The following is a 72,089-nucleotide window of genomic DNA, read 5'->3' as shown; positions in this document are numbered from 1 at the left end:
TGGGGTTAGGCACAAAACGGTGTTTTAAAGGTCAATAATGCTACAAACAATAAATGCTGGAGGGGGTGTGGAGAAAGGAACTCTCCCTACACTGTTGGTGGGAATGTAAATTGGTGCAGCCACTATGGAGAATTGTCTGGAGGTCCTTAAGAAGCTAAACATAGAGCTATCATATGACCCAGCAATCCTACTCTTGGGCATATATCTGGACACAAACATGGTTTGAAAAGACATCAATCCTACTCTTGGGCATATATCTGGAGACAAACATGATTTGAAGACATGCATCCCAATGTTCATTGCAGGTCTGTTTATAATAGACAAGACAAGGAAGCAACCTAAATGTCTATCAACAGACAAATGGATAAAGAAAATGTGGTACATATAAACAATGAAATACTACTCAGCCATTAAAAAGAGTAAAATAATGCTATTTGCTGCAACATGGATGGACCTGGAGATTATCATACTGAATAAAGTAAGTCAGACAGAGAGCGACAAATATACAATATCAGTTATGTGCAGAATCTTAAAAAGACTATAGAAATGAACTTATTTATAATGCAGAAACAGACTCACAGACTTACAGAATAAACTTATGGTTACCAGGAGAGAAGTGTGTGTAGGGGGGGAGGTAGGGGAAGGATAGATTGGGAGTATGGGATTGACATGCATTCATTGCTGTATTTAAATATTTATAGGTAACCAACAAAGACCTCCTATATAGCACAGGAAACTCTGCTCAATACTCTGTAATAACCTAAATGGGAAAATGATTTGAAAAAGAATAAACACATGTATACACATAACTGAATCACTCTGCTATACACCTGAAACTAGCTCAACATTGTTAATCAACTATGCTCCAATATAAAATAAAAATTACAGAAATAAGTTCAGTTATGGGTGACTGAGATGCACTGAACACTGGGATGACCACTTGCTGGAGAAAAAGAATGAGACCCCTGGTACTCTGATTCTATCCACGCCTCGCCCTCCTGGGCCGAACCCCATGGTTCTGAGCTGTGTTTCTGGTTCCCTTGCCTTTCTTGCCTGGAGAATTCCATGGACAGAGGAGGAGCCTGGCAGGCTATAGTCCATGGGGTTGCAGAGAGTCAGACATGACTGAGTGATTAACACACTTTGCCCTTCTTTAAAGCTTTATTTCACTTGCTTGTATCCCTACATAATAGATTGTGTCATTTACATGTCTTTGAACTTCATAGAAATGGAGTCACACTCTGTTTTCCTCTCACTCTGTCACCTGCTTCCTGCCCCCCACCTCTGGCCTCCTGAGATTATTGTGGTTCTAACCCATTCATTTTTACAACACAATAGGGCCCTATTGTAGAAATAATCCAACTTTGTGTTTCCAGTCTACTGATGATGAATCATTTGGATGTCTCCTCATTTTATTTTATTTTGGCCACACTGAGTGACTCACTGTGGATGGTGACTGCAGCCATGAAATTAGATGCTTGCTCCTTGGAAGAAAAGCTATGACAAACCTAGACAGTGTATTAAAAAATAGAGACATCACTTTGCTGATAAAGGTGCATACAGTCAAAGCTACAGTTTTTCCAGTAGTCATGTACGGATGTAAGAGTTGGACCATAAAGAAGGCTGAGCACTGAAGAATTAATGCTTTCAAACTGTGATGCTGGAGAAGACTCTTGAGAGTCCTTTATACTGCAAGGAGTCAAACCAGTCAATACTAAAGGAAATCAACCCTTAGTATTCATGAGAAGGACTGATGCTGAAGCTGAAGCTTCAATACTTTGGCCACCTGATGCAAAGACTGAGGGCAAGAGAAGAGAATGAGATGGTTGGATGGCATCAGCAACTCAATGGACATGAGTTTTAGCAAACTCCGAGAGTTAGTGAAGGACAGGGAAGCCTGGCATGCTGCAGTCCCTAAGTGTCACAAAGAGTTGGACACGACATAGCAATTGAACAACAACACATCAAGAGGCTTGAGGGATCTTAGTTCCCCAACCACAGTTTGAACCAGCACCCTAGGCAGTGAAAACACAGAGCCTCAACCACTGGACTCCCCCGGGGATTCTGGGGTGCCTCCTTTTGATGTTAGTAACAGAGCTTGGATGAACACTGAACATTCTTGTACTTGGGTCCAAGTGTTTGTCCTTTAATTCCTCACAATGGCAGTCCCTCCCATTCTCAGTCTTATCACCAAGTCCTGGTCACCTGCATGCTGGGGGAACCCCCTGAATGAGTTTTCTACCCATCTTTACTGTATGTCTAGTTTCTACAGAGCTCTGCCCTAGCCTTTCCTAACCGAGGCCCATGGTCATCTGGGTTCAGGCACCTTTGAACCATCCTTGGCTTGGTGATGACTTTCTTTCTGGGAACTAGCTGATGCTTGTTGTCAGGAGATGAACTCCTGAGACTGGGGCTCTGGAGCTGCCCCTACTTGGGACACACTTTCTGATTTTCAGTACTTCAGCTTCCCTATCTGTTAAATGGGGAGAGAAACACTTGCCCTGTCTAACTCAGAAAGTGAAAGTGAAAGTCACTCCATGTGTCTGACTCTTTGTGACCCCATGGATGTCCATGGAATTCTCCAGGCCAGAATGCTGGAGCGGGTAGCCATTCCCTTCTCCAGGGGATCTTCCCAACCCAGGGATCGAACCCAGGTCTCCCACATTGCAGGTGGATTCTTCGTCAGCTGAGCCACCAGGAAAGCCCCAAAATAAATACCAAGCCCACCTCCAGGAGATCCGACCTAGGAATCAAACCTGAATCTCTTACATCTCCTTCACTGGCAGGTGGGTTCTTTACCACTAACACCACCTGGGAAACCCCTCTAACTCAGAAGGTTGTCACAAAAAGCAACTGTTGAGAACTGGCTCCCCAAATATCACCAACACAGTCTGCTGGGAAGAGCAAGTTAAGTTTATTGCTTACCAGGTAAGGAGGAATCTCACTTTGCAAAGTTTCCCCAGGGCCTCTGAAGGGGCGAGCTAAGGTCAGAATTTATTGAGTTGGAAGTGTGGCCTCAGGCAAATCATTCAATGAGGAGACTTGATTGGGACTGGGTAAGAATCACGACACAACTTTCCAGGACTGGTGGGAGCAGTAAGAGGAAGATTTTAAAATAAGCCAAGAATTCAAGGGATTCAAAGAATCTTAGGAGGCAAACTGTCCATTGGTACTTTCCACTGAAGAGTTGATGGATGTTTCAGCAATTCCTTGTAATGATCAAACCATTTTCCTGGACAGAAGACTCTGGGGAGCACAAAGGCAAAGACAGGGGAAGAGTGAAGTCACCTTAATGCAGACAGAGGGATCTGGTTCCCAGCTGAATGTCAGTGAAGATACTTTCCATTCCCTAAATCCAAGCATGGGCTAGAAAGAATAAAGGTCCTTGAAAAGTCAATGAATTAATGATATTAATAAATATATCTTTATAGAGAACAGACTTGTGGTTGCCAAGGGGGAGGGGGAATGGTGTGGGGTACAGTGGGAGTTTGGGTTTAGCAGATACAAACTAGTATATACACAATGGATAAACAACAAAGTCCTACTATATAACCCAGGAAACTATATTCAGTATCCCTTGATAATCCATAATGGAGAAGAATATGAAAAAGAATGTATGTATATGTATAACCCAATCTCTTTGTCCTACAGCAGAAATGAACCCAACATTGTAAACCAACTATACTTTGATTTTTAAAAAGTCTCTAGCTTTCTGGAAAGCACTGTTGGCCAGGTGTGGAGTGAGATGACTTTACTTTGCACAACCCAGAAATACAGTACCTAGAGAGGTAGAATCCTGAGTGCAGGGCCAGGGAGCCTGAGACATGAGGATAAGGAAGCTTGATGTCCCCTCCTCTGTGCTCTGGTCATCTCCCATGCCATTTGGTAGGGTCAGGGGATATGTGGGAAAGTCTGCGACAAAGATGTTTCTGTTCGTGGGGTTCCTGCCACCTGAGGCACTGACCCTCTTTGCCAGACTGATGAAAATGACAGCACACCAAAGTCCCTTATGATGTTTTAAATGGAGTTGTAAACCAACTAGCTCTTCCTTCATCTCCACGCTGCTCCTAATCCCCCAGACTGTGGACCACGTGCTCCCTCCTCTGGGTTCCTGGCACCTGTATATTGTACACCCTAACACCCCCTGCTCACAAGGCCATCTCCCCCATCTCCCCATCTCCCCCATCTCCCCAGCCTGGGAAGGCCAGGCTGGGACTCCGATTCACTGCCATGTTCCCATGTCCAACCCAAAGCAGGTGCTTAATAAGTTTTTGCTGAATGGATGAGGTGCTTCTCTGTAGGGGATGGTGAATTGCATTTTCCTCAGACCCACTCTCTGAGACTCAGATTCCTCTCATTGTCCTTATCTGCCAATGCTGAGATTTGCTGGTGACCTTCAGGAATCCCCCTGTACATGTGAGAATCTGAAGAAGAAGTAGACCCAGTCTTCAAAGGCATTCAGATCCCCTTTCCAGTGGGGACTGGCTGTGGGGATTGCAGGAGACCCCTCTATCTTCCCGTGGCCCCAGCAGGATCCCTCTGGGCTCTGGCAGCTACATGGATTAGCAGGCCAGCCACATCTCTCCCCAGTTTCCTGGACCCAGAGGATGAACCAGTTATTATAGAAACTCAGCAGCATTAGCCAGGCATTCACGACATGCAGGATTTGGCACCACTCTGCCGTTTGGATAATGTTTTTCTCCTGTAATCAGCAATCAACAAAGCTCTCTGGCTCCAAACACAATGTCAGAGAAGGCGTGTGGAACAGGTTAGGAAAAAACGTTAGCTCCAGGCCAGGCTCAGTACCTCCCTGACAAAGCAGGAGAGGTGCTGATGTATCTGAGGCTTTTGGACAGACCTTAGTGGGGGCATCAGTGGAGGGTCTTTAACTTTCCTGCAGTCTCTACCAGAATCTCCACCATGTCATCTCCCCAAACATGATCTAGATTAAAATGTGCACAAATGCTGTTTTTTTCTTTTTTGATTTTGGCTACACAGGGTCTTTGCTGTTGCCCTCGGGCTTCTCTTATTGTGGAACATGGGCTCTAGAGCTCCCAGGCTCAGTAGTTGCGTTTCTCAGGCTTTTCTAGTTGCAGCACTCAGGCTTAGTTGCCCTGTGGCAAGTGGGATCTCCGTTTCCAGACCAGGAATGGAACTTGTGTCCCCTGCATTGGGAGGTGGATTCTTAATAACTGAACTACCAGGGAAATCTCTTCACAAATGCAGTTTCATGGCAAATCTTTGAATCTCTCTTCTACCCCGTTGATGTATTATCCAGGAATTCTGAAGCTTGTATCAGCATCCTCTGTGCCAAAGTTCTGCTTCCTGGCTGTTTGCTCAGCCAGGTTAGCAAGGATTCCAAATTGTACATGGTAACATTCCCCTGTGACTGTGAAAATAATTTTTTTTTTCTGATAAACAAATGATCTCACATGACTTCATCACACAGCTACCCGTTTCTTTCATTGCCTTTAACATCCATTTCAAATGTTTTCTTCTCTCATCTCATCTCCTGGGACACTGCTGCCACAGTGTCAGACCACTAGGCATTTTATTATGTATCATTCACTGCTTTTCCATTTCATAGTTGCTTGTGTCTCATGTCACTCCTCCCTGGAGGAAAGCCTCCCCAGCTTTACCCTCAGGGTTACTCAGACTAAGTTTAACTAAATACAGGCTAATGATACAATTTCCCAACACATAAGGAAACAAGTCATCATGAGTGAGAATCAGCAGAAACTTGAACAGCAGACATAGATCTCCTAAGATTTCAGATTGTGGAGCAGTTAGATAGAGATCACTAAATAATGGTACATGGAATTTTTAAAAAGCATTTAAAATGAACAATCAAAAGAGACTTCCAAGAATAACCAGGTGTGTGTGTGTGTGTGTGTGTGTGTGTGTGTGTGTGTGTGTATGGGCTGCACTGTGCATGATGCAGGATATTAGTTCCCCAACCAGAGATAGAACCCATGTCCCCTGTATTGGGAGCAAGGAGTATTAACCACTGGACCAGCAGGGAAGGCCTGACCAGGTATATTTTTTAAAGAACCAATTAGAACTTTAAAAAATGAGAATAAATGAATGAAAAGCAGATGATTAGACACAATCGAAGATAGACTTGATCACAAGAAGGACTGAGTGGAAAAAATTAGTTAGTATGCAGCACAGAGAGATGAGGAGAAAAACCATGAGAGATTAAGAAACTCAGAAGACTGAATGATAAAGTCTGACACAGGTTTAATTAGAGTTCCACAGCAAGAAAAGGGAATGGGGAGAGGCAATGGGCTTCCCATGTGGCACTAGAGGTTAAGAACCTGCTTGCCAATGCAGGAGCCTCAGGAGAAGAGGGGGGTTCAATCCCTGGGTTGGGAAGATCCATTCCCTGGAGAAGGAAATGGCAAACTGCTCTGGTATTCTTGTTTGGGAAATCCCATGGACAGAGGAGCCTGGCGGGCTACAGTCCATAGGGTTGCAAAGAGTCAGATATGACTCAGTGACTAAGCACAATGTTTGAAAAGATAATGGCTGAGAATAATCCAAAACATACACAAGTTACAGGGAAAAATCCACATGATGATCTTAAAATCCAGGAAAAAGCATTCAAGAAAAGTCAACAACAACAACAACAACAAAAGAAATGTCAACAGTCATCAATGCTAAGAAAGTTCAGCAAAACTAGGAATAGGAGGAAAATTCCTTAATCTGAGTGAATTAGTTTTTTAGAGCATCCTTTACAAAGCGCCACAGACAAGGGGACTCATGACAGAAAAACTCTTTCTCATAGTTCTGGAGGCCAGAAGCCTGAGATCAAGGTATAAGCAGGTGGTTCCTGCCGAGGGCTCTGGTAGAATCTGCTCCAGACCTCTTTTCTTATAGATGGCCATTCTCCTGTGTTTCTTCAGACTGTCTTCCCTCTATGTGGCTAAGTTTCGCCTTTTTACAAGGATACCATTTATACTGGATTATTCCCCATCCTGCCCCTGCCCCTGGCCAATTACTTCATTTTAACTTAATTATATCCATAAAGATTCTGTCTTCAAAACCAGTCACATTCTGAGGTACTGGGGGTTAGTGCCTGAACATTTGAATTTGAAGGGAAAGCATAATTCAATCTATAACATAAACTAGGAAACTCTTTCATCTGAGAAACCATCCCTTTTTTAAAAAAAAAGAAAAAGCTTTTTATTTTGTATTGGAGTATAACTGATTAATGGGCTTCCCTGGAGACCCCAGTTCAATTCCTTGGTTGGGAAGTTCCCCTGGAGAAGGGATAGGCTACCCACTCCAGCATTCTTGGGCTTCCCTGGTGGCTCAGACGGTAAAGAATCTGCCTGCAATGTGGGAGACCTGGGTTTGATCCCTGGGTTGGGAAGACATCCTGGAGGAGGGCATGGCAACCCACTCCAGTATTCTTGCCTGGAGAATCCCCATGGACAGAGGAGCCTGCCGGGCTGCAGTCTGTGTGGTTGCAAAGACTTGGACATGACTGAGCGACTTAACACAGAACAGCACATAGCTGATTAAGAATGTTGTGATAGTTTCAGGTAAACAGCAAGGGGTCTCAGCCAGACACATACATATATCCATTCTCCCCAGACTCCCCTCCCATCCAGGCTGCCACATAATATTAAGCAGAATTCCCTGTGCTATACAATAGGTCGTTGTTGGTTATCTGTTTTAAATATAGCTGTGTGGACATGTCGATCCCAAATTCTCTAACTCTCCCTTCCCAGCTTCATCCCCCAGCAACCATAAGCTCATCCTCTAAGTCTTTGAGTCTGTGAGAAACCATCCTTTTAAGCTGGGAAAGCAACTGGGATCCTCATCATTACTGCCTTATTTAGTATGAAATGGGTGGTCTTAGCCAACGCAGACCCCATGGAGTGGAGCCTGGTGTGCTTCAGACCATGGGGTCACAAAGAGTTGGACATGACTTATGACTAGACAAAGCTAACGCAGCAAGACAAGAAAAATAAATAAAATGTAGAATTAAAAACCAATGTCATCATTCAAAGATGATATTACTGTTTATATATGTGCTGTCCAAAAGAAATATAAGGCATATATATAAGTAAAAAATTTTGGTAACCACAATAAACAAGTAAAAAAGAAGGTAAAATTAATTTTAAAAATACTATATTTTATTCAATCCTGTATATTCAAAATGTTATTTCAATATGTAACTAATATAAAGGCTTATTCATGAGATATTTTCACTTTTTCTTTGAAATCTAGTGTATATTTTAAACACATGCACAACTCACTTTACCCATATTTCTGGTGCTTGGTGGGGAACCAATCCTACACGAAGTATTCTACTGCCAAAAAAGAAACTTAAATGAAAGCTGGATCTAGGTCTGTCCTTTCACAGGAAATACAAAAGAAAGTTGCTCAGTTGTGTCCGACTCTTTGTGATCCCATGGACTACACAGTCCATGGAATTATCCAGGCCAGAATACTGGAGTGGGTAGCCTTTCCCTCCAAGGGATCTTCCCAACCCAGGGATCGAACCCAGGTCTTCCACATTGCTGGTTCTTTACCAGCTGAGCTACCAGGGAAGCCCACGGGATACAGAGGAACAAGTTAAATTACACCACAGGAAAGCAAACCACATTCTCCATAGGACAAATGACCTGGTTTCTAAAGCACATCACAGTTGTAAAAAAAAGAGGAAATCAGAAGGAAGGAGTGGTTGGTAGAGGAAAACAGAGACTTAAAGGACCTGACATCCTACCACAATGTGACTTCAGATCCAAGCAAATTAAATGTAAAAAACACTTTTGATAAAAATCAGAGAAATGTACATGTGAACCAGGTATAGATGATATTAAAGGATTACTGTATATTTTGTTCATTGTGAGGATGGCATGGTCATTCTGGCCACTGAATAACGCCCCCCAAAGATACACCCATAACCTAATCCAGATCCAAGAGTATGTTACTTTCCATGGCAAAAGGCACTTTGCTGATGTGATGAATTTAAGGACCTTGAGATGGGGTGGTCGTCTTGGATGACCTGAGTGGGCCCAAGGAAATTATCATGACTTTTAAAATAAGGGAGGCAGGAAGGTCAAAAGCAGAGAAATATGATCTAGAGGCTGAAGTGATGCAAGGCTGTAAGCCAGAGAATGAACAAGGCATTGGAAGCTGGAAAAGGCAAGGACAATGGTTCACTCTTAGAAACTCCAGAAGGAATATGTATGGCCCTGCCTACACCTTGATTTTAGACCCATTCTGTATTCCTAACCTCCAGAACTATAAGATTATGGTGTGTATAGTTTTAAGTCACTAAGTTGTGGTATTTTGTTACAACAGCAATAGGACATTAAAAAATATATATATATATATATATTTATTTATTTTGACTATACTGGGTCTTTGTTGCTGCATGGGCTTTCTCTAGCTGTAGCGAGTGGGGGCTACTGTCTAGTTGCGATGAGTGGGCTTCCCATTGTAGTGCAGAGCTCAGGGCATAGGGCACACTGGCTTCAGTAGTTGCAGCATGTGGGCTGTAGAGCATGGGCTCAGTCGTTGTGCCCGGGCTTAGTTGCTCCAAGAAACGTGAGATCTCCCCAGACCAGCTATCAAACCAGGGTCCCCTGCATTGGCAGGTAGATTCTTTACCACTGAACCACCAGGGAAGCCCACAGTAGGACATTAATACAGTTGTTTTTTTTTTTAAGGCCTTGTCACTTAGAGATGTATTGAAGCATTTGAGGATGGAATGACACAGGATTTACTTTAAATATCCCCCAAAGGAAAAAAAGTACATGTGGTAGGAGCTAAAACAAAGTTGGAAAAACATTGATAATAGCTGAAACTGAATGATGAGTTTAAGGAAGCTTGGCATACCATTATCTCTACTTTAATGCATGGCTGAATGTTTCTAGAACAAAAAATTTCAAAATGTGTCAGAGTCTCCATGCAGATGAGAAAAATGAAGTGACTAAAGCTGGAAAAAAACCCAAAAAAGCCCAAAACATATTGTGTCAATGGTGTAACCCTGGATTCTACCCCCAGACCCCTTCTGGGCTGTGCTGTGCTGTGCTCAGTCGTTTCTGACTCTTTGCAACCCCATGGACTGTAGCCTGCAGGCTCCTTATTCCATGGAATTTTCCAGGCAAGAATATTGGAGTGGATTGCCATATCCTTCTCCAGGGGATCTTCCCAACCTAGGGATCAAACCTGGGTCTCTAGCTTCTCCTGCTTTGGGAGGTAGGTTCTTTAACCACTGAGCCACCTGTGAAGCTCTGAGCCAGTCAAAACCCTGGTGGTCTCATTTGCTTCCCAATTTTATATCTCAAGCCATACCCTCCTGTGAGCTCCAGACGCACATTCAACTGCCAGCTTGCTTCACCCTTGGGGCCAGTGAATGTTCGGACTCAGCATGTCCACAGAGTGATTGTCAGGATCTACTGTAATGTGGGCAAAGCTAGGTGCATAACAGGGTTTGTAGCATGCTAGCTTTTAAGCCTAAGAGAGGGCGGCCAGATATGAATACACAAAGTAAATACACATGTATGTATCTGCATTTATTTATGTATTTAAGGAGAAAACAGACACGGTCCCAGAAGTATTACTCTTAACTTACCTTACTCTCCCTTCTCCCTTCTTCTGCTTACTTGGATCACCCCAGGGTGAACCTCCACCCCCAGGTTCTTGCTGCCGCTTTGTCTTTGGGGGACCATGTCTTTCCCGTCTTGGAAGATGGAGTCCCATCTCCCAAGTTGCTCAGGTCACAACCTTGAGGTCAAGGTCAAACTTTAACTTTTCTCTCACATGCCAGATCCAATTCATCAGCAATTCCTGTTAGCTCTGCCTTCTAAAAAATAATAAAAAAGGAATCCACCTGCCAATGCAGAAGACACAGGTTCTATCCCTGGTCCAGGAAGATTCCACATGCTGCCAATGCAGAGCAACTAAGCTCATGCTCCATAACTACCACTCAATGGACATGAATTTGAGCAAACTCCAGGAGATAGTGAAGGATAGAGGAGCCTGTCGTGCTGTAGTCCATAGGATTGCAAAGAGTTGGACGTAACTTAATGATTGAAGACACACACTGCCTTCTAAATACACATAAGCTGGGTTTCCATCTTCACTCTCTTGCTCCCCACAATGTTATGACCCACAAGATAGGTGGACTTTTTGGTGGGGCCCTGGAGGGTCTTCTCTGGCCCTTGGCCTTTTCTTCTTTTCTGGAGAAAGTTTTGTTTGAAGATGAGTATTCTTGCTCTGCAGGGTTGGCTCTGGGCTCCAGAGATGAATAAAGCCATGGCATTTACTTCAGTCTACTTTTGCTTTGCTTTCCCCAGTGCAGTGTTAAGGACAAGCCAGGGCAAGTTTCCAAAAATTCCTTTGATTATTTAGAAAAAGCTTTACATAATTTCACCAGAGGGACCCCAGAAATCAAATGCATAGTCAGCATAGGGACGTGCTGAACAGAAAGTTCAAATTCAGTGAATAGGGTGGTTTTGATCAATTAACCAGTAAGGGGCCTTCAAGGCTTCCCTCATAGCTCAGTTGGTAAAGAATCCGCCTGCAATGCAGGAGACCCTGGTCTGATTCCTGGGTTGGGAATGTCTCCTGTAGGAGGGATAGGCTACCCACCCCAATATTCTTGGGCTTCCCTTGTGGCTCAGCCGGTGAAGAATCTGCCTGCAATGTGGGAGACCTGGCTTTGATATCTGGGTTGGGAAGATCCTCTGGAGAAGTGAAAGGCTACCCACTCCAGTATTTTGGCCTGGAGAATTCCATGGACTGTATAGTCCAAAGGGTCGCAAAGAGTTGGACATGACTGAATGACTTTCACTTTCACTTTCAAGGCGTCTTCAAAGACTGTAATGTCTTTGCTAGTCCTGGGGGGCCCCCAGGTGATCTTACCCGAATGCAGGGATCTTGTGTGAGTCTAAGCTCTCGGGATGGGCAACTGGGTTAGGGGTGACTCCCAGGTCACCCTGGGCTGCTACTGGACAATTTGAGAATTTTGCTGTTGTAATCTCTAAGGTTGGGCTGATTGAAAGTGATGCAAAGGTCCAGGGTGACTAAGGTTTCATGAAGATTCTTGTTATTTTCAATGAGTATTTTAAAGACATAATTTATCACATGGGGGGACTCCTGAGAAATCACTCCCTTGTTATTCTTATTGGTTGCTCTGTGTGTGTTCTAAAAGTGCAGATAGCTTATCCTCAAGTTTATTTCTTTAATAAGTTCACATCGCCAAGCTTCTAAAGACCCAAGGTCATTAATGCCAGACGCCATCCCTTCTTGAGTAAATCCCCTTCCATAAGAGACACAGCTGCTGTACTTGTTACCTACCCTGGTAGGGAGATGCAGTGTTGGGAAGACTGCAAAGCCTTAGTTCTTCAAGAGGGAGAAGTTCCTAAGCAAAGACTGGAGTCTGGATTGGGTCCTGTTGTCTTAAACTGGGATCTTCCTAGGTGGTGCTTGTGGTCAAGAACCTGCCTGCCAATGCAGGAGATGCTGGAGATGGGGTTTGATCCCTGGGTCAGGAAGATCCCCTGGAGGAGGAAATGGCAACCCACTCCAGTATTCTTGTTGGGAAATCCCATGGACAAAGGAGTCTGTTGGGCTACAGTCCATGGGGTCACAAAGAATCAGACACGATTGAGCACGCATGCACAAAACATGTCTTAGACTGAGTTCCCTTGAAACACTGCAGCCGTTGCCTGGGGAGTCTCTGGGGAGAGATGCCCAAGGCAGTGAGGAGGGCAGGACTGAGCACAAGGAGATGGCAACTCCATCTCCTGCAACCGAGGCCCATCCTGCCTGAAAACTCTGGTCCCAAATAGAGGCAAGAGGGCTGTGCCTATGCACCCCCGCATCACCAGTGGGGGATGGTTACCTGCCATGAAGGGGGGATCTGGTCTGTATTATCCACTACACCTGGCTGTCACTGGCTGACCTGGCCACCACTGACACATTTATATCACCCGAGAAAGCTACTGAATCCCTGCAAGCCTCAGTTTGCTCATCTGTAAAACAGATTAAAAGATACCCTATCTTGTCTTAAGGATTAGAGATATAAAGCTCCTAGCATAGTGCTAGTGTGGCTAATAATATGTAAAATATGCACCGATTACCATGACTTAGTACAAAATATCTCAAATATTTTCACATAAGTTACCTGCTGAAATGACAATATTTTGGATATACTGGATATATACTGGATATACTGGGTTAAATAAAATGTATTAGTCAAAGAGTCACACACGAATGAGTGACTGAGCTGACTGATTAGTCAAATTAATCCCACCATTTCTTTAAAATTTTTTAAAATTAAATTGATTGATTAATTTATTTTTGACTGTGCTGGGTCTTCATTACTGCAGGTGGGCTTTCTCTAGTTGTAGCCAGTGGGGGTTACTCTCTAGTTGCAAGAAGTATGCAGGCTTCTCTTGTTGTGGAGCACGGGCTCTAGGTGCCCAGGCTCAGTAGTTTTCGAATGTGGGTTTTAGTTGCCCCACAGCATGTGGAATCCTCCGGGACTGGGGACCAAACCCATGTTTCCTGCCTTGGCAGGTGGATCTTTACCCACTGGACCACCAGGGAAGTCTTTTTACTTTTTATAATGGTGGTTACTAGAGAATTAAAATTACATATGGGAGGCTCATTAGATTAATACCCCCTGTTTATACTTAGGTAGGAAAGACTATAGTTCAGCTCCTAGACAATGTCCTTGGCAATTCCATCATTTCGTCAATGACATACTAGTTAACAAATCACCTGGAGTTGACTGGAGATAAAGAGAGCCAATGTGAGCTTTTGATAAGTCTTTTATTATTTTTTAAATGAATTAATCTTATTTAATTGCATTAATTTTAAGGGGAAAAAAATCCTACCAACATTGGTCCTTCACAGTAATGAGTAATAACATTATGTTATTATTGGGAGATTAGAACTGACATATACACACTACTACATATAAAATAGATAACTAATAATGACCTACTGTTTAGCACAGGAAATTCAACTCAATGCTCTGTAATGGGAAAAGTATCTAAAAAATAGAGTGGATATATGTGTATGAATAACTGATTCACTTAGATGTACACCTGAAACTAACCCAACAGTGTAAATCAACCATACTCCAATAAAATTTTTTAAAAAACCATTATATTACCCCCCAAAACTGGGTTCAACTCTTGGTGGGTGTTGAGCCAAAAGACACAACCAAGCCGAAGCCTGGGAGGAGGGAGGGTTTATTACCTGTAGCGGGTGAAGGAGGACACGGAGCGTCTTTCCCAAAGCAGTGTCTCTGATGAGTCTTTTGAGTGTAGGTTCTAACTATCTCTGGAAGCTTTGTGTTTCTAACTTAGCTGAACCGGTTGCCTGTAATTCACATGTTACAGATAGATTATGCTGAAAGGATTTTAAGGTAGATTGCAGGGCACTTCCCCGGTGGCTCAGACAGTAAAGAAACTGCCTGCTATGCAGGAGACCCAGGTTCAATCCCTGGGTCGGGAAGATCCCCTAGAGAAGAGAATGGTTACCCTCTCCAGTATTCTTGCCTGGAGAATTCCATGGACAGGAGCCTGGTGAGCTACAGTCCATGGGGTCACAAATAGTTGGACATGACTGAGAGACTAACACTTTTACTTTCCCTGGTGGCCCAGTGGCTAAGACACTGCAGTCCCAATGCAGAGGGCCTGTGTTCGATCTCTGGTCAGGGAACTAGATCCCACATGCTGCAACGAAAGATCCAAAATTTGGAAACTGAGACCCAGTGTTCCCTGGTGGCTCAGATGGTAAAGAATCCACCTGCAAAAAAAAAAAAAAGAATCCACCTGCAATGCAGGAGAACTGGGTGCGATTCCTGGGTAGGAAGATCCCCTGGAGGAAGAAATGGCAGCCTACTCCAGTATTCTTGCCTGGGAAATGCCATTGACAAAGAAGCCTGGGATTGCAAGGAGTTGGACGTGACTGAGCAGCTGACACACAACACAGCAAGACCTGGGGCAGTCAGATAAATAAAAAAATGGATTGCAGGCATTATCCCCACTTTGCAAGCCCTTTGCTCTTGAGACCACGGTGCTATAGCTCCAACGGAGTCTGACAAATATGTTTGTAATCACATTCAGAACATTCTGTTTAAGGAAACAAGAAATTAAGCGCTCAGTTTTAGAAAGCATTTCATCCAAAATGTTTAACATATTTATCCCGGGAGCTTAAGGGGAACTTGCATTTATGCCAAGCAGCTCCTTCTCCATTGATATTAGAATTGAGACTATTTTACTGTACAGAGCACCTAACACACCCTCCCACTGTTTTCTCCTTATAAAGAAAACATGACGAATTAGTGACCTGGAAGATCTGAATAAAAATCACATAAGGAAATCATTGTTTTGAGAGTTCTTTTCAGCTTAATTAATTCACTTTGGCTGTCCAAATTCTTTCTAGGTCTGCAGGCAATTTTCAAGCAAAATGTTATGACAAAGTTCATACCAAAGATCTGGGGCAAGGATGGGTGTTTGTTGAGCCATCAGCTCAAGCTAAACAAATGCCAATAGAAAATCCTTAGGCAAATTAACTTTCCCCTGAATGGGTTCTTTTATGTCATACATCTGCATTCATTCTCGTGGGTACTTTCAGATGGGGCTAGCAAGTTAGATACACATGAATGATGGAAAACTGTTTTTTTAAAAATCAATGGGTCAATTTAAGAAAAGTTGATCCTGGTCTAAATAAGATTCTTTTTCTATCTATTTCAGTGATTCTAAAAATCTATTTCAATTTCCTCTCTCAATTTGCAAGGAGTCTGAATATTTTTGTTCTCCAAAATCTTAAATGGAGAGGGAGTGATAAATTGGGAGTTTGGGGTTGACACATACACATTACTATATATAAAATAGATAATAAGAACCTGTTGTATAGCACAGGGAACTCTACTCAAAACTCTGAAATGGCTTATATGGGAAAATAATCTAAAAAAGAGTGGATATATGTATTTGTATGATAGATTCACTTTGCTGTACTCCTGAAACTAACAGAATATTGTAAATCAGTTCTACTCCATTAAAAATTTTTATAAAAAGTTAAATGGAATTACCATATGATTTAGCAATTCCACTCCTAAAGTATATATCCAAAAGAATTGAAATCAAGTACTCAAGCAAATACTTCAACACAAATGTTGAAAACAGTACCATTGTTGTTGTTTAGCTGTCAAGTCATGTCTGACTCTTTGTGACCCCATGGACTATAGCCTGTCAGGATCCTCTGTCCATGGGATTTCCCAGGCAAGAATGCTGGAGTGGGCTGCCATTTCCTTCTCTAGGGGAATCTTCCCGACCCAAGAATCCAACCCACATCTCCTGCAATGGCAGGCAGATTCTTTATTGCTGAGCCTCCAGGGAAGCCCAGCAGCACCGTTAATATCAGGCAAATGGTAGAAAGACCAGAAATGTCCATCAACAGATAAATAGATAAATAAAATGGACTATGACTCGTGCATAGAAAGAAATGAAATACAATGCTACAAATGGATGGACCTCAAAAAAGTGTGCTAAGTGAAAGAAGCCAGACATAAAAGTCATATACAGTATGACTCCATTTATATGAAATATCCAGAATGGGTAAATCAACATAGAAACAGAAAGCAGAGTGGTGCTTGCAGGGGCTGGAGAAAGGATGGAATGGGGAGTGATACAGACAGGAGTTTCTATGGGGGTTATAAAAATATTCTGGGACTAGACCAAGGTGGGGGATTGCACATCACTGTGAACATACTACATGCCACTGAACTGTACTCTTTAAAAAGACTAATTTATGTTATGCAAATTACACCTCAGTTTTTAAAAATCTGTCACCTTTTCTGTAACCATATATTTGACTGTCTGGGAAATGGAATTTTCTGAAAATCAAAACCACCTTTTCTGAGCATCTGTCATTAATAGGTCTCCAGGTCCAACCTGGACTCAGACATCACAGCAGCGAGACACAAACTCATCCCGCTGTCATTGTGAATCCTTTAATCCCTCCACTGATCAGCTATTTGCAGTTACCCTAGCTCTTGTATAAAGCTTTTAGAATTCTGCACAGTGTTTTTTTGACCACTGGATGTCATGAGCGCACAACATATGCTTCAGCTAGAAAAACTGCATTCTTAGGGAAACACAGCTTCATCCACTATGGCAGCAGTTCTATGACCGTGGAGAGGGCACCAGTAAAGTAATCAGGTTATGAGCTCTTGAAAAGTTTGAAAATACAGGCAATTGAAGATAAGCAAAAACACAGCACTGGCTTCCTCTTTGTTTTTTTTCCAGCATATTTCAGTGGATTAGCTGTTATGGGAGGAAAATCAAAGTCTAACATAAAATACTCTTAGGGCCACTTCTCAAGTATTTTGATCAAGAAAGGTGAGTGACCTGAAACTGTTTGGCCTCAGACAATACAGGGCTCTGCTCAACCAGCAAATTAAAATGAGGATAAGTAGATGCCAGTTGTCATTATCTTATTTCCCATTGACTGGTCTTTTATTTTTTTATTTTTTTGACTGGTCTTTTAATTGGGCTTCCCAGGTGACACTACGGTAAAGAATCCGCCTGACAATGCAGGAGACATGAGTTCAATTCCTGGGTCAGGAAGATCCCCTGGAGTAGGAAATGGCAACCTACCTTCAGTAATCTTGCCTGAAAAATTCCATGGACAGCGGAGCCTGGCGGGCTACAGTCCATGGGGTCGTAAAGAGTCTGATACAACTGAGTATGGCTTCACATAGGTCTTTTAATTTCGCTAGAGAGTAACTTGTAAATTGTCCCGAATACAGTTGATCCTACTTTAGAATCATATGATTATGGGATTTTGGGCTATGTCCAGTCTTGGAACCAGTACTTCCTCACTGATAAACGTACTCTTGATGTCCTGTCTAAGCTGGGGCTGCTGGGAGAGTCCTGAACGTGCAAATCAGCCCCTTTAGTTATTCCTCTTGGCTATGGGAAATCGCCTGTGTTAATGACATCATTAACATTCTTTTAATTAGGAAGGAAGGTCAATGAACAAAGGAGGAAGTAAATTGGGGCTCCAGAGAGGTTAAATCTAATACTTCCGAGGATACCAGGGTCATTTATCCCCTCAGTAGGTCTGTCTGCAAGTTACAAGGATTTTAATGGTTTGTGAAAACCTATTCATGTTCACAAAGGTGGAACTGTTGAGATCTGGGCTTAGGGAAATTAGAGCCAGGGCACTGGGAAAAAAAGAAAATATCCACAAATTTAGATAAGACTTCTCAAAATATATTTTTTTATTTCTACGAGGTATTCAACAATAGGCATGTTAAAGCAGCAGCCCAATATCTGAGCAAACCCAGGAGTGAAGAGGAAGATGCTTTGATTTTGAGAATTCACCCTAATTCTTCCCATCCTTAACACTAATGACTTCCAGCATGGAAAAAAGAGCAGACTCGGAATGTAAAAAGAAGATTTGGTCATTCTTCAGAACTATTGTACAGGAAGAAATATAGGTGGGTATTTGGGGATGGGTGTTCAGAGAAAGCCTCTCTTAAGAGATGGACCTTGAGCAGTGACCTGGATGAGATGAAGGAGGACCCATGTGAGTATCTGGAGGAAGAGCATCTCAGGCGGGGGAACAGCAGGTGCAAAGGCCCTATGGTGAGAGCTCATTTGGTAGGTTTAAGGAACAGCAAGAAGCAGATGGAGTGACAGGAGATGATGTTGCAGAGAGAGCAGGGCAGATGGTATAGGGCCTGGAAATCATTGTGAGTACTCAGTGTTACCCTGAGGGAGATAGGAGCCATTGGGTAGCTTTAAGCACCACTTAAAGCCTTTAAGCTTTAAGGACCTCTGGGAGATGGCTTGTGCTTTAGAAGGATCTCTGTGGCCCCTTGGAGAATAGACTTCAGAGACCAAAGTAGAAACGGGAGACCAGGTGGAGGCCACTGCAGGTGTCCAAGCAAGGGAGTTGGTGGCTTAGATCAGGCTGGTGATGGATCAGCGTCTGCTAATGACTTGAGTGTGGGTGACCCTCACATTTACTGAGTTTCTTCCTACTTTTGAGTTGCCATCCTGGTAGGCCTCCTTTGACATTTCCATTCTTTGCTTCTTTCCCTGAAAGCTATATGCAGGTAATTCCATGTGCCATTGTGGAAAAAGAAAACAACACCACTATTTTTTAGATTGGTGCTGGTTTAATTAGCCACATTACTCTCTTGGATGTGTATTTTAAAAGGTTTTTGTTTGTTTGTTTTTAAAATTAATGCCAAAAGTCAAAGCATTATAATTTGCAAACTTAAATTATATGTCTTGTATCTTATTAGCTTAGTAGTTGGAACCACTTAGTCTTTAGGTGCAAGATTGTTGTTAGAGAACCGAGAGAAAATGTTTTATGGGCTATGAGACTGTACGTTTTTAAAAATAGCAATATGCAATAAAGAGATGAATTCACTCATGGTCATACTGAGTGGCATGTGGCATCTTAGTTCCCCAACTAGAGGTATCTAACCTGTGCTCCCTGAAGTGGAAGTACAGAGTTTTAACCACTGGACTGCCATGAAGTCCTCCTAAAATCTTACTTATTTTTAGTATTTGTTTCCTCCAATCAGAATGTAAGCTCTGAGAAAGCATACCTTAGAAAAGTGACAGAAATATTGTATATTTGTGAATGTATCATATGTTTTTATATACAAGTGACAGGCCACCCACCCAACCCCCACAACTACCAGAGATTCACAAAAAGGGGTATTTTTTGGGTAACAAACAGTGTGGAGGCAGTTTCTGATATTGCTTCAGCTTCTCTCTGAAACCACTGAGGACCCAACTTTCTGCTCATTCAACTTGGTCATCATTAGCACCCTGGCTTTTTATCTTCATGGTCACAAGATAGCTGCTGCAGCTCCAGGCATCTCACTTGATTTTAGAAAGGGGAAGAAACAATGTTGGCAAGCTCCCCTCTTGTCTGTTTTTATAACAAAGGTAAAGATTTCCCAGAAATGTCCCTACTTGACCAACTTTTATGTCTCAATGAAAGTCATGACTACTATTAGATACAAGAGACTCTGAGAATTGGGCAACGTAAAGGAGTTGCTTAGCCAGCAAGCATCCTTCCAGAGTTGAGTGAATGAACTGAAAGAGATTCAACAGTAAAAGATAATACTCATCTAAGGGACCCAAAAAGCCCTATGGATATAGATTGAAAACTAGGAGAGTCTCAGAGAACCTTCATTCATTCATTCATCCTTGTTTTCTTTAGATTTTTTCTATCCAAGTTCACAAGTGACACTAGATTATCATTTTTCTTTTACACGCTGTCCTTGTTAGATTTTGGTGCCAAAGTTAGTCTAGCTTTATAAAGTGGGCTGGAGAGAGTTCTCGATTTTTGGCAAGTTTTTTTCTGTGAAAGGCCAGATAGTAAACATCACAGAGTAAATATTTGGCTTTGCAGAGTCTACAATGTCTGTCCTAATGTCTCAACGCAGCCGTTATGGTGTGAAAGGAACCACAGACAATACGTAAAACAGTAGGCCTGGCCAAGTTTGGCCCACAAGCTGTGATTTACCTGTCCCTATTCTAAGCTATGTTTTGTGTATGTTTAGAATTATTTTTTTAAATGTTTGGAAAAACTCTCCTGTAATACCTCACGGGCCTGTTTTTGATTTGGACAATATTTTTAAATTGTGGATTCAATTTCTTCAGTAATTATAGGACTGTTCTGGTTGTCTCTTCTGCAGAGACATTACCTTATATTGTATTTTTGTAGAAATTTGTCTATTTGATCTATGTTTTCAAATGAACTGACAAAGAATTTTTCATTATAAACTATTTCTTTTATTATGGCAAAATACATACAGAATAAGCATATTCATTCTAACCATAAAACTTAAAATTTAAAAAATCATAGTAAAATATATGTAACATAAAATCTACTATCTTAATCATTTTTTACTACTAACACATAGTTCAGTAGTGTTAAATACATCTACATGGTCATGCAACAATTTCCAGAACCCTTTTCCTCTTGCAATCCTGAACATTTTAGCTTTAAAAAAAAATTTTTTTTTTCTTTTTTGACTGTGCCACACAGCATGTGGGATCTAGGTCTCTGACCAGGGATTGAACCTGCACTCCCTGTATTGGAAACTCAGACTCCTAACCACTGGATCTCCAGGGAAATCCCCATTTTAGCCATTTTAAGTGTTTGATTTGATGGCACTGAGTACATTCACAATGTTGAGAAACTGTCACCACTATTTACATCCAGAACTTTCCCAGCATCCCAGTTAGAAACTGTGCCAATTAAACAAAACCTCCCCAGCCCCTCTCCCCCTAGACCCTAGTAACCTCTATTCTACTTTCAGTCTCTATGAATTTGCCTGTTCCAGGAACCTCATGTAAGTGGAGTCATATAATACTAGTTCTTTTATGTCTGGCATGTTTCAATTAGTGCAGTCTTTTCAAGGCTCATCATTGCTATAGCATGAATCAGAATTTCATTTCTAGCTAATGCTATGGTGGCAATCATTTTCCAGTATTAACAAATTAACATATTATTTACCTTAAACTTGCATTAAATGTCAACTATAACTTGATAAAGCTGAGAAAAATTTTTTTGAAAAGATCTCATTCCTTTTTAGGGCTGAATAATATTCTATAGATATGGATCTACCACATTTTGTTCACCCACTCCTCTGTCAATGGGCATTTGGGTTGTTTGCACATTTGCTGATTGTAAAAAATTACTGTTGTGTACACAGGTGTGCAGGTAACTGTGCTTCCAATTTTGGGGGGTCTACACTGAGAAGAGGAATTGCTGGCTCCTATGGTAATTCTATGTTTAACCTTTTGGGAAATTGCCAAACTGTTTTCCTTTATTATGGACACATAAATATTAATTTGTTTTTGGCTGTGCTGGGTCTTTGTTGCTGTGCACAGGCTCTCTCTAGTTGCGGTGAGCAGGGGCTCCTCTTCATTGTGGCGCATGGGCTTCTCATTGTGATGGCTTCTTTTGTTGCGGAGCATGGGCAGTAAGGCAAGCAGGCTTCAGAAGTTCCAGCATGCCAGCTCAGTTGTTGTGGTGTACAGGCTTAGTTGCTCCTTGGCATGTGGAATCTTCTCAGACCAGGGATAGAACCCATGTCCCCTGCACTGGCAGGTGATTTCTTATGCACTGGACTGTCAGGGAAGTCCCTATTATGGACATTTTAATTGAAGGTTTTCATATTGAAAATTGCACAAATCTTAAGTGTGCAGTTCACTAAATCATGTCACATCAACACCCTTGGGTAAACTGTCACTAGTTCAAGATCACGACCAGCTCTCCAGAAGACCCATGTTCATTTCCATTCACTTCTCAAACTACTGGTTAGTTTTGCCCATTTTGGAACTTTATAAATATAAAATAATATTTTATTTATTCTTTTGTGATAGACTTCATTCAGCGTATTGTGAGGTTCATTCATGTTGTTCCCTGGAGCAGTAGCTAATTCATTCTGTTGTATAAGTATAGTACCATTTATTTATTCATTCTTCTGGTTTTTTAAATAATATTTTTATTTTACAATTTATTTTTACTATTTGTTTATTTGGCTGTGCCAGATCCCAGTTGTGGCATGCAGGATCTTTGAACTTTGTTGTGGCATGTGGGACTTTTAATTGTGGCATCTTTAGTTCCCTGGTAGCTCAGCTGGTAAAGAATCTGCCTGCAGGAGACCCGGGTTCGATTCTCAGGTCAGGAAGATGCTCTGGAGAAGGGATAGGTTTTTGGGTTTCCCTGGTGGCTCAGTTGGTAAAGAATCTGCCTGCTATGTGGGAGTCCTAGGTTCGATCCCTGTGTTGGGAAGGTCCCCCTGGAGAAGGGAAAGGCTACCTACTCCAGTATTCTGGCCTGGAGAATTCCATGGACTATACAGTCTCAAAGAGTCAGACACGACCCAAAGAGTTGGACACGTCCCAAAGAGTTGGACACGTCACAGAGTCCAACACAACTGAGCGACTTTCACTTCTTCACTTTCACTTATGCCATTGTAAATGATATATTTTAAAAAAGTAAACTTCTTATTTTAGAATAGTTTTAGTTAAAAAAAATATTACAAAGATGATGTAGAGAGTGCCTGTAGTGCAAGCACTTTTTAAATAAAAAAAAAGTTTTAGTTCCTAATTTTCTGTTGCTGTTACATAAAAATACAATTGCATCTAGGCTTCCCTTGTGGCTCAGATGGTAAAGAATCTGCCTGCAATCCAGGAGACTCAGGTTTGAGCCCTGGGTCGGGAAGATCTCCTGGAGAAGGAAATGGCAACCCACTTAGTATTCTTGTCTGGGGAATCCCTTGGACAGAAGAGCCTGGTGGGCTTACATAGGGTTACAAAGAGTTGAACAGGACTGAGCAACTAACACTTTCACTTTCATCTTGACTTTGTATATATTAACTTTATATGTGTGCTTATTAATTGTAATAATTTATCTATTGATCATTTTGGATGTTTTACCTATCCAATTATGCCATCTGTAAATAAGACTGTTTTATTTCTTCTTTCCAAATCCCTAAAACCCCCTGTATTGTACTTGCCTGGACTTTCAGGAAAAAATAAACTGTGGTAGCAAGTGTCCTACTCTTTCTCAGACTCATGGGAAAACATCCAGTATTTCTTCTTTAAGTATGATGTTTGCTGTAGAATCTTTTTTTGTAGACATTCTTTATCTACAGTTTAGATTGAGAAAATCCACACTTTACCCTCAGTTTTCTAAAAAAAAGAAAAAGTGAATTTTGATTTTTATCTTTTGGATGATGAATTTTATCAGTTGATATTTCTCCATATGTTGAAATGCTTTGGGTATCTTTTTCTCCTTAATTTTTGTTACATTAGTTTTCAAATGTTAAACCAACCTTGCATTCCTGGGACAAACCCAACCTCTGATGATATATTATTCCATTTATATAACTCTGCCTTAATGATCTCTGATGCTTTTAGAGAGTCTAAAAAAGAAAAAAAAAGTAATTTGTCCTGCATGTCTGCAGTTATGTCCTGTATAACTGTCCACTAGTTACCTTAGTGGAAGTATTGATAAAATAAGCTAGATTTCTTTTGCTGAAGATTTTTAATTTCAGTGTATTGTTCTGTCCTCCTTTTCATTTTTAAATCAATGTGGAGGAGGTTTGTGTGGACACAAAGCGAAGGAATCTGTATCCAATGCAGAGGTTTCCCATGCATGACTCAGGCCAAAAGCTGACGGTTCCCTCTCCTACACATTAAAAGGGTGTTGGCCCACCCACACCTGGCAGATCGACTACATTGAGTCTCTGACCCCTCTCCTTTCTGCTATTAACATTTTTTTCAGGCTGCTGTGTTGCTGTTCCAGTCCAACCAGCTGATTCTGGTCCTACTATTATGGCCATTAAAAGTTCAATGAAGTGCCTGGCAATTGTATTGCTGTTGTTTAGTTGACAAGTCATGTCCCACTCTTTGCAACCCTATGGACTGTAGCCCACCAGGCTCCTCTGTTCATGGGATTTCCCATGCAAGAATACTGGAGTGGATCACTGTTTCCTTTTTAAAAAAAAATTATTTTTAATTGAAGGATAACTGCCTTACAGTATTGTATTGGGTTATGCCAAATAACAACATGAATCGGCCATAGGTATACATATGTCCCCTCCCTCTTGAGCCTCCCTCCCACCTCCCTCCCCATCCCACCCCTCTAGGTTGTGACAGAACCCTGGTTTGAGTTCCCTGAGTCATATAGTAAATTCCCATTGGCTGTCTATTTTACATATGGTAATGTATGTTTCCATGCTACTCTCTCCATACATTCCACCCTCTCCTTCCCCCTCACTGTGTCCTTGAGTCTGCTCTCTGTGTCTGTGGCTCCATTGAAAGTGAAAGTGAAAGTGTTAGTTGCTCAGCCATGTCCGATTCTTTGTGACCCCATGGACTTTATAGCCTGCTAGGCTCCTCTGTTCATGGAATTCTCCAGTCAAGAATACTGGAATGGGTTGCCATTCCCTTCTCTAGAGGATCTTTTTGACCCAGGGATCGAACCCAGTTTCCCTGCATTGCAAGCAGATTCTTTACCATCTGAGCCACCAGGTAAGCCATGTGTCTCCATTGCTGTCCTGCAAATGATGCCATCAGTACAATCTTTCTAGATTCCATATATGTGCATTAGTATGTGATATTTGTTTTTCTCTTTCTGACTTACTTCACTCTGTATAATAGGCTCTAGGTTCATCCATCTCATTAGAACTGATTCAAATGCATTCATTTTTATGGCTGAGTAATATTCCATTGTATATATGTACCACATATATACCTTCTTTATCCATTCATCTGCCTATGGACATCTAGGTTACTTCTATGTCCTAGCTATTGTAAATAGTGCTGCAATGAGCATTGGGGTACATGTGTCTTTTTCAATTTTGGTTTCCTCAGGGTATATGTCTAGTAGTGGGATTGCTGGGTCATATGGTGGTTTTATTTCTAGCTTTTAAAGGAATATCCATACTGTCTTCAATGGTGGCTGTATCAATTTACATTCCCACCAATAGTGCAAGAGGGTTCCCTTTTCTCCACACCCTCTTTAGCATTTATTGTTTGTAGACTTTATGATGATTGCCATTCTGATTGGTGTTAGGTGATATCTCATTGTAGTTTTGATTTGCATTTCTCTAATTATGAGCCATGTTGAGCATCCTTTCATGTGTTTATTAGCCATCTGTATGTCTTTGGAGAAATGTCTGTTTAGGTCTTTTTCCCACTTTTTGATTGGGTTGTTTGTTTTTCTGGTATTGATTTGTATGAGCTGCTTGTATGTTTTGGAGCTGTAAAGAATTTGCCTGCAATGCAGGAGTTGCAGGAGACTTGGGTTCAATCTCTGGGTTGGGAAGATCCCCTGGAGGAGGATATGGCAACAAACTCCAGTATTCTTGCCTGGAGAATTCCTTGGACAGAGGAGCCTGGCAGGATACAGTCCATGGGGTCATAAAGAGTAGGACATGACTGAAGCAACTTAGCATGCATGCATGCAATCCTTTGTCAATTGTTTCATTTGCTATTATTTTCTTCCATTCTGAAGGTTGTCTTTTCACCTTGTTAATGGTTTCCTTTGCTGTACAAAAGTTTTTAAGTTTAACTGTCCCACTTGTTTATTTTTGTGTTCATTTCCATTACTCTAGGAGGTGTCATAGAGGATCTTGCTGTGATTTACATCATCGAGTGTTCTGCCTATGTTTTCCTCTAAAAGTTTTATAGTTTTTGATCTTACATTTAGGTCTTTAATCCATTTTGAGTTTATCTTTGTGTATGGTGTTACGAAGTGTTCTAATTTCCTTTATACATAGCTGTCCAGTTTTCCCAGCACCACTTATTGAAGAGGCTATCTTTGCCCCATTGTATATTCTTGCCTCCTTTGTAAAAAGGAGGTACCCATAGGTGCATGGGTTTATTTCTGGGCTTTCTTTCTTGTTCCATTGGTCTATATTTCTGTTTTTGTGCCAGTACCATACTGTCTTGATTACTGTAGCTTTATAGTATAGTCTGAAGTCAGGAGGGTTGATTCCTTCAGCTCCATTCTTTTTCTTAAGATTGCTTTGGCCATTCAGAATCTTTTGTGTTTCTGTATAAATTGTGAGGTATTTGTTTTAGTTCTGTAAAAAGTGCCATTGGTAATTTGATAGGGATACATTGAATTTGATAGAGATTGTATTTGGTAGTATAGTCATTTTCACAATATTGATTCTTCCAACCAAGGACATGGCATATCTCTCCATCTGTTTATGTTTTCTTTTATTTCTTTCATTAGTGTCTTATAATTTTCTGTGTACAGTTCTTTTGTTTCCTTAGGTAGGTTTATTCTTAGATATTTTAAAATTTTTGTTGCAATGGTGAGTAGGTTGATTCCTTAATTTCTCTTTCTGATTTTCCATTGTTAGTATATAAGAGTGCAAGTCATTTCTATGTATTGATTTTGTATCCTGTGACTTTGCTAAATTCACTGCTTAGCTCTAGTAATTTTTTGATAGTATCTTTGTGGTTTTGTATATATGATATCATGTTGTCTGCAAACAGTGAGTGTTTTACCTTTTCTTTTCCAATCTGAATTCATTTCATTTCTTTTTCTTCTCTGATTGCCATAGCCAGGACTTCTAAAGCTATGTTGAGTAATAGTGGTGATAGTGGGCATCCTTGTCTTTTTCTTGATCTTAGAGGGAATGCTTTCAGTTTTTCACGATTCAGAATAATTCTTGCTGTGAGTTTATTGTATATGGCCTTTACTATGTTGAGGTAGGTCCATTATATGCCCATTTTTTGAGAAGTTTCTATCATAAATGGGTGCTGAATTTTGTCAAAGGTTTTTTCTGCATCTATTGAAGTTATCATATGATTTTTTGTCTTTCAGTTTGTTAATATGTGTATCACATTGATTGATTTGCTTATATTGAAGAATCCTTGCATCCCTGAGATAAACCCAACTTGATCATGGTGTATGATCATTTTAATGTGCTGTTGAAATCCATTTGCTAGAATTTTGTTGAGGATTTTCGCATCTATGTTCATCAGTAATATTGTGATTTTCTTTTTTGTGTGTTGTCTTCGTCTGGTTTGGTATCAGGGTGATAGTGGCCCTGTAGAATAAGTTTGGAAGTGTTTCTTCCTCTGCAATTTTTTGAAAGAGTTTTATAAGGATAGGCATTAACTATTCTCTAAATGTTTGCTAGAATTCACCTGCGAAGCCCCTTGGCCCTGGGCTTTTGTTTTCTGGGAGATTTTTGATCACAGTTTTGATTTCACTGCTTGTAATTGGCTCATTCATAATTTCTTTTTTTTTTTTCCTGGTTCAGTCTTGGAACATTGAGCTTTTCTAAGAATCTCTCCATTTCTTCCAGGTTGTCCATTTTATCAACATATAGTTGCTCGTAATAGCCTCTTATGATCATTTGCATTTCTGCATTGTCTGATGTAACCTCTCCTTTTTCATTTCTAATTTTGTTGATTTGACTCTTCTCTTTTTTTCTTGATGAGTCTGGTCAACTTTGCTTGTCTTCTTAAAGAACAAGCTTTTAGTTTTATTAATCTTTTCTATTGTTTCCTTCATTTCTTTTTCATCTATTTCTGCTCTGACCTTTATGATTTCTTTCCTTCTAGTTTTGTTGTTGTTGTTCTTTTTCCAGTTGTTTTAGGTGTAAAGTTAGGCTGCCTGTTCAATGTTTTTCTTGTTTCTTGAGGTAGGATTGTATTGCTATAAACTTCCCTCTTAGAACTGCTTTTGCTGCACTTGATAGGTTTTGAGTTGTGTTTTCATTGTCAATTGTTTCTAGGAATTTTTTATTTCCCTTTTGAAATCAAAAGGGATTTTTGATTTCAGTAACCTGTTTGTTATTTAGAAATGTATTGTCTAATCTCCATGTGTTTGTGTTTTTTACAGTTTCTTTTCCCCTGTACTTGATATCCAGTCTCATAACATTGTGGTCAGAAAAGATGCTTGATACGATTTCAATTTTCTCAGATTTACTGAGGCTTGATTTGTGACCCCAGATGTGATCTATCCTGGAGAATGTTCCTTGTGCACTTGAGAAGAAAGTGTATTCTTCTGCATTTGGATGGAATGTCCTGAAGATATTAGTTAGATTTACCTTCATAATGTGTCATTTAAGATTTGTGTTTCCTTATTAATTTTCTGTTTTAATGATCAAGTCACTGGTGTAAGTGGGGTGTTAAAGTCCCCTACTATTATTGTGTTACTGTTAATTCCTCCTTTTATATCTGTTAGTGTTTGTATTGAGGTGTGCCTATGTTGGGTGCATAAATATTTATAATTGTTATGTCTTCTTCTTGGATTGATCCTTTGATCATTATGTGGTGTCCTTCCTAATCTCTTATAATATTCTTTATTTTAAGGTCTATTTTGTCTGATATGAGGATTGCTACTTTGGCTTTCTTTTGATTTCCATTTACATGGAATATCTTTTTCTATCCTCTCACTTTCAATCTGTTTGAGTCTCTAGGTCTGAAGTGGATCTCTTGTAGACAGCATATATATGGGTCTTGTTTTGTAACCATTCAACCAGTCTGTGTCTTTTGGTTGGAGTGTTTAATCCATTTACATTTAAAGTAATTATAGATATATATGTTCCTGTTGCCGTTTTCTTAATTGCTTGGGGTTTGTTTTTGTAGGTCTTTTTCTTCCCTTGTGTTTCCTGTTTATAGAAGTCCCTTTAACATTTATTATAAGGCTGGTTTAGTGGTACTAAATTGTCTTATCTTTTGCTTGTCTGTAAAGCTTTTGATTTATCTATCAATTTTTAATGAATTCTTTAATTCATTAGAGTAGAGTAATCTTGGTTGTAGATTTTTCCTTTTCAGTACTTTAAATATATCCTTCCATTCCCTTCTGGCCTGCAGAGTTTCTGCTGAAAGATCAGCTGTTAATCGTATGGGGTTTCCCTAGTATGTTACTTGTTGCTTTTCCCTTGCTGCTTTTAATATTCTTTCTTTGTGTTTAATTTTTGTTAGTTTGATTATTATGTGTTTTCATGTGTTTTCCTCAGGTTTATCCTCTATGGGACTCTCTGCCCTTCTTGGACTTGATTGACTATTTCCTTTTCCATGCTGGGGAAATTTTTGACTATAATCTCTTAAAAATTTTTTTCATATGCTTTCTTTTTCTCTTCTTCTTCTGGGACCCCTATAATTTGAATGTTGGTGTGTTTGATATTACCCAGAGGTTTCTGAGACTATCCTCAGTTCTTTTCATTTTTTTCCTTTATTCTGCTTTTCAGCAGTTATTTCCACCATTCTATCTTCCAGCTCACTTATCTGTTCTTTTGCCTCAGATATTCTGCTATTGATTCCTTCTAGAGTATTTTTAATTTCAGTAATTGTGTTGTTCATCTCTGTTTATTCTTTATTTCTTCTAGGTCCTTGTTAAATGTGTTAATTGATTCCTGAATTTTCTCCATTCTATTTTTGAGGTTTTGGATCATCTATACTATCATTACTCTGAATTCTTTTTCAGTTAATTTGCCAATTTCCTCTTCATTTATTTGGACTCGTGTGTTTCTAGGCTGTTCCTTCATTTGTGCAATATTTCTCTGCCTTTGCATTTTTTTGTTTTAAATAAAAACTTTTATTGGAGAAAAATAGAACCTCCACATACACAGGGAAAAGAGCACAAGAATTCAACTGATACAGAACTGAAAGTCACAACTATCCAATGTTGTTTGCAATTACTTTTCAATTTCTTAAATGACTTCCCTCAATTTTTTAAATAGCCTTGCCAATTTTCAGCTGAAATAGAATCAAGTTTTCAAAAAATTAAGAGCCTCAGTGAAGGGACCAGCTTTTAAGATAACAAAGGTGACACCAAGAGTCTCCTAATAGGACCAATTCTACCGAAAAATTCCTGAAGCACATAACTACTGAGTCTGGTAGAACAGTAGCTCAGAGACCATCAAGGATTAGTTAGAACACTGACTCAAGACGGTCCAGTATGCAGAGAGGGCAAACAAAAAAGCTGCATTTCCCTGTCAGATGAGTTCACGTAAGAAAACCAAGGAGGTGCTAAGAAAATACAGGCAATGGCTGCTCAAAATAATTAACAAGGCATTCTAAACACCAACATATTATTAGACAACAGTGTGTAAAGTGATGCTATTAGAAAACAGGCAACTTAAAAAAAAATATGGTCACAGGTCTTTGAGAACTCAAGAAAACAATCAATAGCAAACACAAGAGCTGAAAGTCTTCTCAGCTGAGGGTTGAAAGTGAAAGTGAAGTCGCTCAGTCATATCCGACTCTTTGCGATCCCGTGGACTGTAGCCCACCAGGCTCCTCCGTCCATGGGTTCTCCAGGCAAGAATACTGGAGTGGGTTGCCATTTCCTTCTCCTCATTTTTTTTTTTTAAACTTATTGTGTCTGAGGTCTCCTTTTCCTAGGTTTTAAGATCAAGTTCTTTCTTCCTTTGTCTGCGGGTAAGGTTGGTCCAGTGATTTGTGTAGGCTTCATGTAGGCTGTGACATGTGCTTATGTTCTGGTGGGAAAGGTGAGGTGTTCTTTTTTTTTAACCTCTGATGGACAGAGCTGTGTGAGGTGGTAATCCTATATGCTAATGATTAGGCTTGTATTTTTGCCTTTGTTGTTTGGGTGAGGTGTCCTCACTGAGTGCTGCAGGCAGTTGGGGATACCAGATTTTGTATACTGTGGATGCCTATGTGGGAGTTCTTGCTAATTAATACACCCTAGGGTTAGGAGTTCTCTGGCAGTCTAGGGTCTTGGAGTCAGCACTCCTACTCCAAAGGCTCAGGGCCCAATTTCTGGCCAGGGAATGGAGATTCCACAGGTGGTTTGTTATGGGATTAAAGGGGATTAAAACAAACACGCAAAAAGAAAAAACAAAAGGCAAACCCCAGGCAAATGGCAAATACAAAATCAGGCAAATAATAGCAAAAACAATGAAATATACACACAGCCATATACAACATTAGAAAAAAACAAAACAATCTCCCCCACCAAAAGAAAGTACAATAGGTTGGCCCAGAAAGCAAAAGAAACAAAAAATGATATCAACCAGTTAAAAATGAAACTAATAGCACAAACTGGAAAACAAAACCAAATCAAGGTGCCAACTGGGGAATAAAGCAATGAAAACAAAACAAACAAACATGGTGGAAAAAAAAAAAGAAAAGAAAGAATAGAGATACAAAGTTAAGTAGAGATAGATAAAGAAAATTTACATATATTAAAGAATAACTGCAATAGGAAAAGCAAACGAAAGAAAAAATGTTGAAAAAGACAATAAATTTAAAAAAAAAATTAAATAAAAAAAGGGAAGCCCCACAAAATAGCAAAAGGCTAACGCAGAGGCAGAAGTATATAAAAGAAATAAAAAATGTGATTAAAAAAAATTCTCAAAAACTTAAATAGATTTAATAGTACTAATAAAATCAACAACTACAGCAACAGAGGGGGGAAAAAAAATCCAGAAGCAACTACAGAACTAGTCAACATAAAAGAATAATAAATGTTTTTCTTGAATCTCAGCTGTCAGCATCCTTTCCCTTGCTGTAAGTCACAATCCACCTCGCCTCCTTAGGATGCCCTCCAAGAGTGGGCTGATCTCTGGACCTGCTGTGGGGGCTGCTCAGACTCTAATCTGGTTCTACTCCTGTGTGTTCTTGCCTCCAGTGTCCACACCTGCCAGAACTATTGCATATTCTTTTGTGGGAGCTCTCATTGTCCTTTTATATACTCCATAGACACAGAGTCTGCCTAGTTGATCATGTGGACTTAATCTGCAGCTTGAGCAGCTGGTGGAAAGGTTTTGGGTCCTCTTCCTTAGCCACACTGCCCCTGGGTTTCTATTGTGGTTTTATCTCCACCTCTGCATGTGAGTGTCCACAGGGCTTTGCTCCTGAGGCTTCCCTGGAGGACTTTGGTCTGCCCCAATGAGGCCCAGGTGTGGAGGTGGCATAGCTGCTTGGTTCACAGGGGCTCTGGTAGCACCAGGTACTCAGGGGAGTCAGTGGCTAGGTCAGCAGGAAATATGGTGCTCTTAGGGTTTTTTGTAGCCTCTGGCAGCTCTGTCCCAGTGGGGATCAAGTGTGAATGTGGTGGGGTTTCTTGGATTGCGGGGATCCCGGCAGTGCCAGGTACTCAGGGGGGGCCAGTGGCTATTGTCATGAGATATGGCACTAATAGGGCTTTTTCTAGCCTCTGGCTGCTTTGCACCAGTGAGAATTGAGCACGGAGGTGGCGCAGCTGCTTGGATCTTGGGGACCCTGGTGGTACCAAGTCTGTATCCTGGGGACCCTGATGGTGCCAAGTCTGTTTGTATCCTGGGGACCCTGGCAGTGCCAAGTGTGCACCAACCACCTTAGCCTCAGGAGCTGTAACCCTATCAGAGTCTTCTAGGCTCTGGCAGCTGGCAATCAGAGGGCCTCTTTGACTGATCCTTCTCTGCTGCTTGGTGCATCAGGTGCTTAAAGGGACAGCCTCTCTGGGGTCTTCATTGTTCAGCTACTGGTGCTGGTGTGTGGGGAGAGAGAGGCTACAGTAATGGTTCCACCCACTGCACTTGACTCAGCAGTATTGCCCTGCCTCCAGCGGCTACCTAGTTTTCCTCCACAGACATTTTCCATGTGATCTCCCCCCTCACGTCCCCTCGGGCTGTCTCCACACAATCAGTAGCAGACCTTGCCCTGGGACTGTTCTCCAATCCCTACATGTCAGCTCCCAGCCACTATGCTTTTTAGGGGACTTGCATCCTTGTCTGGGGTACATATGGCTGTGGCAAGGACTCTCTGTGTGATTCTTATTCCATTCAGACTGCCACAAATCAGCTGCTTCACTCTCAGCCTCGGATGCTTTTCCTCTGTCCTGGACAGTTGCCCCGATGTGAGGATCTGACCCCTGTTTCAGTTCCCCCACCCTCCAGGTGCAGGTCCAGTCCTGCTCACTCTCCTCTTCTCCCTCTGCTTCCTTCATCCTAGTGAATTTCGCATGCTCTATATATTCTTTTCCAGTGGTCAGGTACTCCTGCCTGCTCTCTGCTGGTGTTCTGCAAGATCTTTTGTCTCTGAAGGTGTATTCTTGATGTATCTGTGGAGAGAGATATACTCCACGTCTGCCTACTCCTCCATCATCTTATTCTCCCTTGCTGTTTCCTTCTGCAGGGAATCTTCTCAACCCTGGGATTGAACCTGTGTCTCCTGCATTGGCAAACAGATTCTTTACCACTGATCCACCAGGTAAGCCCCTGGCAATTGTATTGGGTTGGTCAAAAAGTTTCTTTGGGTTTTTCCATAACATCGTGCCGAAAACCCTGAGTGAAATTTTTGGCCAAGCCAATGTATTCTCCTGACAGATCAGCTGTTGTCCATCTTGTTTTCCTGTAGTCCTCTCCATTTCTGGTATATTTCATGGCATTGTGGATTTATTTTGCTGTTCTTTAAAGTTTAAATCCCATTTTTAGCCACTCATGATTTAATTTAACTTGGTAGTCCCCTGAACCCTTGTGGTAGGCTGAACAAGTGCTCCCCTCAAAGATGTCCACATCCTCATCCCCAGAACCTGTCAAAGGTACAAAAAAGAATTGCAGGTGTGATTAAGTTAAAGATTTTGAGATAGGGAGATGATCCTGGATTACCTGGATGAACCCTAAATGTGATCACAAGAATCCTCATAAGAGGGAAGCTAGAAGATCAAATGAGGAAGTAGGAGATGTGATGATGGAAGGGAGAGATCAGTGGGATTCAAGGAAGAAGCTGTGCGCCAAGTAGTGTAGGCAGCCTCGGGAGCTGAAAAGCAGGAGGCTCAAATTCTCCCTTGAAGTTCTAGAATAAACCAGCTCTACCGACACCTTGACTTCAGCCTGGGCAAAGCAATTTTGGATTTCTGAGCTCCAGATCTGTAAGAGAAAAACATCTTGTTTTGAGTAATTTGTGGTAATTTGTTACAGTGGTGACAGGAAATGAATAATCTACTTGTGAAACCAGTCTCTTGGGTGTAAGGGGAGGGTTAGGACTCAGTATAGATCTGGAATTACTTATTGACCAGTTCAGGGTGGAGCTGGAAGCACACAAACCTGTCCTACAGAAATAGACCAGGGGAGGAGTACATAAAAGGGCTTGAAGCAAGACCTGGCCCAGGTGTCTTCCAAGGAGCTGAAGAGACAGCCAGCAGGAGAGGTTAATGGGACTTCCAACTCCAACAGGTCCTATGGTAAGTTTGCACAGACAAGGGCCACAAAATGTGGATGGAAGTCTGAGCAGTAAATATTTTTAGATATTGGATCCTATCTTGCTTGCATGTGTGTGTGCTTGCTAAGTCTCTTCAGTCATGTCTGACTCTTTGCGACCTTACGGACCATAGCTTACCAGGCTTCTCTGTCCATGGTGCGAGGGTAACAGGTAGGAAGGCCGGGGGTCTCCAAACAGAGGAAATAGGCTGCAAGTGTCAGACATTTTTCTCTCTCTTAAAGGGCAGGAGGAAACAAACTAGCGATATTTTTTTCCTTCTCTATACAAATTTAAAAGGAGGTTTCTCTTAAAATACTGTGTTGCCATAATGACACCTGGTTCTACCTGAAGTTAATTATTCTCAAACCTTGAGTCAACCTATGCATTTTTCTCACAGAAATGTTTGTCTTAAGTTATGTTAATGTACTATGCATTTACCCCAGACTCTGTGTTCAAGTTGGTTCCACCTACTTGACAAACCATTACGTTATACTCAGACATTGTTTCCCTAATCTATGTAAACAAAACTATTTGTATGGTAATCTGCCCTTCTACAAGATTCAAGTCAATCGGTTTATGGCCCGGGATGACTCCTCTGGTGCCAAGATTATCCCAAAATACATCTTATGGATGAGGGGCCTGGTGCCATTCTGAGTTTTAAGACATTCCTTTCTTTCATTAACAAACTGCTAGTGACTATATGGAGAAGGCAGTGGCACCCCACTCCAGTACTCTTGCCTGGAAAATCCCATGGACAGATCATCCTGGTAGGCTGCAGTCCATGGGGTCGCTAAGAGTCGGACACGACTGAGCGACTTCACTTTCCCTTTTCACTTTCATGCATTGCAGAAGGAAATGGCAAATCACTCCAGCGTTCTTGCCTGGAGAATCCCAGGGACGGGGGAGCCTAGTGGGCTGCCGTCTATGGGGTCGCACAGAGTCGGACACGACTGAAGCGACTTAGCAGCAGCAGCAGCAGCAGCAGCAGCAGCAGCAGCAGTGACTATATAACATCCAGCTGAAGACTAGGAGGGGGGTACTCTTTCTGCTCCCTTCTGATGCCTATGTCAGAAGCTTTCTCTATCTCCTTTATACTTTAATAAAACTTTATTACACAAAAGCGCTGAGTGATCAAGCCTCATCTCTGGCCCTGGATTAAATTCTTCTCCTCCAGAGACCAAGAATCCCGGCGTCTTTTCATGGTTCAGCAACAACGTTTCAGGGGGAGTTTCCATGCAAGAATACTGGAGTATGTTGCCTTGCCCTCCTTCAGGGGACCTTCCCAACCGAGGGATTGAACCCATAAGTCTCATGTCTCCTGCATTGGAAGACAGGTTCTTTGCCACTAGCACCACCCAGGAAGCTCTCTATTTTGCTTATTCCCATATTAATAATGGAGAAGAGAATCTCCACAAGGGTTTTGGTCTGGATGTTTTTTTTTTTTAATATTTATTTATTTGTCTGATGGGTCTTAGTTGCAGCACATGGGAATCTTCATGTGTCATGTGAGATTTTTTGTTGTGCTACACAGACTCTCCAGTTGTGGCACGTAGATTCAGTAGTTACAGCATGTGGACTTAGCTGCTTCCTTGCATGTGGGATCTTAGTTACCTGATCAGAGATCAAATCTGTGTCCCCTGCATTGCAAGGTGGATTCTTGACCACTGCACTGCCAGGGAAGTCCTAGTCTGGATGTTTTTTGATGTGGGATACTGGTACCCAGTAAGGAAGAAGGATAGATACAATGGAGGAAAATGCCTGCGGGTAGACGAAACAGTAGGTGCTGAATTCTAGGAGGACAGATGAGACTGGAGGTTCCCTGTAAGACTGGGGAATTCATCCACCAAGAGGCTGGGGAAAGAACTCATGGGCCTCACTGAATGAGGGCTAGATGTGGTCGCATATTCTGCAAGTAGGTTATTTAGCTTGACAGGTTAGTAATGCTTCACTTACATGGGTATAACCAAAAGTCAGAAAGGATATAAACATTTCATGAGTAGTCAAAATGAATATTTCAGTGTTTGCATTCTTTGGTTTTACAACAGCCTCAGTGCTCTTGGTTCAGCTGTCTCCATTCTTCTTGTGCATATAATTCTAAGGAGTATAATTATCTGATCGCTGACCAACTAGATAAAAAGCAGCAAGAAGCCAGGAAGTGAGGGTACCAAGTGGACAATTGAGAAGCAACAGCTGACAGCCTATGTTACAGTTTGTCATTGTTGTTCAGTCGCTAAGTTGTGTCCATGTCATTGCAATCTCATTGATTGTAGCCTGCCAGGCTCCTCTGTCCATGGGGTTTTCCAGGCAAGAATACTGGAGTGAGTTGCCATTTCCTTCTCCAGGGGATCTTCCCAAACCAGGGATCGAACCCATGTCTCAAGCACTGGCAGGCAGATTCTTTTACTACTGAGCCACCAGTAGGGAAGCATTAACTATTAAAAAGTGAACATACACATTGGTACCTCCAGATGCTCCAGCCTCCCAGCCTTTCCCCAGCACTTCCAAACCTGTTTATAATCTATCAACTAAAGAGTTAACTTCTAGCAAAGCAGAGTCCTCCAGACCCTGCCTTAGCACCAAGTCTCATCTCTGTATCAATTGGTCTTCTGTTGTTGTTGCTTAATGGCTAAGTCGTGTCCAACTTTTTGCAACCTCATAGACTGCAGCAAGCCAAGCTTTCCTGCCCTTTACTGTCTCCCAGAGTTCGGTCAAATTCACGTTCATTGAGTCAGTGATGCTCTTTAACCATCTCATCCTCTACTGCCCTCTTCTCCTCTTGCCCTCAGTCTTTCCCAGTATAAAGGTCTTTTCCAATGAGTTGGCTCTTCGAATCAGGTGGCCAAAGTATTGGAGCTTCAGCTTCAGCTTCAGCATCAGTCCTTCCAATGAATAGTTCCTTTAGGATTGACTGGTTTGATCTCTTTGCAGTCCAAGGGACTCTCAAGAGTCTTCTCCAGCACCACAGTTTGAAGACATCAGTTCTTCAGTGTTCAGTCTTCTTTATGGTCCAACTCTCACGTCCATACATGACTACTGGAAAAGCCGTAGCTTTTACTATACTGCCTTCTGTATGTTACATGCCTTCTGTATGTTAATAATTTGACTATTTTACCCATGAACATGGGTGTACATTGCTTTAATAATTGAAAGATGAAATTCCTCTCTCAACATCTAAAACAAGAAATCCAAAAGTGTAACAGTTAGGGTTGTTTCATGTAGGGAGAGGACTCATATAATTATAGGCCCACTGGGCATAAATACATTATGATAAAGGATAATAATTGATATTTAAATTAGTGGGTCTTGGTCATTAAGAAAAGTTTAATTGCATTCAGCTTGACCTACTGCAGACAACAGGCAAGAGCATGGTACGCCTTAAAAGTTTTAATCCACACTTCTGAATAACCAACAAATCATAGAAGAAATCAAAAAAGAAATCAAAATATGTATAGAAATGAATGAAAATGAAAACACAACAACCCAAAACCTATGGGACACTGTAAAAGCAGTGCTAAGGGGAAAGTTCATAGCATTACAGGCTTACATCAAGAAACAAGAAAAAAGCCAAATAAATAACCTAACTCTACACCTAAAGCAATTAGAGAAGGAAGAAATGAAGAACCCCAGGGTTAGCAGAAGGAAAGAAATCTTAAAAATCAGGGCAGAAATAAATGCAAAAGAAACTAAAGAGACCATAGCAAAAATCAACAAAGCTAAAAGCTGGTTTTTTGAAAAAATAAACAAAATTGACAAACCATTAGCAAGACTCATTAAGAAGCAAAGAGAGAAGAACCAAATTAACAAAATTAGAAATGAAAATGGAGAGATCACAACAGACAACACTGAAATACAAAGGATCATAAGAGACTACTACCAGCAGCTCTATGCCAATAAAATGGACAACTTGGATGAAATGGACAAATTCTTAGAAAAGTATAACTTTCCAAAACTGAACCAGGAAGAAATAGAAGATCTTAACAGACCCATCACAGGCAAGGAAATCGAAAGTGTAATCAAAAATCTTCCAGCAAACAAAAGCCCAGGACCAGATGGCTTCACAGCTGAATTCTACCAAAAATTTAGAGAAGAGCTAACACCTACCTTACTCAAACTCTTCCAGAAAATTGCAGAAGAAGGTAAACTTCCAAACTCATTCTATGAGGCCACCATCACCCTAATTCCAAAACCAGACAAAGATGCCACAAAAAAAGAAAACTACAGGCCAATATCACTGATGAACATAGATGCAAAAATCCTTAACAAAATTCTAGCAAACAGAATCCAACAACATATTAAAAAAATCATACACCACGACCAAGTGGGCTTTATCCCAGGAATGCAAGGATTCTTCAATATCCGCAAATCAATCAACGTAATACACCACATTAACAAATTGAAAGATAAAAACCATATGATTATCTCAATAGATGCAGAGAAAGCCTTTGACAAAATTCAACACTCATTTATGATTAAAACTCTCCAAAAAGCAGGAATAGAAGGAACATACCTCAACATTATAAAAGCCATATATGACAAACCCACAGCAAGCATCACCCTCAATGGTGAAAAATTGAAAGCATTCCCCCTGAAATCAGGAACAAGACAAGGGTGCCCACTGTCACCACTACTGTTCAACATAGTGTTGGAAGTTTTGGCCACAGCAATCAGAGCAGAAAAAGAAGTAAAAGGAATCCAGATAGGAAAAGAAGAAGTGAAACTCTCACTGTTTGCAGATGACATGATCCTCTACATAGAAAACCCTAAAGACTCTACCAGAAAATTACTAGAACTAATCAATGAATATAGTAAAGTTGCAGGATATAAAATTAACACACAGAAATCCCTTGCATTCCTATATACTAACAATGAAAAAACAGAAAGAGAAATTAAGGAAACAATACCATTCACCATTGCAACAAAAAGAATAAAATACTTAGGAGTATATCTACCTAAAGAAACAAAAGACCTATACATAGAAAACTATAAAACACTGATGAAAGAAATCAAAGAGGACACAAACAGATGGAGAAACATACCGTGTTCATGGATTGGAAGAATCAATATTGTCAAAATGGCTATTCTACCCAAAGCAATCTATAGATTCAATGCAATCCCTATCAAGCTACCAACGGTATTTTTCACAGAACTAGACCAAAGAATTTCACAATTTGTATGGAAATACAAAAAACCTCGAATAGCCAAAGTAATCTTGAGAAAGAAGAATGGAACTGGAGGAATCAACCTGCCTGACTTCAGACTCTACTACAAAGCCACAGTCATCAAGACAGTATGGTACTGGCACAAAGACAGAAATATAGATCAATGGAACAGAATAGAAAGCCCAGAGATAAATCCACGAACCTATGGACACCTTATCTTTGACAAAGGAGGCAAGGATATACAATGGAAAAAAGACAACCTCTTTAACAAGTGGTGCTGGGAAAACTGGTCAACCACTTGTAAAAGAATGAAACTAGAACACTTTCTAACACCATACACAAAAATAAACTCAAAATGGATTAAAGATCTAAATGTAAGACCAGAAACTATAAAACTCCTAGAGGAGAACATAGGCAAAACACTCTCTGACATAAATCACAGCAGGATCCTCTATGACCCACCTCCCAGAATATTGGAAATAAAAGCAAAACTAAACAAATGGGATCTAATGAAACTTAAAAGCTTTTGCACTACAAAGGAAACTATAAGTAAGGTGAAAAGACAGCCGTCAGATTGGGAGAAAATAATAGCAAATGAAGAAACAGACAAAGGATTAATCTCAAAAATATACAAGCAACTCCTGAAGCTCAATTCCAGAAAAATAAATGACCCAATCAAAAAATGGGCCAAAGAACTAAACAGACATTTCTCCAAAGAAGACATACAGATGGCTAACAAACACATGAAAAGGTGCTCAACATCACTCATTATTAGAGAAATGCAAATCAAAACCACAATGAGGTACCATTACACGCCAGTCAGGATGGCTGCTATCCAAAAGACTACAAGCAATAAATGCTGGAGAGGGTGTGGAGAAAAGGGAACCCTCTTACACTGTTGGTGGGAATGCAAACTAGTACAGTCACTATGGAGAACAGTGTGGAGATTCCTTAAAAAACTGGAAATAGAACTGCCATATGACCCAGCAATCCCACTTTTGGGCATACACACTAAGGAAACCAGATCTGAAAGAGACACGTGCACCCCAATGTTCATTGCAGCACTGTTTATAATAGCCAGGACATGGAAGCAACCTAGATGCCCATCAGCAGATGAATGGATAAGGAAGCTGTGGTACATATACACCATGGAATATTACTCAGCTGTCAAAAAGAATTCATTTGAATCAGTCCTAATGAGATGGATGAAACTGGAGCCCATTATACAGAGTGAAGTAAGCCAGAAAGATAAAGAACATTACAGCATACTAACACATATATATGGAATTTAGAAAGATGGTAATGATAACCCTATATGCAAAACAGAAAAAGAGACACAGAAATACAGAACAGACTTTTGAACTCTGTGGGAGAATGTGAGGGTGGGATGTTTCAAAAGAACAGCATGTATACTATCTATGGTGAAACAGATCACCAGCCCAGGTGGGATGCATGAGACAAGTGCTCGGGCCTGGTGCACTGGGAAGACCCAGAGGAGTCGGGTGAAGAGGGAGGTGGGAGGGGGGATCGGGATGGGGAATAAGTGTAAATCTATGGCTGATTCATATCAATGTATGACAAAACCCACTGAAATGTTGTGAAGTAATTAGCCTCCAACTAATAAAAAAATTAAAAAAAAAAAAAAAAAAGTTTTAATCCAAAGTGGACTAAGCGTCTTAGAGGTGCTTATATAGAATTGAACCTTTACTTATTTAGACAACTAACTTGTTGAGAATGATTCAGTCTTCAGGATTCCAGAGCTGGAACTCCTAAATGAAACAGAACAATGGCCTGTCTGTATTACTTACAGCCAAAATGTATGTGTTCTTGTGTAGCCAAATTCATCTTTCCATGCCAGTCCTATGCAAACCTGAGCTTTGGCTCTCCTGAGCTGACAGTACTTCCCTGTTTATGTGGGCTGATAGTATTTCCCCGTACACCCGGGCTTATCATCCCTCCCTGCTCACCTGGGCCGACCATACCTCCTTGTTCACCTGTGTTGATCACTTTTTTCTGCTCACCCGGGCTGATCACCCATCCCTGCTCATCTGGACTGATCAGCCCTCTTTGCCCCCTGAACTGATCACCTCTCTCTGCCCCCTGGACTGATCACCCATCCCTGCTCACCTGGACTGATCACCTCTCCCTGCTCACCTGGACTGATCACCCATCCCTGCTCATCTGGACTGATCACCCCTCTTTGCCCCCTGAACTGATCACCCCTCTCTGCCCTCTGGACTGATCACCCCTGCCTGCCCTCCTGGACTGATCACCCCTCTCTGCTCCCCTGGCCTGATCACCCCTCCCTGCCTCCCTGGACTGGTGGTACTTCCCTGTTTATCTGGGCTGACCTCACCTCACTGCCCTCCCTTTTTCTTTGCCTCAGTGGGTCTCCTTCACGCAGCTGTGGTGGCACCAAGGAGAAACAAGTCTCCTTTGTCATTTCTGACATTATGTTGTGATTAAAAATGGCATACTTGTCAACTCATCTCAGACAACCACCCAAATCACAGTATCCAGAAAAACAGGAGTTGCGAATAAGACACATCTTTGATGAGGTGGAGATGTGGTTGGATGAAAGCAGAAAAGGCAAGTTCAGAGTCTAATGTGGCACACTATAAAAATCGAAACAATGTGCTTTTCAAATACAGGGCGGAAACATGTTCAAGGTTAATGGAAAATTTTAGGGTCAAAGAAGACAGTGAGCTAGAAAGTAGGCAACAAAAGTGACCTTGACCGATTCTATGTGGATTAGGTCACTGGAGTCTGGGAGGCAACCCAGACCCCATCCCTCTCTAGTAAGGTGCCCTCATTAGCAGATGGGACTTGACTAGTCTGATTACTTTATTAACTTAATCATTCACCCTAACCACTTATTCGCAGTGTTAGCCAGTTGTACAGGCTAGTAGCTGGCCAAAGAGACAGAGAAACCCGGGCAAAGCTGCAGGTCTGATGGATGGATGCATGTTCTGCAGTAGGGTTCCAGGCAAGGGATGTTAACATTACAGATGCCCCAAAGCAACTGTGCACTTACTTCAAAGATTTTGCGGGGCAATAAAAGCACCAGGGCTCTCTCAGGCATCCCAAAGCGCTAGCCTCAGGACCACACTTCTCACAAATGAGAGATGGAGCGTGGGAGCCATTGGAAGCGGCCAACACTCAGGCCAGACCATGTGGCTCCAGGAACCCTCCTTTCTCTGTAGGTCTCTTCCCGTCTCCTCTCATTCTCCTTTCTGCCTCCCTCTCTCTGCAGTTTCCCCTGTCTTACACTCTGACTTACTTGAGTTCCTTCTCACCTCAGCAAAGCTCCTTGGCTTCTCCACATTAGGATCTTCTGGCTCCCTCCACGGTTCTCTAATTCTTTCTGTGATTCTTAAGAAAAGAGTTGAGATGGCTCAGTTTTTGTTTTCCTGCCAGTTGGGTATCAGGGCTCCCTGGCATGTCTAAAAGTCCTAAAGGTAGATGCCCGTCTCAGTATCCTCAGCAGAACTGGGTCTTACAAGGTGGCCCTTTTAGCCAGACCTGGGCCCAGCAGGCTGGGATCTAACTTCCTTAGCAAAGACTGGGCAGTGGGTTTCCTATTTCTGAAAACCTGGAAAGCTGTTTCAGTTGGAGATCGAGTTCTGCATTTTCACCTCTGTTCCCTCCCCAACAGGCTAGGTGACAATGATGTCACTTCCTTTCTCCATAAAATAACAACCCTGTTTGCCACATACCACGTGCTACTCTGAGTATTACATACAGATTTGTTGTTGTATCCTCAGGAGGAGGTTGCTGTTGTTGAGTTGCTCAGTCATGTATAACTCTTTGCGACTCCATGGAATGCAGCATGCCAGGCTTCCCTGTCTTTCACTATCTCCCAGAGTTTGCTCAAACTCATGGCCATCAAGTCGGTAATGCCATCCAACCATCTCATCCTCTGTTGCTCCCTTTTCCTCCTGCTCTCAATCTTTCCCAGCATCAGGATCTTTTCCAATGAGTCGGCTCTCCACATCAGGTAGCCAAAGTATTGGAGCTTCAACTTCAGCATCAGTCCTTTCAATGAATATTCAGGGTTAATTTCCTTTAGGATTGACTGGTTTGATCTCCTTGCATGAGGAAGTACTATCCTTAAGTCCTATTAAACTGAAGGAATGGAGGCAAAGAAACAGTTGAGTAACTTGCTGAAGTTCACACAGCTAGTAAGTGGCAGAGCAGAGTTCTGAACTCTGTTGGTCTGGCCACAGAATCCTTTCTCTCCACCAGAGTTAAATCATGCTACTGTACTGCCATTGCAGCATCCCTCAGATTCCAGGGAAAAGTAGGCCATGAGATTAAAGAAGCTGCAGAGGGCATTAGCTCTGTTCTGCAGAACAGGACTGTCCTTTGTTTCAGGCCAAGAACATTGCTGCCCTTTTCCTGTGTCCTCTCTGAAGGGCATGGGAAGTATGAGCCTGTCAGCAAGTATAACCTCTAAAATTTCTCTCTCAGCTAATTTCAAGGACTGTTTACCCAAGTGGACACAGGAGGATTAGGCAATTCATTGATCCGGTGTGTTGGATGGGTTTGGGTGTGACCAAGCGCACTGTGGCTGTCAGAGCAAATCCATTCCATAGAGCAACTCAGACACCCACAGCAGCTGGGCTAACTCAGGACACGTGTTGGGATGTGGCTCATGAGCTGGGACTCAGCATCCACCAGTGATTCAAGAGTTAGGATGAGGAACTTCCCTGGTGGTCCAGTGGTTAAAACTTTGCCTTCCAACACAGGGGGTGCAGGTTTGATCCCTGGTCTGGGAGCTAAGATCCCATATGCCTTGTGACCGGAAAACCAAAACATCAAAAAACGGAAGCAATGTTGTAACAAATTCAATGAAGAATTTAAACATGGCCCACATTTAAAAAAAAAAGGCTTAAGAAAAAAAAGAGGATTAGAACAGGACAGCCTGCAGTTGGATCCTTCATTTTATGCTCAAACATGGGGCTTCCCCAGTGGTTCAGCAGATAAAGAATCCACCTGTAATGCAGGAGACAGAAGAGACGTGGGTTTGATCCCTGGGTCAGAAAGATCCCCTGGAGGAGAAAGTGGCAATCCACTCCAGTATTCTTACCAGGAGAATCCCATGGACAGAGGGGCCTGGTGGGCTACTGTCCATGGAGTCTCGAAAGAGTCGACACGACTGAGCAACTGAGCACGCATGGGGCCCAGGCCATCTCTCCAGCTGTCCGGCTGAGGGCAGCCCTAAGTCTGCGTGAGTGGCAGGTGTCTACTGCTGAGGCAGGCAGGAAATACCACGCAGCATCCGGCTGGGGCTTTAGGCACTGGTGATGCTCCTCACCGGTTCCCTTCCTGGGCCCCGCTTGCCAGGAGCGAGGTCACAGAAAATGCCATTGTTTTGAAAAAACCTCCCCACTCTGCAGCCCTCTGCCTGGGGCCATCTGCTTGGCCCGAGGTAGTCGCTTGCCCACAAAGGCTGCGCTGTGTGACCCTCTGAGTGAGTTTTCATAAATCAGACAGCAGACAACCGAACCCTCAGGCCACGTGGACTCGGTGCTTGTGCCAGAGGTGATGGGGCAGGTGCGCATCACCTGGCCGGGGAAGCGGGTGTGAGGGGCGTGCTGTTTTTCAGTGGGCGCAGCAAAGGGTGGATCAGCCGGCCAGACCCGGTAAATTGTTATTTACAGTTTCTGAGCTTTTAAAAGAGGAGCCTCCGCAGCATCGGCCCTGACTCCAGACCTGCCGCAACATGACGCCCCTGGTCACCCTGCTATCCCTGCTCGTGCTGGGAGCCCAGGCCCAGCACGGGGCCGAGTGGACCTACTCAGGTAAGGCCCAGGGGTGGCACCCACTTCTCAAGGGTGAAGCCTGGTCAGTCAGGGGTGACCACGTGTGATGACTGTGTGTGGTGCTGTTGGGGGCTCCACATCTCAGGCTGGGGGAGACCTCAGTTACAGAGAGTAGGGCAGAGCTCTCCCCATGTCTGGATCCCTGAATCAACCACAGGGTTTCTGCTTTCCCACTCCTGCTGCTGGCTTGACAACTCGCTCAGTGCTTCTGACAGCAAAGCCATTTGCACTCTGTCTGTGTAGATAAAAAATAAAGCGGTTGACATTTTGGGGGTGGGGGGGGACAAAAAAAATAAAATAAAGCAGTTATACGGAGTGAAGTAAGTCAGAAACAGAAAGACAAATACTGTATATTAACGCATATGTATGGAATCTGGAAAAATGGTACCGATGAACCTATTTGTAGGACAGCAAGGGGGGATCCCCTGGTGGTTCAGACGGTAAAGAATCTGCCTGCAATGCAGGAGACCCGGGTTTAGTCCCTGGGTTGGGAAGATCCCCAGGAGAAAGAAATGGCTGCCCACTCCAGTATTCTTGCCTGGAGGATTCCATGGACAGAGGAGCCTGGCTGGCTACAGTCCATGGGGTCACAAAGAGTCGGACATGACTGAGCAGCTATCACTTCCACTTCAGGAGAGATGGAGGCATAGAGAACAGATTTGTGGACACAGGAAGGGGAAGAAGAGGGTGGGGTGAATTGAGAGAATAGCATAGAAACAAACACATTACCATAGGTAAAATCCATTGCCAGTGGGAATTTCTGTGAGACTCAGGGAGCTCAGTCCAGTGCTCTGTGACAACCTAGAGGGGTGGGATAGCATGAGTGATGGGAGGGCGGTGTAGGAAGGAGGTAACATATGAATGCATGTGTACTAAGTCGCTTCAATCATGTCTGATTCATGGACTGTAGCCCACCAGGCTCCTCTGTTCATGGGATTCTCCAGGCAGGAATATTGGAGTGGACAGCCAGGCCCTCCTTCAGGGGATCTTCCCAACCCAGGAGTCAAACCTCTGTCTTTTATGTCTCCTGCATTAGTAGGCAGGTTCTTTACTACTAGCGTCACCTGAGAAGCCCAGACATATGTATATCTATGGCTGATTCATGTTGATGTATGGCAGAAACCAACACAGTATTGTAAAGCAATTATCCTCCAATAGGAAAAAAAAGTGGTTGAAGGGAGCTCCCTGCAGTCCCACTGAGAATGTGTGGGATTTGCAAGAACTTTCTTATTGGAAATTCCATGATACACAGTTTATCTAGAACATCTCAATGTGCTGAGAACCCAGTGACCACTACACGGCCTCCAGGCTGGCCTCTCTCCATTGCCTAGCCCTGCTGAGGCCCCAGACTCACACCTTGAACCCCACTTACAGGACATGAAGTGGAAAAAAAAAACTCTGATATTTACCACAGGTCCTGGCCCACATGTGAGCCAAAGAGAGGAAGACTGTGGGGTTCAGATAAGAAACACCTCTTCTGTGTGGCAGGAGCAAAAGCACCTGCCTGGTCCTCCTCCTGCATGTCCTGGAGGGAGGCATGGGGCCCAAGAGGATGCCCAGGGCTGCTGGAGTCAGGAGCAAGCCGGTTTTGAACCTGCTCTCTGCACAGTCCACCCTGGCCTCAGATACTGGGGGGAGTGTCCACCGAGGGTGGATGTGTGTCCTATTAAGTCAAGGGCAGCAGAGTTAGGGACATCGCTGGAAGGTTCAAGAAGTCTGGCAGCACAGGTCAGGACAGCCAACTGACCAGTCATTCTGTCTGACCCAGAGGATCCCTCCCTGGCTCAGCGCCATGAGACCCCAGGGTTTCTGCTTGGGCAGGCCCATAGATGCTGAGGGTGGCTGTAGGGTAAAGACAAGCGAGGATTCCCACAGTGCAGACTGTCCCTCTCAGCTCAGCATAGCCTGAGACTGTGGCCTTCTGGAAGCACCAGGAGTCCAGGAAAGCTACCTCAAATACCTCTTGGAAACACTTGAGAAACCCCCATGCTGGCAAAAAGCCTTTTGGCCCGTGAAGGGGCTGTGCTCAAGACATCTGGCCTTGGGACTTCCCTGGGGTCCAGTGGTTAAGATTCTGCACTTCTAATGCAGAGAGCCTGGGTTCGATCCCTGGTCCCAGACCTTAGATCCTGCATGCCATGCAGTGGAACAAAAAACAATTCTGACTTTGATGCTTACATCTGCCTCTAGGAAAGACTTGCCTACAATTTGGTGTGTATTATTGAATAATGAGGAGAGGAGGAGAAATAAAGAATTGACTTTTTATTGAACCAGGAAACTGTAAAAGGCCCAGATATGATCATCTTTCTCAAAATAACCTGTGGATGACACAGCTGCCCACTGAGGGGGAAAGAGAGCTGGAGTCCCTGTTGCAAATGGGTGAGACCAGACTCCACAACTGTTTGAAGGCTGAATCACCCATTACAAAGACTTGCTTTTTTGTTGTGGTTTTTTGTTTAATTTTTTGGCTGTGCCACACAGCATGTGGGATCTCAATTCCCAGTCCAGGTATCTAACTGTGGAAGTGCACAGTCTTAACCACTAGACTGTCAGGGAATTCCTATGATGACTTGCTTTTATCACTCTTTTCTGTGATTAGTAACTACCTTTAAAAAGATAAATTTCCTTTCTTTGACATTTTTTCAACTAATTATTCTAGGTCATCCTTGAACCTGATGCTTCCCTTCTTGCCTTAAATCCACAGTGTAGGCACCCAGGTGGTCTTTACAATACTGGGAACCAGTGAAGCGGGGATGGGAAAGAAAAGAGGTGGGAAGGTTCTGCCGTAGGGTGTGGATGGGGCTTTCATAGTGTTGAGGGCTGGGAAAGGGAACTGCACTCAGAAGAAGTGAGGAAAGGCCCTTAAAAGTAACACAGGAAGGCCAAGGCCAAGGCCAAGGCCAAGGAGCCCTCAGGACCATTTATCAGCTGCGTGCTGTGCCAAGTACCTTTAGTCATGTCCGACTCTTTGTGACCCCCCCTGCAGCCCACAGGCTCCTCTGTCCATGGGATTCTCCAGGCAAGAATACTGGAGTGGGCTGCCATGCCCTCCTTCAGGGGATCTTCCCAACCCAGGGATCGAACCTGTGTCTCTTATATCTCCTGCATTGGCGGGCGAGTTCTTTACCACTAGCACCGTAGTTACATCCCATATTCATCAGCTGACAGTCACTCGAAGGAAAAACCAAAGCTGGTCTTACAGATAGCCATTGCTTTCAAAATACTAAGTCATGTTCTCAGGGCCAGTGGTTGCAACAGAAAAATTAGGAACCAGCCCCGAAGCCCCCCAGGGTCTGTGAAGCTGATTTACATGCCCTTCCTGCCTCCTTGGGCTTCCCAGATGGCTCAGTGGTAAAGAATCCATCTGCCATTGCAGGAGATGCGGGTTTGATCCCTGGGTCAGGAAGATCCCCTGGAGAAGGAAATGGCAACCCACTCCAGTAATCTTGCCCGGGCAATCCCAGGGATAGAGGAGCCTGGCAGGCTACAGTCCATGGGGTCACAAAAAATTGGACAACTGAACAACTAAACAACAACAACCCACCTCCTGGAGGCCCTGCCCTGCTTTCTAGAAGGCAGACCTCCAGCCTTGGTCTCAGCCTCTGCCGGCCTCCCTGGCCAGGCCCTGCTGTGAGCTACCAGCTCTGGCCTCTATACTGAGTGAGGTGCCCATAGAGAGGGCCCGGCTGGGCAGCATCTCTCACTGTGATCCCCTTGGCTCTCTCCCATGTCAGAGGGGGCGCTGGACGAAGCACACTGGTCTCTGGAGTACCCGGACTGTGGGGGGACGAGACAGTCGCCCATTGACCTGCAGGTGAAGAAAGTTCAGTACAACCCTTCCCTGAGGGCTCTGAACCTCACAGGCTACGGACTCCAGCACGAGGAGTTCCCTATGACCAACAACGGCCACACGGGTAAGGATGGGCGACAGACCAGCTTCTGTCCCTTGGGGGGTAGCTGGGGAAGCGGGCGATGGGGGAGGCTGGCAGGGCTGCCCAGAGTTAGACATGCCGAGATGCAGAGTGTGGCCTGGGGGCTGCAGGTGTTGAGTCCTGGCACTTCGTCCCAGATAGCACAGCATCTGTCTGTAGACTCGGTTCCCCACTCACTTCTTCATTCTGCACTGACCTCTCTCCAAGCCCACTCTGACCCAACCAGAGGGAAATTCAGCGGACAGAGAGGTGATGCAATGAAGCTGCATGACCCACTGTGTGTTCTGTTGATCTGTGCCCTGGTCTGATTGGCCACATTTTCTATGTATGAAGGTCAGATAAGAAAGGCTGGGTGTTGGTGCCCCTCTATGGTAGAAGTCTAGACTGGACACTTATAAAATCCGGCTATAGCTTGGCACACATCTTTCTCATTTTCACCAAGTGGGCTCGTCTCCTCTAAGCCTCAAGACAAGCCCAGAGGGAGGTATTTTTTAGGCTGAAACCAGGGACTTTGAGAATCCAAGGGACTTCCAGTCATACAGTCTCTAATGGTCAAGCTGGACCCAGGTCCTAGATGTCTGATTCCTCCACCGTGTCCTCCTTGGAAACATCCCTTTCTACTCCCATTACTGTCTATTTGCATAGGCTTATGGGGGTAGGGTCATAGGACTCAGATTTCCTCTTTGCTCTATTGAGAAAATAAAACCCATTGCTCTTCATGAGGCTGGCAAAGGTAGCAGCCCTCAGATACCTATGATTTGGATCACTGACCTCCACAAATAATTCATGAAAGCATCATTTTACCACAAATGTCAAGATCCTGCTTCCAACATCACTCTCTGAAGCATCTGGGAGGTTGGCAGAAGAGTGGGACCTTTTCAGATTGGCTTCTTTCACCTGTGCTGTGCTGTGCTTTGTCATTCAGTCGTGTCTGACTCTTTAAGACTCCATGGACTGCAGCCCGCCAGGCTCCTCTGTCCATGGGAGTGGGTTGTTGGAGTGGGTTGCCATGCCCTCCTCCAGGGTATCTTCCCACCCAGGGATCTAATTGGGGTCTCCTGCACTGCAGGCAGATTCTTTGACAGCTGAGTTACCAGGAAAGCCCTTCTTTCACCTAGTCATATGCATTGAAGGTTTCTCTATGTCTTTTCACAACTTGATAGCTCCTTTCTTTTTTAGCATTGGATAATATTTCATTGTCTGGATGCACCAAAGTTCATTTATCCATTCACCAACTTAAGGACATCTTGGCTGCTTCCAAGATTTAGCAATAACAATAAAGCTGCTATAAACATCAATGAACACCAATGTGTAGATGTTTGTGTGGACATAAGTTTTCCACTCATTTGGGAAAACAGCAAGGAGCGTGATTGCTGGATTGTATGGTAAGAGTATGTTTAGTTTTCTAAGGAACTGCTCATCTCTCTTCCAAAGTGGCTGCACCATGTTGCATTCCCACCAGCAACGCATGAGGGTTCCTCTTGCTCCACATCCTTGCCAGCATTTGGTGGTGTCAGTGTTCTGGATTTTGGTTATTTTCATAGGTGTGTAGTGGCATCTCATGGTTGGTTTAATTTGTATTTCCTTGATGAACTGTGCTATGGAACATCTTTTCATATGTTTATTTGCCATCTGTGTATCTTCTTTGGGGAGGTATCTGTTATGGTCTCTGGGTTATGTCTTATTGTTGAATTTTAAGCTTCATTGTGTATTTTGGATGGCAGTTCTTTATCAGATGTGTCTTGTACAAATATTTCTTCCCAGTCTATGGCTTGTTGTCTAATTCTCTTGATGCTCTCTTTTGCAGAAGTTTTAAATTGTAATTGAGCCCAGCTTATCAATTCTTTCTTCATGAATTGCGTCTTTGGTGTTGTATCTAAAAAGGTACCAAACCCAAAGTTATCTAGATTTTCTCCTATGTTATCTTCTAAGAATTTTATAGTTTTGTACCTTACATTTAGGTCTGTGATCTATTTTGCATTAATTTTGGTGAAGGGTATAAGGTCTTTATCTAGATTCTTTTTATTTCTTTTTTTTTGTGTGTGGATGACCAGTTGTTCCAGCACCATTTGTTGAAGAGACTCTCTTTGCTCCATTGTATCACCTTTGCCATAGGCTTCCCTGGTGGCTCAGTGGTAAAGAATCCACCTGTCAATGCAGGAGATGAAGGTTCGATTCCTGGGTCGGGAAGATCCCCTGGAGAAGGAAATGAAAATCCATTCCAGTATTCTTGCTTGGGAAATTTCATGGACAGAGGAGCTGGGCAGGCTATACAGTTCATGGGGGTCACAAAGAATTGGACACGACTCAGCAAGAAAAGAACAATAACAACATCACTTTTGCTACTTGGTTAAAGATCAGTTGAATATATTTATAGGGGTCTATTTCTGGACTTTCTTTTCAGTTCACTGATCTATTTGTGTATTCTTCCACCAAGACCACACTGCATTGATTATTGTAGCTTTTTTTTTCTTCCTGGCCTTGTGGAGAGGCATGTGGGATCTTAGTTCATGACCAGGGATTGAACCCATGCCCCCTGCAGTGGAAGTGCAGAGTCCTAACCACTGAACTGCCAGGGAAGTCCCTACTGTAGCTTTTTAGTAAGCCTTTTTAAAAAAAAAAAAAAAATTATTTATTTATTTGGCTGCACTGAATCTTAGTTACTGCATGTGGGATCTAGTTCCCTGACTAGGGATCAAACCCGGGCTCCTGGATGGGGCGTATAGCATCTTAGCCACTGGACCACCATATGTCCCAACTGTAGCTCTACAATAAGTCTTAAAGTTTGGTATCATTGGTGCTCCAACTTTATTTCCCTTCTTCAACACTGCGTCAGCTATCCTGACTTCTCCATGCGAATATTTGGCTTCTCCATGTGAATGTCAGAATTAGTTTGTTGACATCCATAAGACAACCTGTTGGGATTTTTGTCTGTTTGTTTGTTTTTTCCTGTTGGTGTTTTGATTGGGACCACACTGAGTCTCTGGGTCATGTTGAGAAGAACTGACATCTGGACAATAGTGAGTCTTCCTATCCAGGAATATGGACTACCTCTCCATTTTTTTATTCTGTGACTCCTTTCATCAAAATTTTTCAGTTATCCTCATATAGATCTTGTATATAATTCATTAGATTTATACCTAATTATTTAATTGGGAGGGGAGTGCTAATGTAAATGATATTGTGGGGTTTTTGTGGCTTAAAACACAGAATCTTATTTTCTCACTGTTCTGGAGGGTAGAAGTCCAAGATCAAGTGTCTCAAGGTTAGTTTCTATTTCGAGGCCTTTCTCATTGATTTGTAGATGGTCAATGGGATTGTGTTTTTAATTTAAAATTCTGCTTTATATGTCTATTTTATATTTACATCCTTCCATTTTTATTATTAGATTAGAATACAGATATAAAATTACATTTTATCGAAAACACGCTTGGGTGTTGAGATAAAGTGCTGCAAAAGTTCCTAAAACTTATTTTCTTCTTTTAAAAAGAGTATTTATTTATTTATTTGACTGCACTAGGTCTTAGTTGCAGCATGCAAGATCTTCAGTTGCGGCTTGTGGGATCTAGTTCCAGACCAGGGATAGAACCCAGGGCCCCCTGCGTTGGGAGCATAGACCACCAGAGAAGTCCTTCTAACACTTGTTTTCAGTGTCTCTATTTTGTTGTAGATGTGATCACAGAAAATGCTCAGATCATGTGGTTTTTCTGTGCTGATAAGAATCTGGTTAAATCAGTTCCAAACAAAGAGGAGTCAGTTCTGGAAGTTAAATCAATTGTCAGAACCCAGAAGTTTCAGCAAATCGATTTTGGGGAGGATGGGTAGTTGGCCTCACCTTTTCAAAAGCAGAGTGATAAGCCCAGTACTGCTGCCATTTTTCAATCTGTCCTGTGCGATCCTGTTGATACAGCTTGAGAACTGAGACATTCTGTCTGCAGGGGATTGTGTTTCTGGGGAAACACTTATTGGGATCTCTGTTACGGCTCGTGTGGTACTAACTCTCCTCAGCTCTGCAGTCTCTGGACACAGAAGACTGAACATCTTCTTTGAAAAACTCTTCCATTTTTCCCATGGGAGCACTGACTTAGAAGCTGGCCACATTTTAAGCACTGAACACAAAACACCTGTTCTGCCAAAGGGCGTGTAAAACCTCAGAGGCCTGATTCCTGCCTCCTGGCATATTATGAAGCTGTCATCACAGCTTCCTGCTGCTTCTGGAAGGGAAGAAGGGGGGTATTTGACAGATATCAAATTCCTGATTTATTTTTGGCTACACTTTGTGATGTGTGGGATCTAATTCCTTGACGAGGGATCCAACCCATGCCTCCTGCATGGGAAGTACAGAGTCTTAACCACTGGACCACCAGGGAAATCCTCAAAGACCTAATATTTGCTCTTTAAGAAAATGTACTTGTTTATAACTATCATTGATGACTTTAAATAGAAAAACCTTATCATCGATGACTAAATAGAAAAACCTTGTTAACAAGACAGATGCCGACTGTCCCTTTCCAAGTCTTAAATTATACTCTTATAGATATTTTTCTTGGTCACTTTTGGGATCACTCTCCATGTCTCCCTTTTGCCTGACTCATTCCAAAATATAAAGATTTCTCTCAGGCCTGAGCCAGTGGAATAAACAAGACAGCTGCCTGACCAGAGTGACTTCCCCGCAGAAAGTCTGTAGGGCCCAAGGCACGAGTTAGCTAGAAGACTGAACCATTTTCTGTCGGCAAGAACCTAACATTTGAAACTATTGATGATTACATCAAATTCAGTCCCATGCTGAGCGTCCGCGTGTTCCCTGACATGCCGCAGAATTTGATCTCTTGTCTTCTGAAGACAAGTTGAGGCCTGCAGTGATAATGTCCTGTCCAGGCCTGGTTCTGCCTGGACCTACAAACTGAGTGACTGCAAATCTTTCTACCTCCCTGGGTTGGCTTTTTGGTCCATAAAATAAAAGGACTTCTCTAGCGATCCAGTAGTTAAGAATCTGCCTGCAAATGCAGGGGACACAGGTTTGATCCCTGGTCTGGGAAAGTTCACAAGCCACGGGAAAGCTAAGCCCAAGCGCCACAACTACTGAGCCTGTGCGCTAGAGCCCAGAAGCTACAGCTACTGAAGCCCGCGCGCCCTAGAGCCTGTGCTCCACAAGAAGAGAAGCCCCCACGATGAGAAGCCAGCACACCACAACTAGAGAAAGCCTGAGCAGCAATGAAGACCCAGAGCAGTCCAACAAAAAAAGTGTTGAAACCCTCAGGGATGCAGTGGAATGGGTTGTTAGTTGGGCTGGTTCTAGAAGTTAACATGGGTTGAAGATTTTAACCACATCGTGGAGAAGAGAATGACCTCAACTCGGCCTTCCAGGGTACTCACGTCTGGTAGTAAAAGTAATCAAAACAGTCCCAAGAGGCCCCACTTCCTGTTCCCTAGCCTATGGGCAAATTCCAAAATTGGCCACAGGTGGAGAGTGGAATTCTGACTTCCACACTCACTAGCCCTATTTTTTCAGGGATAATCAGTTGGACCTGCCGCTTGGTGTCCTGCGCCTGACCTACTGGTCCTGAGTGGGAAGGTGTGTGCCCAGGGACAAGTGCCTGTCCAGCCCAGCTCAGGGCCTGGTCCCCAACCGGCCCTGTGTGCCAGTTGCCTCCTCCCCAGGGGTCACCCTGCCCATGGCAGTCTAGGCCTGTCTATAGCACCAGCTTGCCCCAGGAGTGGGCAGGTGAGGAGGGATGCTGACTTCCCCTCCTCACCCATCCGCACACTCCCCGCCCCTCGTCTTCTCTTCTAGTGCAGATCAGCCTGCCGTCCACCATGCGCATGACAACCTCCGACGGCACACAGTACTTAGCCAAGCAGATGCACTTCCACTGGGGCGGAGCCTCCTCGGAGATTAGCGGCTCTGAGCACACCGTGGATGGGATGCGATACGTAATTGAGGTACCTTCAGATTCCTCTTTCTTTCAAACCCCGTAGTCATGTTTGTGTTACTTTATTTTTTAAAAAATATTTATTTATTTATTGGCCATCCTGGGTCTTTGCCGCTGCGAGGGCTTTTCTCTAGTCTGCCACCCCATGGACTGCAGCCCGCCGGTCTCCTCTGTCCATGCGATTTCCCAGGCAAGAGTACTGGAGTGGGTTGCCATTTCCTCCTCCAAGAGATCTTCCCAACCCAGGGATTGAACCCAGGTCTCCTGTGTTGGCAGGTGGATTCTTTACCACTGAGCCGCCTGGGAAGCCCTGTTTTAAGAAATACTTATTTATTTCATTTTTGGCTGTCCTGGGTCTTCATCGCTGCCAGGGCTTTTCTCTAGTTGCAGTGCTTGGGCTTCTCGTTGCGGTGGCTTCTCTGTGGAGCCCGACCGTAGGGCACTCAGACTTCCTTAGTGTGGTGTGTGGGCTCAGTAGCTGCAGCTCCTGGGCTCTAGCGCATAGGCTCAGTGGTTGTGGCATAAAGACTTAGTTTGCTCCTCAGCATGTGAGATCTTTCCAGATCAGGGATCAAACCCAGGTTTTCTGCATTGGAGGCAGATTCTTTACTACTGAACCACCAGGGAAGGCCTGTGTAATTTATTTTTAATGTACTATCACTATCATTTTTTGGCGGCTCTTGCTGCTTCTAGGCTTTCTCTAGTTGCAGTGAGCGGGGGCTACTCTCTAGTCATGCTGCATGGGATTCTCACTGCGGTGGCTTCTCTTGTTGTGGAGCACAGGCTCCAGGGCGTGCAGGCTTCAGTCGCTGTGCTGCACTGGCTGAGTTGCCCCTCGGCACGTGGGATCTTCCTGGACCAGGGATTGAACTGGTGTCCTCTGTGTTGCAAGGCAGATTCTTAACCAGTGGACTACCAGGGAAGCCCTATTTTCTCACTAAAACAGCCAAAAACGCTTTGTGCAGTGGTGAGTCAGGTCACCCTGAGGTTAAATTTATTTTTCGTTCACTCACCACTCATCACTGCTCTGTGCTGGGGGTTCGGGCTGGGTCCCCGCTTTCACGAAGTCAGCCCGAAGCAGGAGTGTACAGCCCACAGAGTGGGGCAAGCCCTCTTTAGTTTCAGCTGGATTTCTGCCTGGTAGATCTGCTGGTTTCCTCTCTTGCTTAGGATGGGTGCGTGCCACGTCGCTTTAGTCATGTCTGACTCTTTGCAACCCCGTGGACCGTAGCACGCCAAGTTCCTCTATCCATAGGATTCTCCAGGCAAGAATACTGGAGTGGGTCACCGAGCCCTCCTCCAGGGGATCTTCCCGGCTCAGGGATTGAACTCGTGTCTCTTAAGGCTCCTGCCTTGGCAAGTGGATTCTTTACCACTAGCGCCACCTGGGAGGCTTCATAAAGAAAGCCTATTGGATTCTACTTCAAAAGAGAAAACTGATGAGACACTACCTAAAAAGATATGGCTAGTGAAGATTATTACTGCTTTGGATGACCACGGGTTTACAGTGGCCTCCTGAGGTAAGGGGGCACATGCCCACTCTAGGGAGACCTCAGGAGAACCCCATGGCCTCATATGATCTCCTGGACTCTGCCAACTTGTCTGCCTGGGGGAAGGTGAATTGCCATAGCCCCATGAGAGATGCAGGTTTGATCACTGTGTCAAGAAGACACAGAGGAACAGTCTGTGGTGTCACAAAGAGTCAGACATGAAAAAAAAAAAAAGAGTCAGACATGACTGAAGCAATTAGCACACAGCACACATAACCCTACTCGTGTTCTTTGCATTCTTGGAGAATTTTTTTTTTAGGGTCAAAATTTTAATTTAAACTTGATTCACATATTTTATACATTACTCTTTTTTATTGATGTATATATATTATTGAAGTATAACTGATTTACCATGTTTCAGGTGTATAGCAAGAGTATTCAGTTATACATATATACATATATTATTTTTCATATTATTTCCCATTATAGGTTATTATAAGATATTGACTGTAGTTCCCTGTGCTATACAGTAAACCTTTGTTGCTTGTTGTGTATCTGTTTTTTTTTTTAAATTAAAAATCTAGCACTTATTCTTACTAAGCAAGCAAGTGGTATACATTATTTTTTTGTATTGAGTATAGGCTATGCAAATTAAGCTATTGCAATAAATAGAAATGTTCATTACTTTGCAAATATAAAGCAAAATCAGCTAATACAAGCAATACAAGCCTGTATTAATCAGAGCTTCTCCCCATGAACATTTCTCAGCCCTCTCCTCATGTCCTTCTCAGAACTTTCTGGTCTTAGATCTTGTAGCCCAGATGGAGGGGGATGGTGGTCAACAGTGTTTGTCAGTCAAGCAGAGGTGCCAGATGAAGCGTCTTTTTTTCATTTTCCTCCTTCCTGAAAACCTGAAGCGTTTGAAGGTTATAGGAATTGCCCTTGACTTGCCCTAATAGCTGAGCCTGTAAAAAATCTGCCTGCAATGCAGGAGACCCTGGTTTGATTCCTGGGTTGGGAAGATCCACTGGAGAAGGGATAGGCTACCCACTCCAGTATTCTGGGGATTCCCTGGTGGTTCAGATGGTAAAGAATCCGCCTGTAATGTGGGAGACTTGGGTTCGATCCCTGGGTTGGGAAGATCCCCTGGAGAAGGGAAAGGCTACCCACTCCAGTATTCTGGCCTGGAGAATTCCATGGACTGTGTAGTCCATGGGGTCTCAAAGAGTCAGAAACAACTGAGCAACTTTCACTCCCTTTCTCGCTTCCACAGATTCACGTCGTCCACTACAATTCTAAATACGACAGCTATGAGGAAGCCCAGAAAGAGCCTGATGGTTTGGCTGTGCTGGCGGCCCTGGTTGAGGTAGGCTGAACCTACACACTCGAAGTTATAAACGTGTAGACAAAGGGTTTTCCTACTTGTCTCTCCTCATGTGTTCCCGAGCTCACGGTTCTTGGAAACACTGACTTGATAAAAGATGTACTCTTTTAAAGAAAAACATTTGTTTACTTATCTGGTCTTAGTCGTGGCACGAAGAATCTTTGTCCCTTGTTGCAGCATGCAGCATCTATGAGACATGTGGGATCTAGTTCCCTGATTAGGGATCAAACCTGGGCCTGCTGCATTGGGAGTGTGGAGTCTTAACCACCGGACCATCGGGGAAGTCCCTGAAAGACCTACTCTTTCCCCAATCCTTGCTCACAATTACTGTGGTGCTTCTGGGTCACCAACCTCATGGATGATCTGGACAAGCTGAGTTAGAAGAGCTGATCCCAGAGGGGCTGACTTGACAACTGGTGTGAGGACACAAGGAAGCCTGTGGCCCAGTAGACAGAGGCCACATCCCTGCATTCCTCAGAAAGTCTGGAGGGTGGGACTTATGTCTAGGCAGCAAGAAGTGGTCAGTGAATACGGTCCCCTCCCAAAACAAGTATTATATTAGCTTTCCTGGTGGTTCAGCTGGTAAAGAAACCAACTGCCAATGCAGGAGACACAAGAAACACGGGTTCAATCCCTGGGTCAGGAAGATTGCCTGGAGAAGGAAATGACAACCATCTCTAGTATACTTGCCTGGAAAATTCCATTCCTGGGAAATTCCAGATAAGCCTGGCAGGCTACAGTCCATGCGGTCACAAAGAGCTGGACACGACTAAACACACACACATCAAAAACAAGCATATCAGTGCTCTGGAAATGGACCAAAGACAAATAACAAGGTAAAGCACTTATTTATGACAAATGGTGAGAATTTTGAGTAAGAACAATGGGAGTTTGTGGGCTTTCTTGCCTGGCACTCTTTCCATCTGCTAACTTGGTCAGCAAGTAATCCTAAAGGAAAGCAAACCTAAATATTCATTGAAAGGACTGATGCTGAAGCTGAAGCTCCAACACTTTGGCCACTTGATGGGAAGAACTGATTCACTGTAAAAGACCCTGATGTTGGGCCAGATTGAAGACAGGAGGAGAAGGGGACAACAGAGGAAAGGATGGTTGGATGGCATCACTGACTCAATGGACATGAGTATAAGCAGACTCCGGGAGATGGTGAAGGACAGGGGAGCCCGGCATGCTGCAATCTCTGGGGTCGCAAAGAGTCGGACACAACTTAGCAACTGAACAACAACAACTTGGTCAGCAAGGTAGTTTCATCAGGGCAGGTGAAGAGGAAAACCAGCAGCTTCACTGCCTGGTACAGGGATTCATTAGATTTGAAGTAGAAACTGAAAACCCGTGCCTGAGGGGCATTGTTGATTAAAGCAGCAAACAACAGAAAAGACAGAAAAGGAAAACTCGCAGCTCTGGGAGTCCTATCACGTCCTAACTGAGGTGAGCGGCAAGGGGCAGACCAATCAGAAATCCAACTGGGAGATGCTGAAAGTGAGAGACCCACAGAGCGTTTGTGTCCACTTCCCCAGGCCTGATAGAAAGTGAAAGCTGAGTCTGACTTGGTAACTGGCCGACCTTTGAATGTGCTCCTCAACCCACACACAGATCCATCATCTTGGGCTCCTGGGGTCTGAGCACAACCTCTGCTAAAATCGCTGAGTGACTGTAAAATTGTGCTGACCATAGATGGTCCTAGGCTAAAAAAATAAAAATAAGACTTTAGACCTGAGCAGACTCATCAGCTGCTACACACTACTATGGACACATATTCTGCAGATAAAGCCCAGGCAAGTCACTGAAGAGTTACGGGAACAACAACAAAAACCCCACAGGACAGTTTTTAAAAAATCAGAATTTAGATTTGCTACCATATATTATGTAAAACGTCTAGTAATTGAGGAAAAAGTTCAGCATGCAAATAGGAAAATGTGATCTGTATTTAGGAGAAAATGCTCAGTTGTGTCCAACTCTTTGTGACCCCATGGACTGTAGCCCTCCAGGCTCCTCTGTCACTGGAATTTTCTAGGCAAGAATACTAGAATGGGTTGCCATGCCCTCCTCCAGGGGATCTTCCTGACCTGGGGATCGAACCAAAGTTTCTTGTGTCTCCTGCATTGGCAGGTGAATTGTTTACCACTGCACCACCTGGGATGCTCTCTAGCACAAACTGATGTAAGTTGCACATTGAAGTCACTAGAGCAATCATTAATAACTTAAAATTGTTAAATGGTACACTGAAAGTATTTGCTTATGAAAGGTAGCTAGAAAAACAGAGAAAGAGATGACACATTTAGAAAACAGATAAACAACAGTCAGAAATCCAAGGAAGGGGGTTGGGAGGAAGGAGAGGGGGGGATGTATGGGAGAGAGTAACATGGAAACTTACATTACCATAAGTAAAATAGATAGCCAATGGGAATTTGCTGCATGACTCAGGGAACTCAAACCTAGGCTCTGTAACAACCTAGAGGGGTGGGATGGGGAGGGAGGTGGGAAGGAGGGTCAAGAGGGAGGGAACATATGTATACCTATGGATGACTCATGTTGATGTTTGGCAGAAACCAACACAATTCTGTAAAGCAATTACCCTTCAATTAAAAAATAAATTTAAGATTAGAAAAAGAAGAAATCCAAGAAAGTCTGAATTTTCACCCAGTGGAAGAATGGATCAGCATCACTGATTGAAAAGAACCATTGTCCATAGATCTTTTTCACCAAAAGCAACTTTTCTGACTTCTAACAAGTAAACACTCATTCAAAAAATGGAGGATGTCAGAGGTCAGCATTGGAGCAGTTCTGCCTTGGACATCTGGCTCTAGTCCATCCAGTCAAAAGTCCTGAGGATGAAGAAGGGAGCACTTGAGACCAAGTCCCCTCATCATAATGAATCTGGGGGCCTCCCTGTTGGTCCAGCAATTAAGACCCTACGCTTCCCCTACAGGTGGTATGGGCTTGATCCCTGGTCAAGGAACTAAGATTCTGCATGCTGTGTGGCAGTGGCTAAAAGCAAAAACAAAAAAACCCACAGTGAATCTGACTGTGGCTGACATTGCCCAAAACAAGGTCACTGGGGATATTTTAACAGTGACTTTGGCCATTGCATGAGGATATCACTAGATACTGCCAAGAAGGTCTCTTCCAGGGAAGCTGCCAAAATGCTTCAGATCTTGTCTTTCTGGAAGAAACTGGTGAGCCAAGGCAGTTGGTGCAAAGAGCAGCCAGACTGTCTCCCCAGATGCCTTGCTGCCCTCATAGCTCTGCCCAGCCAGCCAGGATACCGAACAGCTGAATTAAGGGAGAGTGCCAGAGGGAGGCCCCACCTCCCTCAGGTTAACGGCTCCGTTTCCCCCGCAGGTAAAGGATTACGCTGAAAATGCTTACTACAGCAACTTCATTTCTCATCTGGAGGACATCAGGTATGCAGGTAAGAGAAACCACCAGAAGGTGCACCGGGGCGGAGGCCTGAGCCTGAGTGTGATGGGGCCGGGGGGCCGGGAAAGTCATGGGTAGGGAGGGTGGCAGAGAAGCCTTCCAGGGGACACTTCAGTCCCCGTGCAAGGTCACTGGCTCCAGCAGTTCCCGTGGTTGGCTCAGGCTGTGCACACCTCTGAGAGACCCGTTCATAAACTACCTGTCGATTTCCACTACTGGAATGTCTGAATGGCCAGAGTTCCATGAATGAGGGATATTTTCAATTAAGTCACCCTCACCTCTGGCCCCAGCTGGTAATGATGATCCTGGTCCTTAGACAGAGATGAGCTCCTTGGTTTCTAGTTGAGAAGAGTCTCAAGGGTGAAGCCTCTTGTCATGGTGTCTGTGAATGCAGTCACGGCGCTGGTCTCCCTTCTCTCTGCCTCCAGAAGGCAGGGTTCTTGTCAAAGCATTTGCCCACTCCCACGACTGAAGCAACTTAGCAGCAGCAGCAGCAGCATGGTCAACTCTTGACCTTAAGCTGTAACCACGTCTGCTGCAGCCTTGGTTCTGGGCATCTCACTTTGCCCCATATTCTGGACTCCAGTTCCCTGACCTCAGTCCTCACTCTCTCCAGGAATCTCCTGACTTCCAGTTCATGGGCTTCCATGTTTTCACTACTAGTCACGCTTCTTGCCTCTCAATTCTCTTTACCTGGCTTGGATGCCACGGACCATCATTCTGACACACCCATGCAAATGCTCTCCAGCCCTCCACAAACTCACCTGGTAAAGCCCTAGGCCAACTTCTACCTTCTCAGAGCCTGTAGCCAAACAGCCTATAGAGAATGCGCCTGAGAGAAACACAGATATTTCTAATTGGTATTACTTTCATTCCTAGCTAAAATATTAACAAGTACTAACACTGCTCAGAAATCCTAAAATACTCCTCTGGGCATTTTCTTTTCCCCTCTCCACAATGATTGCATCACCTTTTCTCCTCTCTCCCGAAGCACCCCCTCCCTGGCCCCAGCTTCTCCCCTGAAGGGGATGCCTGACTTCCCACTTCATGGAGAAGGTAGCCAGACACTCATCTTCTTAACGTGGCAGTCCAGTGGTTAAGACTCCCAATTTTCACTGCAGGGAGCACGGGTTCAATCCCTGTTCGGGGAAGTAAGATCCTGCATGCCATGCAGTGTAACCAGAAAAAAAAAAAAAAAAACTTAGAAATTTTTTGCCTGTTCATTGGGCTATGCACTAGTAGACTTCGCAGCCTTGGTTAAACAAGCCTGTCTATGTATATATCACAATGATATCCTCTTTGCCATTAAAAAAAATGCAGAAGTGCTCAGGGAAAGAAGCAGAATTCCTGCCTCGTGCATCATCTTGAGTTGCAGCATGTGGGATCTAGTTCCCTGACCAGGGATCGAACCTGGACCCCCTGCAATAAGAGCACAGAGTCTTAGCCACTGGACCACCAGGGAATTCCCATGAGTGTCCCCTTTCTATAGACAGGTGAGTATCCAGCCAGGGCCACCCAGCCAGAGGAGGTACTTGAGAGGGTTTCTCCCCAAAGTCTTTGCTCTTAACCCTTTCCAGGAAGCAGCACACTGGGTGATGTTTCTCAATGATCAGGTTCTAAGTTCTGCTTAAATCAGGAGATTTAAAGATGGTGAGATCTGAGCCAGAGCTGTCCTCCCAAGGGGCAGCAGCGGTCCCCAGCATTCCTTCTCGTCCCCTCTATTAGGACAAAGCACGGTTCTGAGGGGCCTTGACATCCGGGACATGCTACCTGGGGACCTCCGCTACTACTACAGCTACTTGGGATCACTCACCACTCCTCCCTGCACAGAGAACGTCCACTGGTTTGTGGTAGCAGATACTGTCAAGCTCTCTAGGACACAGGTAATGTACAAGATTGCTTTAATATCCAAGTCTCTCCTTTCCACGACCTGATCAATAAGAGCGTTCCCCTAAATCTTACCTAATGCCCATACCTGAGCTCCTATAGTGTCTTCTGTGTCCAGGGCTGTAATGCTTCATCTGTATCACCATGGGTGATCTTACTAGTGCTGTGCTATGGCAGAAATGGGCCAACAGGCATCAGAGAATCCAAGAAATCTATAGGCAATGCAACAAAAACAAAAAAAAAACTGGAAACTGATCCAAGTCAGGAGAAAATTTGCATAGTGAAGGCAAATATTTATTGAGTGCCGCTCTTACCAGGTTTACATGTGCAAACTCCATGTCCTTATGGGGCTACATTCTAACCTCATAAATGACTTTATGCAAGAAGGTCAGCTTCAGATTTAGTCGTTTACCGTCTAAAAATGTCTGTAGCCCTTTGAGGGGAAGAGCTGTATCAATCGTCTTTTGTCCTTGAGCTTAGCATGGGTGCATAATAAGTATTTGTTGAGTTAAATAAAAGAAAAAATGTTACTGAGTTTGCAAAGCAAACCTTCTGGCTTCCTCAGAAGCGAATATTTTTCTTTTTAAAATTTCCATTTCCCTATTTCAGGAAAAAGTGCAAAGACCCCTCATTCTTACATCCACATATAAAAACAATGTCAACCAGGTTGAAAGTGCCCTGAGATACCTAACAAAAGTCAACGTTAGTTATCTATGAATAATGCACCTTAAATTCAGATCTAGAAGAGTTTCTACAAATAAAATTATCTGAGATGAACTCAAATAAAAAAAAATCACAAAATACCAAGAAAAAGGCACTATGAGTGAGTGTCAGCAGAATCAGACCTACAAAGATTTCAGATACTGTTTAATTATCAGCCAATTAATATAAAGTATGTTTAATATGTATAAAGAATGCATAATATGTATAATTAAACATATTTGATATGTTTAATATGCAGAAGAGTTTGAAATACAAGGAAAGAATGAAGTGTAAAAATGACCAAGTAGGGCTTCCCTGGTGGTCCAATGGCTAAGGCTCCGAGCTCCCAATACAGGGGGCCTGGGTTCGACCCCTGGTCAGGGAACTAGATCCCATATACCATAACTGAAGATCCTGCATGCCTCACCTAAGACTTGACACAGCCAAATAAATAAATAAATATTAAAAAAAAAAAATGACCATAAACTTGAAAAAAAGTAAATTGTTAATTTCTAGAAATGAAAAGATAGTCACTGAAATTAATAATCCAACAAATGAGTTTAATAGCATGTAGGACAAGTTCAAGAAAGAATTAGTAAGCTGAAAGACAGAGCTGAGACAATTATGCGAAATGCAGCACAAAGAGAAAAAGAGGTAGAAATATGAAAAAGTAGAGAGGTATAGAGAAAATACCAGAAAGACCTGAAAAATGTCAAGTTGAAATTATAGTGGGAGAAGAGAGGTGGCATAGAGAAGAGGAATAATTTGAGAAATGTTGACTGACAATTTTCCAGAGGGTTGAAAGTCACCATGTTATATATTAAGGAAGCCCAACGAGTCAGTGAAAACAAAAAGAAGCCCACACTAAACACATCACAGTGAAGCCACAAGCTATCAAAGCAAAGAGGAGATTTAAATATCAGCCAAAGAGAAAAGATATATTTTCATGAAAGAAATACAGTCAGACTGAGAGTTAATTCAACGCAGCAACAACGAAAGTCAAAAGCAGTGCAACAACTTTTTCAAAGCCCTGAGAGAAATGAGTAGCTTACCTCGAGTCATACGGCAGCAAAAATGTCTCTCAAGAATGTGGACAAGGGACTTCCCTGGCGGTCCAGTGGTTAAGAATCTGCCTGCCAGTGCAGGCAACACAGGTTCAATCCCTGGATTTGGAGGATCCCACATGCCTCAGAGCAACTCAGCCTGTGCGCCACAACCACTGAGCCTGTGAACCTAGAGACTCGGCTCCGCAACAAGAGAAGCCACTGTGCTGAGAAGCCCTCACACCACGACAAAGTGTAGCCCCCACTGGCCACAACTAGAGAAAGCCTGAGTGTAGCAGTTAAGACCCAGCAGAGCCAAAAATAATTAAATAGAATTTACTCTAAAAAAAAAAAATGTAGACAAAAACACAGGAATGTTCAGAAAAACAGAAATTGAGCTTGCTACTTGGTATGTCTCTGTTTACTTCTTTCTCTCTTCTCTGCTATCGGCTAAATACCCATAGAAAAAGATTGAAAGATATTGTCAGAAGAATGATTGGGTGGATGAATGCCAAGGCACATAGTGCCCAGAACCACTGCTGGACTCGAGATCTCCTTTATCAGAGTTATATAAATCCAAGTGCTGGTTCAACTGTTAACTAAATTAAAAAAAAAGTCACCCAGTGCCTCTCCTCTCATTAATTCCTTTCGTGTTGCTGGCAGGTTGAGAAGCTAGAGAATTCCTTGTTGAATCACCAGAACAAGACCATCCAGAATGATTACCGCACGACTCAGCCCCTGAACCACAGAGTGGTGGAGGCCAACTTCGTGTCTCACCCTCATCAGGGTGAGTGGGATCAACTCTGGTTTGTTCTTTGCCCTATGCAATGATAATTTCCTGTTTCCCTCCTTCTCTGGGTAAGCCCATCTCTTCTGGCCACAGTAAGGGAAGGGGAGTCATCTGAACGGCAGGGGGCTCAGGTGGACCAGGGGGCTCAGTTGGACCAATCAGAATGGGGCTTGGACAAAGAGGATGACTCATTTTCCCAGTCCAGGTAGTGGTACTACTGAGTAGGACAGAGGGGGTGATGAGAATGAACCAGCTCCATAATATTACCTAGTATTGGCCAGAGACAGTGGGAGGAGCAAGATATCAGTAACACAAGATGCTCCCATAGAGTGTCGGCTCATGTTAACCTCATCATGTCCAACTCAGTTATTTCCCCCACACTTCTATCTTGGTCTGCATTACAAACCCATCCTCAACTCCTCCCATAAATTCCCTCAAGGTGGGGTTAACTAGACCACATACTGCTTATTACCTTTTCTTGCGGATCAAACTGGGGGTGGATTAGCCACCAAATGGCCTTTGAGCCTCCTAGGTGGGTCAGTGGTAAAGAAACTGCCTACCAATACAGGAGAAGCGCAAGATGCAGGTCAGATCCCTGGGTCAGAAAGACCCCCTGGAGGAGGAAATGGCAACCCACTCCAGTATCTTTGTCTGGGAAATCCTATGGACAGAGGAGCCTGGTGGGCTACAGTCTATAGGGTCACAAAGTGATGGACGCGTCTGCATGCACACAGGTGAAGCCGCAGACGCCAGGACGCTGGAAGAGGGTATAAGTGGTCCAGTTTCCCCTGGACCTTCCAGTCCAGGAGGTGGGGCTTCAACTGTGTTGGTTTGACTTACCTCATTTCTGTGGTCACAGGAATGTAAATATTCTGCAATTTCCCATTTTATTTTGTCCAATTCTCTGTAAAGTGGTGGTGAACTACACACATTCCCTGAATTCATTGTCTTTACAGTATATTCCTATTAACCATTCCTGAGGACTTTATTGGAGTAGGAAATGGTAATCTACTCCAGTATTCTTGCTTGGAAAATTCCATGGATGACTTTATATTCTCTAATAAATAGACCTGGTCTCCAGTCAATATTACCCTATCTCTACATGTACCTTGCAAAAGTTAAAAATTTCCATACATACTCCCCAGCACAATAAAGCTCCATTTATAGTTTTCTCCCCATCTCTCCTGGTTCATTTATTATTTTCCCTTGTATCAGTCTGCTCCTTTCATACAATACTAACAGGAAAAATGACACCAACTATAATTTTAATTTCCCCATATTATACTTTATACAATATTGTTGTTGTTCAGTCACTAAGTCATGTCCAACTCTTTGCAACCACATGGATTGCAGCATGCCAGGCTTCCCTGTCCTTCACCACCTCCCAGAACTTGCTCAAACTTGTGTCCATTGAGTTAGTGATGCCATCCAACCATCTCATCTCTGTCTCCACCTTCTCTTTCTGCCCTCAATCCTTCCCAGCATCAGGGTCTTTTCCAGTGAGTCAGCTCTTTTCATCAGGTGGCCAAAGTATTGGATGTTAGCAGTCACAATTTCTTTTTCTAAAGGATGACATCCTCCTAAACAGGTCCAATCTAGCAGACTCAACAAAGGGAGCTTAGATCCATTGATCTGTCTCCTTGTTCTAATTTTGCTATGGTCCCTGTTTAACATTTTATGCTATTCTTGCAACAAACACAGATTGTATCATTCTCCATATGCCACTTCTCAAATGCTCTTTCCATTGCAGCAGGGCAGGAGTGTCATTTCAGTGTACTCTCATGAGCGATCTCAGAGGTTCTAATAACCACTTCTTAGTCCAGAATGTTCCATCTGGAGGTATGTCATTTTTGCCGTCACTTCTGAGACTTGCTCTTTAGGAGGAGTACACCAACTTCCAGGCTTCCCTGGTGGCTCAGTAGTAAAGAATCCTCCTGCCAATGCAGGAGACTTAGGTTCCATCTCTGGTTTGGGTTTCCTTCCTGGAGAAGGAAATGGCACCCTGATCCAGTATTCTTGCCCGGAAAATCCCAAGGACAGAGGAGCCTGGCAGGTTACAGTCCATGGGGTCACAAAGAGTCAGACATGACTTAGCAACTAATGACAATGATAACAATAGCAACAACATACCAACTCCCAGTAGATAGGAAGAGGGCTTCCTCCCAACCCCAGCCAAGGGATCTGAACAATGCCCTTCCTTTACTGAGAAAAGAACAGAGAACTAGGCATCATCTCACTCCAGATTTACTCAGACCCAGACTTCTATGTAGCAACCCAACTGCACAATCCACATGATATTTCATAGTTCTATAGAATCCATACCAGATGGGTTAATATGATCAACTCATCAAAGATGAATGACCCGAGAAACAAAGATCAGTTATAAACACAGGAGAATAGCAAAATCGGCCTTCTTGCAACTTATTTATTAGAAAACACCTGTGTTTTCTAAGGTAAAGGCTACTGAGCTTCACATGAGAAACCAAGGGTCAAGAGTTGAACCATCTTTGACATGTCACCCCTTGGATTCTGGCAGCTTACAAGCCTAAATTCAGACATAGCAAGGATGCCTGAAGCCAATGGGATGGGAATATGGCGGGCGTATGAAGGAATCAAAAATATTTTTCCTAAGTATACATGTAGGGAATGGTGTCTGGCAGTCCTGTGTCCCCTGTTTTCATGAATCTCTTCAAGGTTCTGACTTTTTCCTATTAACTCTTCTTTTTATAGAACATACTTCAGGCTCCAAACTCCACTTTTATCTAAACAACATTGACAAAAACCTTGAGTACCTGAGAAGATTTATTGAACAGCAGTTAACAAAGAGACAAAGACAAGGGTATTGGCACTGAAGAGTGAGCCCTGCCTTCTGTCCAAGAAGCCCTGGGTGTCCAGATCATGCCACGTCTACCAAGGCAGCTGCTTAATTTACGATTAAAACAGGAGAAGCCATCATCCATGAACGGAAGTGAGATGGCTTAAATGCATAAGGGTTTGAGCGAGAAGATACCAATGGGAATTGACTGGAATAGAAATTTAACTACCCTCCTCTCGAATCACATACAATAATTTGTCTTAATTAGAAATCAACCTGAAATCCTGATAGCATTTAGATGAAATAAAATAACTTTGGAAATTTGTTATTTAAAAACTTATCTTTTCTATTCCTTTGTGCCATTTCAAATATTGTTTCTTTGCTCTATCGGGAGGGACCCAGGTGATGGGGTAGAAATGAAGGTGGGAGGGATTTCCAGCTTTTTTCAAAAGTTCCCACCGACATTATTGAAAGGTTAAAAATGAAAGTTTCCAATCAACAACTGATATTTTTATAACTTTTATGAAAACTGTAAGTACTATTGTTTGTTTGTATTATTATTGTTAATTTATGCTTCCAACTTTTCACTATTACAACAATGCAGAGTAGGAATTTGGCTGAGTTTAGCTTAAAAACTGACTTCCCTGGTGTCTCAGACCAGGGAAGAATTCACCTGCTACACAGGAGACCCAGGTTCAATCCCTGGGTTGGGAAGATCCCCTGGAGAAGGGCATGGCAACCCACTCCAGTGTTCTTGAAACTAAAAAAAAAACCAACACAACAACAACAACAAAAGCCAAAAACACTCAAGGGAAAAAAGTAAAATGGTTTCAGGTGATATTAATTTGGGGCTAATGTTATTTCTCTAGATTGTCATTGTGAACATTTTAAAAACTATCTGCATTGGCAGGCAGACTCTTTACCACTACACCACCTGGGAAGCCTTTTAAAACTAAATTGCTGTCAACTTTGTGATCCAAAAGTTTTGTCCTGGGAGGGAGATGCGGAGGACAGAGGGCACATTGCATCCTAGTGACAGCAGAAAGTGTGGCTCTTTAAAAAGCCACAAAAACAGCCTCCTGCTGTCAGTGAGAAGAAAGCCACCTGGCCACCCGCCCCCTTCAGGGGCAAGCCTGGGTCCCCCAGGAGCGCTGGGAGGACCCCCTTTGCAGGCTCTGCGATTTCAGAATTCCAAAACTGGTTTCCATGAGTTCGTGGTTCTCAAGAGAAGTTTTGAAAAACAAGACATCCCTTAGAAACAGCCCCTTAGTTGTTCCACGGTGCTCTCAGTAGACGTTCCTCTCAAGAGTGCCAGAATCTCCCCAAAGGCCTTCTGTGCCGGTGCCATTTTGTGAAGGACTAACTAAAGCAAAGGTTTTTCTGAAGGACGGATTAGAGAGGGCTGAGCGGACCGGCTGTGTTTGAAGGGAAGCTGCTGCCCTCCAGTGGCCACTGTGAGAATGGCGGGGCCTGTGCCCAGGGGACCCTGGCAAGCCCCTCCACCTCTCCCATCTTTCCTGTTGGTAACCTGAGGCCCAAGGACCTCTGAGAGTTCTTCTGTAAGTTACAGGCGTATCAGGGACAAACATTCCAGTGCAAGTCCCTGGACTTCATCATTTTTCACACAATGAAAGACGTGGAGTTGCACTCACTGGGCTCTGGTCCCTCTTACTTCCATGTCCTGCTTTTAGAATTTCAAAGCATCATCACCCCTGGATGATAGATACCCAGCCCTTCCCAACTACCCTCTTGTCACCTGGGGGGCCACCTCCCCCACCCCTGCTGAATGGACAGGCTGGCAACTCAGATGCCCTCTCTCAGGCCTGAGCTGGCGACTTGAGCCCAGCTGACATGAGGCCCAGCTGCCGTCCAACCGAGGCCATGCAGAGGGGCCCAGGACGGCACCTGGCAACCCCGAACCTCACACAGGGGGAGCAGATGCCACGCCCTCCCAGGGACAGCTGCTGTCCAGAGAGAAGCTGCTGGAGAGAAGCACAGAAGGACCTCCCATCTCAGAGAGGTGGTTCAGTGTGGCTGAGAGTGGTGGGTGGTGAACGCTGGACTGGGCTGTACTTCCTGCCATTAGAAGTCCCTTGGCCACAGGCCTCGACTGAACAGGTTGATTGCATTTTTGCTCTCCACAAACACACGATCCCCAACTAAAACACAACATGTCTCTTATTTTGTTGGAGCTTCAGAAAGCAAACAGCTGGAGGACCTGGTTTGATTATCTCCAGTTGAGTTAACTGGGACCAGATAGTGTGCTCCAACACAGCATCTTAGTGGGGAAGCAGGAACTCAACAGATGTGAAAATTGGATCACAAAGAAGGCTAAGTGCCAAAGAATTGATGCTTTCAAATTGTGGTGCTGGAGAAGACTCTTGGAAGTCCCTTGAACCGCAAGGAGATCGAACCAGTCAATCCTAAAGGAAATCAACCCTGAATATTCATTGGAAGGACTGATCCTGAAGCCTCTATATTTTGGCCACCTGGTGCAAAGAGTTGACTCATTGGAAAAGACCCTGGTGCTGGGAAAGATTGAAGGCAAAAGGAGAAGGGATTGGCAGAGGATGAAAAGAATGGTAGATAGCAGCATGGACTCAATGAACATGAATTTGAGCAAACTCTGGGAGAGTTGGACAGGACTTAGCAACTGAACAATATCAAGGAACACACCTCCAAGTACTGTGTAATTACCACTTTCTTGTTGACCCCTTGGAACACTGTAATTGGCCTAGGGAACAAGTCAGGAAGAGGTAGGGGATTATTTTCAGGAGTTCAATTCAGTGTCCTCAGCTCCACCAAGGAAGATCCCTGGGGTGAGTTTTAGGGTGTCAGTACCCAGAATCTTCCAGATGCATGGTAAATTGCCCCATTGGCCCCTGCTCCAGAGCTCCCCACCCCACCCCTGACAGCATAACAGGCTGCTGGGGGGTGGAAGCTGAGAGAGAGGGGCCCCCGCCAGCTCCACAGTGGGTGCTCACA

General features: G+C 43.3%; 1 protein-coding gene and 1 non-coding gene across 2 annotated transcripts; one reads left to right on the top strand and one right to left on the bottom strand.

Annotated features, from left to right (window-relative positions):
- Window positions 1-34,537: 34,537 nt before the first annotated feature.
- On the top strand, window positions 34,538-69,440 carry CA6 (carbonic anhydrase 6). Its single transcript, XM_043923674.1, has 9 exons — window positions 34,538-34,689; window positions 45,529-45,669; window positions 49,425-49,604; window positions 55,417-55,565; window positions 58,319-58,411; window positions 61,790-61,859; window positions 63,593-63,750; window positions 66,163-66,286; window positions 69,020-69,440. Exons 2-9 carry the CDS (start codon window positions 45,591-45,593, stop codon window positions 69,139-69,141), a joined length of 975 nt encoding a protein of 324 aa, XP_043779609.1. The 5' UTR covers window positions 34,538-34,689; window positions 45,529-45,590; the 3' UTR covers window positions 69,142-69,440.
- TRNAK-CUU lies at window positions 63,257-63,329 on the bottom strand. Its single transcript has one exon. It is a non-coding gene; the product is annotated as a tRNA-Lys (tRNA).
- Window positions 69,441-72,089: the final 2,649 nt, after the last annotated feature.

This window comes from Cervus elaphus, chromosome 14, assembly GCF_910594005.1.
Source record: "Cervus elaphus chromosome 14, mCerEla1.1, whole genome shotgun sequence".
NCBI lineage: Eukaryota > Metazoa > Chordata > Mammalia > Artiodactyla > Cervidae > Cervus > Cervus elaphus.
This window is presented reverse-complemented; position numbering and strand designations above follow the sequence as displayed.

Excerpts from the sequence above, each read along its gene's own strand:
- CA6 (XM_043923674.1), top strand. The coding sequence starts at position 45,591 with ATGACGCCCCTGGTCACCCTGCTATCCCTGCTCGTGCTGGGAGCCCAG. Across the intron at positions 45,670-49,424 it reads GGCCGAGTGGACCTACTCAG|AGGGGGCGCTGGACGAAGCA; the intron begins GTAAGGCCCAGG and ends CTCCCATGTCAG. Across the intron at positions 55,566-58,318 it reads GGATGCGATACGTAATTGAG|ATTCACGTCGTCCACTACAA; the intron begins GTACCTTCAGAT and ends TCGCTTCCACAG.